Source organism: Onychostoma macrolepis, chromosome 14 (genome assembly GCF_012432095.1).
Source record: "Onychostoma macrolepis isolate SWU-2019 chromosome 14, ASM1243209v1, whole genome shotgun sequence".
In the NCBI taxonomy this organism is placed as follows: domain Eukaryota; kingdom Metazoa; phylum Chordata; class Actinopteri; order Cypriniformes; family Cyprinidae; genus Onychostoma; species Onychostoma macrolepis.
The window spans coordinates 24,134,397-24,206,485 of NC_081168.1; the positions used below are offsets into that span (position 1 = coordinate 24,134,397).

General features: G+C 38.0%; 2 protein-coding genes across 7 annotated transcripts in view; one reads left to right on the plus strand and one right to left on the minus strand.

The window, feature by feature from the left end:
- Nucleotides 1-21,424: 21,424 nt before the first annotated feature.
- Nucleotides 21,425-46,304, plus strand: fgf18a (fibroblast growth factor 18a). The gene is made up of 5 exons (XM_058797061.1): nucleotides 21,425-22,442; nucleotides 39,736-39,775; nucleotides 40,313-40,490; nucleotides 42,215-42,321; nucleotides 43,375-46,304. The coding sequence occupies exons 1-5, from the start codon at nucleotides 22,411-22,413 to the stop codon at nucleotides 43,642-43,644; spliced, it is 627 nt and encodes a 208-aa protein (XP_058653044.1). The 5' UTR covers nucleotides 21,425-22,410; the 3' UTR covers nucleotides 43,645-46,304.
- A 10,135-nt stretch (nucleotides 46,305-56,439) lies between these two features.
- The window catches only part of fbxw11a (F-box and WD repeat domain containing 11a), a 19,332-nt gene continuing 3,682 nt past the window's right edge, over nucleotides 56,440-72,089 (minus strand). For 2 of the 6 annotated variants that reach the window (XM_058798331.1, XM_058798335.1), the window contains 13 exons: nucleotides 71,810-71,914; nucleotides 70,066-70,134; nucleotides 68,486-68,705; nucleotides 67,655-67,841; nucleotides 66,317-66,407; nucleotides 66,058-66,195; nucleotides 65,523-65,641; nucleotides 62,633-62,882; nucleotides 62,408-62,526; nucleotides 61,078-61,188; nucleotides 60,872-60,950; nucleotides 59,596-59,760; nucleotides 56,440-57,297 (listed from right to left, as the gene is read on the minus strand). In XM_058798331.1, the coding sequence (XP_058654314.1) occupies nucleotides 59,599-59,760; nucleotides 60,872-60,950; nucleotides 61,078-61,188; nucleotides 62,408-62,526; nucleotides 62,633-62,882; nucleotides 65,523-65,641; nucleotides 66,058-66,195; nucleotides 66,317-66,407; nucleotides 67,655-67,841; nucleotides 68,486-68,705; nucleotides 70,066-70,134; nucleotides 71,810-71,914 (1,650 nt within the window). In that variant the 3' untranslated portion in view covers nucleotides 56,440-57,297; nucleotides 59,596-59,598. Of the gene's footprint in view, nucleotides 57,298-58,602; nucleotides 59,264-59,595; nucleotides 59,761-60,871; nucleotides 60,951-61,077; nucleotides 61,189-62,407; nucleotides 62,527-62,632; nucleotides 62,883-65,522; nucleotides 65,642-66,057; nucleotides 66,196-66,316; nucleotides 66,408-67,654; nucleotides 67,842-68,485; nucleotides 68,706-70,065; nucleotides 70,135-71,809; nucleotides 71,915-72,089 lie in introns of those variants that run through there. The other 4 variants (XM_058798334.1, XM_058798336.1, XM_058798333.1 and 1 more) reach the window with 3 other exon arrangements.

The following is a 72,089-nucleotide window of genomic DNA, read 5'->3' on the forward strand; positions in this document are numbered from 1 at the left end:
TAATAGTCAGAGAAAAAAATCTTGACCAGGGGCGCATCAGGTAATCACAAGCGAGACTATGGGTGCTCCAGAGAGTGAACAAAATGTCAAAAACAAAAAGTGGATCCCATTGCAAAAATACAAAAAAATCCACATCCAGGCACTCATAGAAAAAGCAAAGTAAAAAGCCTTTAATTATAAGACAGGGCTACATATTAAAAAGACATCAACACGTATCAGCCCAAGCAGGCCTTCATAAGGGTGTAGGGTGTCAATTAATGTCTTGTGAAGTGAAACGCTGCATGTCTGTAAAAACAAATCCATCATTAAGATGTTTCTAAGACGTTTCTATTGGACGTTTCTAATATGTTTGAACTTTAAACCGTTTCTTCCAGTGAAAAAGTTTGCCCATATTGTCCTCTCACATCAAACATTTGTTTGGGCTGTTTTAGCTTGTAAAGTAGTGCTTAATCTGTGCATATTTCTCTCCTGATTCAGGCATGACGACTTTTTCACTGGAGGAAGCATTATTATGGATTATGGACTCGTATTTTAACTGGAAGTGACAGTTTGAATTTAAAATACGCCTTTTGGGCAACTTTCACACTGTCAGTTTTTGGGACTGACAGCCTTTACTTACAGCTGTGAGTCCCGCAATGTCCCGTTCACACAGCAACATACAGTAGCATCTCAAATATTGTCTGTATGAATGTGCAACGGGTGTCAAGCCCATATTCCTTACCAGTAGCTACAGTGAACAAAGTAATATCAAAAATGGCGGCGTCCATAAAACTGAAAAGTCTTATCACTTTTTGACACAACATGAGTCCAATCAATCATGAGTTCACCAGTCAAATCTTCTTTAACCGACAGTAACTTTAATATTTTGGTGGAGAGGGGAGCAATTGACTCGCGTGTAAAACACGGTGGAGAAGTTTTCATGTATGTTTTTTGACCGAAAATCCACACATGAAAACCTGCAACACACGATAGGCATGCGTTGTGCAGTAGAGGATTTGTTTATTGCAAACACTCAGATTCATGGTGTATTCATGTACTATGCCAATTGTAATTGAATGTTGTTATAATAATTAACATTATTGTAAATTTTATGGCAATGACAAGATCAGATTTGAAAGAAAAGCCATTACAATTGAGGCACAAGATGATGCTCTGAAGGAAACTATTTTAACACTATGTCAGGCTAACGTTAATTTCAAATGTAAAACAGCTGTTTTAACTTTAGCAAAGAAGTGCATCTTCTGATCTGACTTTCAACAGGATCCTCATGCAACCAGAAAGCTGCTCACATACTTTGTATCAGGCTGCTCCAGAAACCTTGGTTCAGAATTTGTGCTGGTTGGCTTTGAGGCTAGACCTGGCAAACAAATATTCTGTATTCGTGTGAAGCTTCTGGGCTGAATTATCCTTGTTATTACAGTAAAGAAGAACAATGATATTTGACCTATGACCTCAGCACTGACTCACTCCTGAATGTCAGACGAGTGCATCAGCTGACAGACTGCAGGAAAAACACATTAATTTTGCCATTTAAAAGAGGACTAACTATACACTTCAATTGTTTTTTAACATAAAAATATAAACTAACCCAAAACCTTAAAGAAATCTTTACATTTTCATTTGATCATATGCGAACCCCCCACTCCCCCCCCCCCCATTCAACCGCTACCACATACACACACTCATAAGAAGTTTTCAGCACCTCATTTCTCAACACTCAGATTATTCCCTAATGTGTTTTAAAAAGTTCTCTGTCTAAGTTTCATTTTCTATTTCTCTTTCTGTGTCTCATTCCTGCATATTGTTCCAGAATTCTGTCATATTGCTTATATCCGTATAGTTCTATAGGGTTCTGATGGTATTCCAGAACTCTCTCACTGTTCCTTTTTTGTCACTTTCTAAAATTCTGCCACATTCCAGACGACTGTCGGCCTCCATATCGCTGTCACATCTTATATTCCCAACTCACTCTAAACACAATCTGACAAACTTTGCGGGAAAGTCTGTGTATGTGGAAAAACCCCATCAGTGACACTAAAGAGGAGAGAGTGATGGAGGAGGTATCATCAGATTAACACTTTTTTTTTCTCACCATTTCTTTTTACTTTCTGAGGGAGAGGGAGTGGAGAGAGAGAGAAATAGATGGATAAATGTGCCAGAATCATTTTGGTGACTTTGATCTTGAACATCAATACTACTGATACTGAAGTTGTATCGAGGGGATCAACCCCCACATGATAATATCAGTACCAGTTTTTAAGTGATTTTATAACTTGATAGTTCACCCAAATAGTAAAATAGTTAAAATAGTGTCATATACTTACCCTAATGTTGTTCCAAACCTGTATGACTTTTTGTTGAACAGATATAATTTTTTTATTATTTATCATTTTTTATACATCTCTGGCGTTAAAATGAGTACCTATAGCCATGTAACATTACAGAAAAAAATTGTGGCATCATTTTGTACTGTTACACAAAATAAAAAGATTTAAATTTTCATTTTCAGAATCTTCATATAAACCAATTATAATAAAAGTAGATAGATAGATAGATAGATAGATAGATAGATAGATAGATAGATAGATAGACAGATAGACAGACAGACAGAGACAGATCATTGGGTAAACAAATTTTTTTATTTATTGTGAATATTAATGTGTAATTTAATATCAAATGGCAATAAAGTTTCTATTTTAAATCTAGATTTTACAAATAATTTTTTAATTAATTCAATTATTTGTACTGGTATCAGAGATATTGGCTTTGGAGGTACTTGGTATTGAGTTCAGGTGAAATTGGAGTTGACAAAGGGCTGTGTGCTGCTGGGGGGTCTGGGGGCATCATGACCCAGGCCGGGCCACACCGCACGGGGCAAGAGGGAGCTCGCAGCAGCCCCTCCAGATGGAACACGTTATAGAGCCGCTAATGAAACACAGACAGACATCAGGCTTCACGCCCGGCTATTCTAATGCTGCTTAATTTGTTGTAGTATTTGTTGGACAAACGAGAGCTCTCGGATCTCTGGGGGCAAGGGTAAAGATTCAAAGGTCACGGGGTGGAGCGTGAAGACACGTCTAAAGCCCAGGGTTACGAGTGGGATCAGGAACATGTTTAAAACAACACACTGAGAATTCTGCTTGATCCAATTTTAGAGCCTCGACAAGCATCGTACGGTACTTTAGATCCCAGCTGTGTTGACGGTAGAGAATTGCGTCCGGCCGTCAGCAAGCAGAAAGACAGACTGAAAGAGATCCACGGTAAAGCCCCTATAATCTGTGGAGTGGTAAGTGATTGTGGAAGAGCCAGTGAAAGGCACACATGGCATGTGCAAATGCACACACACACACACGTTTACTTGGTCTAAATGGGGACATTACACAGACTTTCATTGTTTTTATATACAGCTAAGTAAAAATGTTATAGCCCAACCTTAATCTTTCTTATGGGTACAAATTTGTCCTCAAAATATGGTTAAGTAGATATATATACACACACACACATACAGTGCTGCTTGAAAATTTGTGAACCCCTTGCAAAATCTGTGAAAATGTGAGTAATTTTAACAAAATAAGAGACATCATAAAAAAAAAATGCATATTATGTTTTATTTAGTACTGTCCTGAGTAAGCTATTTTACATTTAGCCCACAAGACAAATAAATCGCTGAAATTATTAAAATAACCCCATTCAAAAGTTCACTAACTTTCAAGCAGCACTGTATATATATATATATATGTGACGGGTGTGTGGTTGTAGTAAATATATACAGTAAATGAAAGACAAGAGAACGAAACAGCATCAACTCACTTTCCCATTTAATAACTTAAGATCGGACAAAATAATGAGGGAGGACAGAGGGCTTATAAACAGACAGGAACAAATGAGCAAACAAGATAATGAAACTCAGGTGGGGACAATGAATAGACAATCACTAATGAGAAACGGAACCAAACCTAATAAGGACAGACAGGAACTTCAGACGGGTAGACACGTGACAGTACCTCCCCCTCCCAGAAGGCGCGTCCCGCGCCGTAACAGTACCACCGGGGAGGGGGGGTGGGCACCCTGGAAGCAGGACAGGGATACTGGGGAGGCATCCAGGGCGGAATAGGAGACACTTAGAGACCATGGCGGGTCTGGGGACTCCGGCGGCCATGGCGGGTCTGGGGACTCGGGAGGCCATGACGGATCCGTGGACTCGGGTGGCCTCGGCGGAGCAGGGAGCTTGGGAGGCCATGACGGATCCGTGGACTCGGGTGGCCTCGGCGGAGCAGGGAGCTTGGGAGGCCTCGGTGGATCCGGGGACTCAGGTGGCCATGGTGGAGCAGGGAGCTTGGGAGGCCATGGTGGATCCGGGGACTCGGGTGGCCATGGCGGAGCAGGGAGCTTGAGGAGCCATGGCGGATCCGGGAGCTTGAGCGCCCAAGACGGAGCAGGGAGCTTGGGCGACCAAGACGGAGCAGGAATCTCAGGGGAATAGCACCCCCAATTTTAAAGGTGAAATTAGGGGTTTTCAGTCTTTGCGCGGACTCTTGGGGGCACTCTGGAAGCGCGGACTCTTGGGGGCGCCTTCGTGGCGCAGGCACTGGGGGGCGCTCTTGAAGCGCGGACTCTTGGATGAGCTCTGGAAGCGCGGAGGTAGGGAGGCGCCTTCGTGGCGCAGGCACTGGGGGGCGCTCTTGAAGCGCAAACTCTTGGATGCGCTCTGGAAGCGCAGAGGTAGGGGGGCGCCTTCGTGGCGCAGGCACTGGGGGGCGCTCTGGAAGCGCGGAGCTGGATGGAACCAGCGGAGACACAGACGAGCTGGACGGGACCGGCGGAGGCACAGGAGGGCTGGACGGAACCAGCGGAGGCACAGGAGGGCTGGACGGAACCAGCGGAGGTGCAGACTCAGGCGGGTACGTCATCCCCTCGTCATTCCACCAAAATTCCTAAGGGTACTTGATTTGCCGTTAGCGGGCTTGCCATACTCCTTTTGGGCGGCGGGCTTGCCATACTTTTTGGCGGCGGGCTTGCCTGGGCCGCGAACGGCGGCGTGCATTTCCCCGCTGACGATGGACTTGTGTTGACCGCGGTCGGCGGCGGGAATTCGTGGGCCGCGGACAGCGGCTGGTGAGGAGGAGCTGGGGATGACGGCTGACGAGGGGGAGCCGTGGCTGACGGGTTGGTTCCGGCTCGGGCTCGGACGCTTCCCAGACACCGAAGAACAGCCTCTCTCCAACACAATCCCGTGGTGTCTGGGAGGTCGACGGGATGGTGGAGATTGGCTCCGAGCCAGAACAGCTCTATGATGGTGGCGTCATCCCACATCGTTGCCGCAGCGAGCTCGCAGAACTCCCAGGTGTAGTCATAAAAGGGAAGATTCCGGAGGGCTAGGGCGGCGAAACATTCCACAAACTCCATCCTTGTTAGGTCCGATCTTCTGTCACGGTGTGTGGTTGTAGTAAACATATAAATGAAAGACAGGAGAACGAAACAGCATCAACTCACTTTCCCATTTAATAACTTAAGATCGGACAATATAATGAGGGAGGACAAAGGGCTTATAAACAGACAGGAACAAAAGAGCAAACAAGATAATGAAACTCAGGTGGGGACAATGAATAGACAATCACTAATGAGAAACGGAACCAAACCAAAGACACGTGAGAGTATATATACACATACATACATATATATATTATTCATACATATACATGCATATATATATATATATATATATATATACACTATTCTTGTTCTATGTATTATATAATCGTTTGTTTCTTATTCATGTAACGGACAATGCTTTGGCAATACTGTGCAAGTCATGTTAATAAAGCTCATTTGAATTGAATATATATAAAGCCAATTATAATAACTAATGACAAAAAGGCAAAAGCCATTGCTGACCAGAAAAAAAAAAACCACGAAGTCTTCTTGATTATTCCCAAGACTTTTGGGCAAATATTCTGTGGACTGATGCGACAAAAGTTGAACTTTTTGGAAGGTGTGTGTCCCGTTACATCTGGCGTAAAACCAACACAGCATTTCATAAAAAGAACATCATACCAACAGTCAAACATGGTGGTGGTAGTGTGATGGTCTGGGGCTGCTTTGCAGCTTCAGAACCAGGATGACTTGCCATAATTGATGGAACCATGAATTCTGCACTCTATCAGGAAACCCTGAAGGAGAATGTCAAATGTCAAAGTCCGGACTTAAATCCGATTGAGATGCTGTGGCATGACCTTAAACAGTCCATTCATACTTGAAAATCCTGCAATGTAGATGAAATTAAAACAATTCTGTGAAGAAGAGTGGGCAAAAATTTCTCCACAGCAATGTGAAAGATTCATTGCCAGTTACCGCAAACGCTTGATTGCTGTTGTTGCTGCAAAAGGGTGGCACAATCAGTTATTAGATTTAGGGGGCAATTACACTGTGCATCTCCATTCCTCCAGCTATGGGCTAGGCCACGGGTCAAAGAGAAATTGCATGCTGCGTTAATCGCACGTTAATAAAATTAGTGCCGTTAAAATTAATTTGCATTAACTTTGACAGCACTTATATATATATATATATATATATATATTGCTAAAAAAAAGGAACACTTTTTAATTAGAGTATAGCATCAAGTCAATTAAACTCCTGGGATATTGATCTGGTCAGTTAAGAAGCAGAGGGTGTTGTCAATCAGTTTCAGCTGCTTTGGTGTTAATGAAATGAAATGAGACAACCCCCAAAACAGAATTGGATTTACAGGTGGAGGCCACTGACATTTTTTCCCTACTCATCTTTTCTGACTGTTTTTCACTAGTTTTGCATTTGGCTAGGGTCAGTGTCACTACTGGTAGCATGAGGCGATACCTGGACCCAACAGAAGTTGCACAGGCAGTCCAGCTCCTCCAGGATGGCACATCAATACGTGCCATTGGCAGAAGGTTTGCTGTGTCTCCCAGCACAGTCTCAAGAGCATGGAGAAGATTCCAGGAGACAGGCAGTTACTCTAAGAGAGCTAGACAGAGCCGTAGAAGGTCCTTAACCCATCAGCAGGACCAGTATCTGCTCCTTTGTGCAAGGAGGAATAGGATGAGCACTTCCAGAGACCTACAAAATGACCTCCAGCAGGCCACTAGTGCGAATGTCTCTGACCAAAAAAATCAGAAACAGACTTCATGAGGGTGGCCTGAGGACCCGACGTCCTCTAGTGGGCCCTGTGCTCACTGCATGGCACCGTGGAGCTCGTTGGCATTTGCCATTGAACACCAGAATTGGCAGGTCCACCACTAGTGCCCTGTGCTTTTCACATATGAGAGCAGGTTCACCCTGAGCACATGTGACAGACGTGAAAGGGTCTGGAGAAGCCGTGGAGAACGTTATGCTGCATGTAACATCGTTCAGCATGACCGGTTTGGTGGTGGGCCAGTGATGGTCTGGGGAGGCATATCCATGGAGGGACGCACATACATCTACAGGCTAGACAATGGCACCCTGACTGCCATTAGGAGCATGCCCCGACATTGTCAGGCATGCATACAAGCACATGTGGGTCATACAAACTACTAAGTACAATTTTGAGTTGCTGCAATGAAATTTCAACGAAATGGACTAGCCTGCTGCATCATTTTTTCACTTTGATTTTTGGGGTGTCTTTGAATTCTGCCATCTGTAGGTTGATAATTTTCATTTCCATCAAACAATGTGGCATCCTTTCGTTCCTAACACATTACCCAGTCCATATCGGTATAGATATCCAGCATGATATTTTTCCCCATTGAGTTCGGATGTGTTTTCAAAGTGTTCCTTTAATAATTTTTTTTTGAGCAGTGTATATATCTTACAATGATTTCATCATCATAATCATGTGACACTTCAGACTGAAGTAATGGCTGCTGAAAATTAACAAAAAGAAAAGAACAGGATTTAAAGAGGCTGGAAAAGTCTAACACTCATTCTTAAGTTAAACCATAATGAAGTACAACAAATAGGTCTAGCTATGTAAGATCAATTTCAAATGTCACTGCATCCCAAAACATGCCAGAACACAATACTCAACAAGGGGCGCTGTAGTAGATGTAGAGTAAACCGTCTTGTGAAGGACATGTTTACTTAATCATAACTAACATGTGTATGCTTTTGAGAACAAAATGTACCAACACTTTAGCCAAAGTTAGTTAGTGTGTTGCATAACAACCTATGACTTGAGTAACAAGTAAGTAATAAAAAACTAAATTTGCTTTGTAATAGCACAGTGGGGGGTGGGGGGGTAATGAATCATGTCATCTTTGCAAGTTAGTAGAACACTAAAGATCTCTCGGATTTACTACTTTAGTCCCAAGTAGTAGTGTTCAAAAGGGATGAGACATCGTCAGACTCAACAGGGTGTTGCTAAAGATGCTGCAAGTAGACTTAACTCAGGTGTGTTGGGGAATTTCTACCACAGTCTTCTACTATGGTTGAGCAAGTTAATGTTAGTTCCACTGTTGACTTGTTGGCTACCTGCAATGACCACACATCTGGTTTAATTACAGACATCTGATAGAAACTCTATCAGCCCCTTGAGTACTGAGGTTTGTTAACGCCACAGTAACACATTAAGCACCTCACGCCTGCAACGCAGTGGTCAAGCGTCATGTCTGTGAGTTTGTTTCTGGCCTCATTCTCCCTGGTGATTATAAGGTGCTTTATTGACGTGACTAATGAAGGAAGCTGTAGCCAAGAGTAATTACACAGCACATTAAAGGCTTTCATAAACAGTACAGTTCCTCCTCTGCAAAGCAGCAAAATGATGGAGAGGAAAAAACCAAGGTGAAAAAAGGAGGAATAAGGTTATAACCTGACAGACGAAGAGGGAAGCAAAAAAGGTGAGGAAGAGAAAAAAACGACATCCAGAAAATTCAGAATCCAACACAAACCACATCTGCTCTCGCCATCAGCAAGGTCTGAAAACCTGACCTCATATTCCAAATATACACAATCATACCATACACCTTACACACACACACACACACCTGCAACACATGCCATCACAATCCACACACACACACATGCATCCGTCTCATAATAAACACACAGAGCATATGTCAGGACAATCTGGAACACGTTGACGATACACACACACAAACACACACACTCGGGGTCATGCAGAGGAGACGGCATCCACTCCTGGTCCACTGGCATTGGAACGATGTGAAGAGAGAACATGTTATAAATCTTTTCAGCTTGGCTCTTAATTAGGTGACGTAACTGATTTGCTGACAGGCAGGTAAGTGGCTGCTCATTATGGTAGGATTACCGCTTTCTCATTTGTTCAGTTCATTACCGATGCATTCGGTTTCTGCTTGCACTGAAAGGTGCTGTCAGCTGTTTTGCAAACTTCTGATAGATTTAGCACAGAAGAGAAATCTGAGGCAAAAAGCAGAGAAAACAGTCCCCCTTTATACATGGAATTAACATGCATTTTGCATCTGGATAGTATCTAGATATTTTTAGCCTTTTATTGAGATTGAAATGCATGTTCAGAGTGATCTAATAGGGATCTAATAGCAGTTATCATGCAAAATCCAAAACTTACAGACCACCAAATGCGTTTTGCAACTTGTTTTTTTTTTACGTAAAGGGGCACTAAGTTACAACTTATGCACAACTATATAATTTGCATTGCAACATTAAACTTAGTTGATAAGTAACTATGTATAAAATAAATATTTTTAGAAGCCTCCGACCTGGAGTAATAATTGGAATAAAATAACAGATTGAATTGTATCAATAAGCTTTTTCTGTTCCTGTCAGACTTAAATGATTATGTTGATATTTACACTTTTTTTAACATTTTAATAAAAATTAATTACTATGTTAGTGCCTCTGTGTGCATCGGTCCGTGTTGTGCACGTCAAATAAAAACAATCATAATAAATAAACGTAATTTCCTATGTTTCCATATCAGTATTTATTTATTGTTCCTTATTGATTTCAAATAGTGTCCAACTTTTATTTACATATAGAAATACCTATTATGTTATTCATGATTAAGTAGTATCATATTTCAATGGAAATGTATTTTTACTGTCAATTACGTGAGGCAAAAGAATTTGGAATCAAGAATAAACTGAGATTCACTGGATTTCAGCACAACTGCTCACGTATTTGAAAGCTGCTATTGGATCATTGAGGATAAACATCATATTATGCGACTACACATTACTTGAATTATAGCTTACGACCTACAGCACTAACTATGAACAATGCTGCTAAGAACAAATGATGCAACCGAATAAAGTACAGAGTTAGCTACATACTACCTAGTAGTTTCTAAGCCTCTGGCGTCGACTTACGTTCCAATTCAAGAAACAACTTACGAACTTTAACATGGTAAATTGCAATCCATTCGTGATCCAATAACTAAAAAAATGCATGTTAATGCTAGGTGTAAACAAGATATCTGTCAAGTAGTCGGGATGTTTTATGCATGCTACTGCAAAAAAAGAGCATCTTTATGTCTTTGAACCACAGTTAAGCAAATCAAAACCTTTGAAATATAATGATTCTTTCCCAAAACATCAGGGGTGAACAAATAAACTTATAAAAGTATTACAATGGATGCTATGGCCTGCTTGTGTCATTCGTTAATCCCACCCCAGACATCACCAATGAAATGGCAAAGAGCTTAAAAATTCAATAAAATATTTGAGTACTCATATGGTATGTATGATTTCCAGGATATGATCTCTTTCCCCGAATGCATCGCTGGGAAAGAAGCAATTGCACGAAACATGAGTTTCTCCGTTCCAGCAGAGAACAAATGCTTCCATTTCAGCTGTGGCAGGGGCAAGACGATGATGTAAGTTTGCTGTTTCTGTCGGCGGACACATGTCAGAGTCAGTCAGGCATTCAAAAACAATACCTGCTGCTAATTATACAATTACCTGTTAACCATCTCCGCCTGTGCTTTTCCTGTGAGTCGAGGAGAACGAGTTCCAGGATCTGGGCCCTGCAGCCCCCTGTGTACTGACCCCAAAATCCCTCCAACAAACACCAACAACCGCCGTGCTCCTGGGCCGCAGTGCCATACCTGTTAGTAATTGTTGGCAGCGTTCGCTGTGTTCTCCTCCATTTAGACAAGTTCATTTGGCTTGTCACTCCGTTTTCTAAAGCCAACGGCAAACATTAGAACTCTTGTGTTTGCTGGGGAATGTTGGCTCTCTGCGCCAGGAACTTCAGGAATAAATTTACTCCAGTTGCTGGTATTTGCTGCGAAAAGACGTTTGCACTTGCTAACGGAGCTTTGTGAATTAAACTCATAGCTGACATTCATTGGGCCTGGCAGCGCAAGTAAGCCACTACCTGCAAGGACACACTGCTCCTGTCAGATTTGCGCCAACGTCCAAAGGCTTTGCCGATTGGGTCGTTGGTCACATTGAACCAGTTGATCTGCATTTACCTCCTTTGACCGAAACACACACTCTACAGTACATATATACAAAGAAAGGTGTTACTGCTCAAACGTTGCTCTTTCATAGCTCAGGAGACTTAAAGTATCAACAACTTAGATGTCAGATATCCTAAAATTCCTTGGGAGAAATAAAAACAAACACAGATTGGTCACAAGTTGTCATCCAGTAAGAATCTAGAGCTGAGCAATGAATTTGGAGGAGCATGGATCATTTGATGAGAAATGTTGGAGTTCAGATTGAGATCTCTGACCTTTGATTGCAGACTTTGGTATCTTTGCAAATCTGAGCACAGATTGTGCCATTATTGAGATCTTGTCTCTTTTTCACAGTAGAAAGCATGAATCTTAATCAAAAGTCTTCGATTTCACTCACAAAGAGAAACAAGAGGCGTTAATTGGTGTTTTCAACCCATTTGGCTTCCATAAAGTGACATATTTCCAAGTGTTCTAGATAATCTTTAATACATATTTAGGTCATGGCTTGACTTCATAGAAAGTGTCTCTATATGACAGGTGACTTGTGATTTTTATTGAGATCTTCTCTGTTTTTCACAGTAGAACGCAGGAATCTCAATCAAAAGTCTTAATTTTTATTCACAACAGATATTTAAGTTGGTCCTTGAGCTTGTTAAAAAGTGTCTTTATATGACAGGTGGTTGAAAACTAAGAGTGACTGAAAAGTCAACTGAAAAAAAAATGTATTACATTTGGTGAAAGATAAACACTTAAATGAGTTTCAATAATTTTCACAAGACCAGAAACGTGTTAGTCATGACTTCATAGCTGATGCTTATAATTTCTGCACCACGTGCTGGGGTCTCCAACCCTGCTAATGGAGAGCTACCGTCCTGTATATTTCAGTTCCAACCCCAAACAAACACACCTGAGGTAGCTAATCAAGGTGTTCAGGGTCACTTGATCGTGACAGACAGGTGTGTTTGATTAGGGTTGGAACTGAAGTCTGCAGGACTCAGCTCTCCAGGAGCAGAGGCTGCGTTTACACTGCAAGTCTTAATGCACAGATCTGATCTTTTGACCATATCCAAATTTTTGGCTCGTCTGTTTACATTCACTTTAGACATGACTGGTATACGATATTTGTGTTTACATTAATTCCCGCCCAAAAGGATTGTCTGCAGTGATTGCTTTACTATGTACATGGTAGACCCTCGGGTTTTAAATGGCTGTGCTATTAAAAGTATTCATATAATTCATGTCGAATGGCCATTATTATTTGCCAGCATGGACAACGGCTGTCATGGATGTTTTGCAGCACAAAATCTGACTGAACAGATAAAGATTTAAAAAGATTTTAATTTGTTAGACTATTTTATCTACAGCTTGTTAAAGGTAGAATTCTTTAGTGAAATAAAGATTATATTTATTGAAATGAATTCGAATGAATTAATGAGAGAGAGAAAGAACGAACTCATGCACCCACGTGCGAGCAAATGATTGTGAAGCATTGCAAACAAGCTTGTCGGTTTAATTACAAAAACCACAAAGTTATCACCTCATTGCTGAGAAATATAATGTAGCTTTTGCCTGTTGTATTTTCAAAATTCACAGGGCAGGGGTTGAAAACCAGCTCCTGAATGTGCAATTTCTTACCTAAAGTTTCCATCTCAATGAAATGCAAGCGCATACAGCACGCCAGCATTAAAACGCCATTAAAAATCTTTATGATCAAACGTGTCGCCCTCACATTGGGAGTTCTGTGGAGAATCGGATGTGTGTGTTTAGACGTAGGTCGCATGTCCAGATGTCGGATGTGCATCCGATTAAAATCTACATTTGGAAATGGCTCAGATCGGATGTGAAAAAAACTTTTTTGTGTTTACACATGTGCAACAAATTCCGATCTGTGTCAGATGTGAGCAAAAGATCGGATTTTTAATGCCAGTGTAAACGCGACCATAGTTGGAGACCCATGACTTAGTGCAGTGGTTTTCAATCCTGGTCCTGGGAACCCACCACTCTGCACATATACCCTGCATTCCATTCGGAAGGGCTCATCCCTATGCCCTTATACCTTCAAAGGGTTTACCCTCCGGAGTGAGAGCTTCTAAGAGTTGAAGGGTGTAGGGGACCAAACAACTGTTTCTTGAAGTGCCCTTCTGGGTCATCCTCCCGTGCCCACACGGAGGCGCTGTCATCATGCAAAGTATCATGGGAGCCCAAAGTGTCCATCAGTTGTACCCTTCGAAATCCTTCGTTCCAAAGGGCCCTTTAAAGTGGCTAGTTTTGAGGACTTCGGTTTGGAACAACCCTTCAATATGGCAGCCATGATTGTTTTCACTCCGTTTGGAGCGCACCGTTTGTGTGCCTCCCTTATTTAACACACCTGATTTGGATCATCAGCTCGTTAGGAGGGAGTTCCATGAACTGAACTGAGTGTGTCAGATAAGAGAGAAATACAAAAAAATGCAGAGCGGTGGGTACCCAGGACCAGGATTGAAAACTGCTGACTTAGTATTAGCAAAAAAGAATTGCAAAAATGAGGGTTTTCAAACAGGTTTCCCAAACATTTCCACCATTTTCCATTGGTTGGCAAGCTGACAGTTCCATCCCAAACTAACGCCTTTGGTTGAGTCAGTGTTGCAGCGTCAGGATTCTCAAACAAACGAAGAGACATTGTGAAATCAGTGATACTCTTCTGTGAAGTCAACCGCCAAATGCCTTACAGCTGTTTCTGCAAATAAATTTGAGGACAATTACAAAAGTAAGCTTTATGTGATTTTCTGGCACATTATCAAAGACCTATCCTTATCTATAAATACAGTATTGACTATAACAGTCAGTGAAAGAGTATTGGCGAGTGTTGCTCTCGAATGCTTTCGCAGGACTTGAGAAGAGCATACGCTGCTCCATGTCACCGGTGTCATGTTGAAGTGATCACATTCAACATTTCGCACTCTTTTTACAAGAATTGCACCACGGCGAGAAAAGTAAAGTTATCCCTCATCACCAAGACAGCTGTGATGGATTCCAAACACGAAGCGAAGCACGGATTGATCTCCGAGCTCAAGAGTCGGCACCCCGCCACCTACATCGTCGCTAATAAAAACAATATTTCATCTCTTATTCTTGCTCGCTCGCCCCAGTCTCCTTCATCTCCTCACAGTGATATCACACACACACACACACACACACACACAGACACTGCTTGCTGTAATTAATTCCTGACCCGTTCCTCTCGCAGCTGTCCTCGCTTGCGGTACAAGTGGCTAACAGGTTCTCATTTCAAAGTGCCGCACAAATTCCGCAGCTCTGCGGCACTTGACGGCTTTGCCAGGGCCCATCATCAAAGACACTTAATAATGTGTCTCATACATTTACACATTGTGGAACGGTTTAGATTTAGTGAGTCACTGATAAAAGGGGTTTCATTGCAGATAACGACTTTATGATGAGATGTGACGCGCTAGTTCAACAGCCTTTCTATCAAGTGCGCCCCTAATGAGAAACATGAGACCGTGGACTACAATCACCATGCTGCGCTGGAACGGTACAATACTACAACCCCCCAAAAACCACAACTGTGTTGCCACAGATCTTAATCCAGTTTAGCTCAGGTCAGACAGGTTAACCGAGAGACCAGAAGGTTTGTAACCACTTTGCATTAATGGAAGCCTAGATTCGTCCAATCTGGTTTTATATCAACCACAGATCTTTAAAAAGACACATGAGGTTTCCTTGTGCGGTTTAAAAAGTTCTTTACTAGTAACCTGCAGACTAACCTCACCACACAGGGACTGTTATTTCCAGACAAGACCCATGATGTTCATCATCCCAGCCTGTGAAAATCTTACGACCCAGATCGTGAAGGTGCGATCAAACTGAGATGTTTCTCCTGTTTGAAAACACATGAGAGGACATTGGTTTAGTTTTACAACATATGGATGTTTTTAATCAGTCAGACTTTGCAGATTCACCCCTTTTTTCACCTTGTCCACTAAAAAAAAAGATACAACACCACCATCATAATATACTTTTTAAAAGCATAATGTGAGGGAACCAGGGACATTTGCAAAGTCCAGAGTGACAAGTATATTTATGAAATAAAAAATTTATGTAATGTAAAACCATTACAAAAATGAAAAGCAATCTTAAGACCTATCTTAAGACTTTCTCAAACTTCTAATTATTTATAATTTTGACAATTTCAATGACCAAAAGATGGTCTAGTACCAGACCTCTTCTACCTCCTAATTCAAAATACTATTGCTTACTCACACATAATGTATAAAACTGAATAAAGTTATGCGATACAACATAAATATTAAAAATATACACAAATTAAAGTGCACCTATTTCCCCCCTTTTTTACAAGATGTAATATAAGTCTCAGGTGTCCCCAGAATGCATCTGTGAAGTATCAGCTCAAAATAACCCACAGTTCATTGATTATATCGTTTTGAAAATGCCTATTTTGAGCAGAAACAGAAACACAATGTTTTTGTGCATGTCTCTTTAAATGCGAATGAGCTGCTGCTCCCTGCCCCCTTTTCCAGAATAGGGCTGTGACATTACATTAGGGGTGTGTGATATTACAAATTTTGGTATCGATCCGATACCGAGTAAATACAGGGCCAGTATCGCCGATACTAATACCGATACCGATACTTATCATTTAAAACACATATATTTAAATGACCAACATCAGTTTAAAAAATTAACAATAACTAATGTTGATGTGACTAATATTACACTAACCTTAAAGCTACATGGATATGCTTTGCCCTTCTAAAAGGACTTTGCAGGCAGAGGAGCCAAAGCAATGCGCAGTTTCGTGTTAAGTATTTTCCTCCCATAGAAAAGAGTTATTAAGAACAAAAATTAACGTGGCTTAATAAATTAAGAGACAAATATTAATATTAATAGTAATATTAAAAGACAAAACTCAGTATACACCTTATTAATGTTGCAAACTAGATATACAAGTTAGCAGATGTGCCCAGAATATGAAAGCAATAGAATGCAATAGATATTTCCTCCCATAGAAAACCATTATAAAGAAAAGGCTTATTGAATGAAAACAGTGATATGAAAAAGAACTTTTCGCATGTTATGTACATACTGTATTTTCTGTTTGTTTCGTACATACTGTAATATTTGTTTGTTATTATTGCAATAACAAACTGTGATATGAAAATGCCAAATTCGGTATAGTTTATAAAAATATATACTATGTATGTACGGGTAAGCAGATGAACCCAGAACATGAATGCAACACGCTGAATTTCATTTCCTCTCATTGATAACCAATATAAAAACATTTAATATGGTGCAATGGAGGAAGACAGTGATAAAGACCAAATAAATAAAGTATATAAAGACTAAAATCGGTATACAGTTTGTTAATAAAATATAATATGTGTCACGTGATGGCATGACAACAAAACACAGCATAGCAGGGGAGGAGCATCAATGTTTGCATACGAGATGTGAAAAGAGCGGCATATACACCCACAGACATGTCTACACTTTGTTAAATGTATTAAGCAATGTATTAAGTGTATAGGAGAGAAACTTTACGTAAAGTATCAATCTTATCAGGCTAGTATCGATACCAATACCAACAATACCTACTTTACAGCTTGTTCCTCAGATACTCTGCTAAAAAACATCTGGTTTTGATTATCATGTGTATCATGGTGAAATCATGCGTTTTAAAGCCATATCACTTTAAACTTCTGATGTACGGTTTTCTGAGCGCACACATCCAAAGCACGCACACAGAAAGCAGCTGTCACTCGGCATGGGAGTACTAAACTAATTTCTTATTTCATGTCTCTTTCATGTCTTATTGCGCTTAAATTGTCAAATACACACAAGTTACAAAAACACAGTGGGTTATGTCTATAAAGCTAAACAGCAGGGAAAGAAATCACATGTTTATTTTAGATCGGTGTATTAAGTGACAGCAGCATAACATATAGCTGTCTATACATGACTCAAACAATAAAATAAAACCAGAAAATCACTCACTGCTCTTGAATGCATAATATCTGTAGCTCTTTTACTTGAAAAAAGTATTTCTTACTTGAATGTTGTTTTAAATGCTCTAGCGTGAAGATAAACATGGTGAATTGTGTGCAGATTACTCAGGGCGGACTCTCTGCTAATACAGCAGTGTCCATCAACAGTCGTGGGTGGGGCCTGTAAAATGTGAAAATGTGATTTATGAGGATTTAAAAAAACGGAGCGGGTGGATTTTTATCATTATAGGGTGGTTGTGTACACACACTGCCAACACACATTTACGTTCAAACAACATGTAAAAGTGAATTTTGCATAATGGGTGCCCTTCAATATACAAAAATCACACTTAATATCCAGAAAAATGTGTTATTTATGGCTCTAACAATGAGGAAAAATGGACTAGACAAAATGTCCAAATAAACAATCCTTGCTGGAGAGTAAAATATAGTGATTTCCTATCAGCAAGCACAAACACCCATAATGCTATGAGATCTGATCTTACAAGTCAAAACACTGTGATTTTTATAGTTGCTGACATGTCAGATTGATTCAACCAATGGTGGATGTTTGGGACAGGACTATCTGTATTGCTGACACTTAGATTTACCAATGGAGGATGTTTGAGGCGGGACTATTGTTTTGCTGACTAATGGAAGATGGGAAATTGAAAACAGTCATTATTTTTGCAGTTCTGTTTGGTGACATTAGTCTGTGCCTAAATTTGCAATATAAATCTGCGGTATGCTTGACATGTTAATATCAGTGTGTATTTTGTGTTGCAGTGAGCAGGTAGAGAAGCCAAGAGCCCACATGTGCATGCACACACACACACACACACACAGCTGGTCTCGAGTCTTTGTCTGACTCAGACTGTATTGAGCTGCAGTGATTGATGTTAATTGTAGAACAGAATGGAGGTATTAAACACAGAGAAACTCACAGCCAAACACATTGCCAAGACAGACTCATTAACCCACAGCTCTTCCTCTCGTACCATCTCAGAGCAAGCCATCTCAAACAGAGACAATACGAGTGAGTGTGTGTGTGTGTGTGTGTGTGTGTGTGTGTGTGTGTGTGTGTGTGTGTGTGTGTGTGTGTGTGCGTGTGTGTGCGCGCAGAGCCTCAGCCAAAGATCAATAGCCCAAAGCTGCAAAAGCAAAGACATGGGCAATCAATACTGCCGCTACAAGCAGCGAGCAGGGACTGAAAGAAAGAGAGGGGGAAAGATGAGAGAATGAATTAAAGGGACAGGACAAAAAGAAAAACAATCTCCACAAATCAGCCTTAACATTCAGAGCAACAAAGCCAAAAAATCCAAGAGTTATACACTTAGCACAGGGTTCTCATACTTTTTGACCAATGAATTTCTGTGACTTTTCCATGACCTTTCCAGTCATTTGTGATTACTGGATGAGGATTCACTAATTAATCATTCAGAGCAATTTGTGAATCAGTGTGACTAATTCATTGAAAAGAAACAACTCGAAAAGAAAAATTCGCACACAAATCAGACATCACTATGGCTCATAAGCAAGATTCACTTGATACAAGAACAACATCTACTTGATGAAATATTTTAGAGCATAATTAGTGCACAGTGTTCGTTTACTATAGAAATTTCCATGACGTTCCAAGATTAATTTCCATGGTCTGGAAAGCATGATTTTAAAATTCCTCAGTATTTCCAAAAATTCCATGATTATGGGATCTCTGTTAAAAAATAAAACAAATCCTTTGTTGATTTTACAGTGTCTCACCTGAGTCTGAGCACATCAGGACATGGAAAAATTTTAAACATATATTTAATAAATTTTTATATTTTGATATACAATTAAAAGATATATTACATTCATTATATTTTAATATAATGTTAATATATATAAATGACATCTTAAAATAAAATAAAATAAACCAGTTTTCAACTAAATCTGTGTAGAAATGCTCCACTGTATACTGCACATTACGTCAGATTTACATAATATGCACAGTATACATTTCATGCATAATAATTTTATATAATGCAGAAATAATAATGATATGCTACTGAGAAAGCAGCTTAGGTGTTGCACTTGAATACCTGATGGGTGAATGAGTGCAGAGATCCTACAAACTCCCTCTAGTGGAAGCACAGCACAAAACACCAGAGGAAACTGGATGTTGGAGGTGACGGACGTTGGGAAGACCGGAGGGAAACAGTCTCTAAATGTCAGGTGGATTAATAATGGTTCTTATCTGCCTCTTCTTTCCTCCTCTCCGTCCCTCCTTTCCTCTCTCTTCCTCTGAAAAACAACTTTCTTTCCAATGGCACATACTTCACGAGGTGGGAGAGGTTGAACAAGAAGCAAACATGAATGCATTTAGAGGAGAAAGTCGATGTGTGTGTGTGTGTGTGTGTGTGTGTGTGTGTGTGTATGTGTGTGTGTGTGTTACAATGGGTGGAGGGGACCAAAGGGATGACCTGCAAGTCCAAATCACTGACTAAATACTGACCCTTGTGTCCCACTATTAATAACTGTCTCCCAGCTCACACACACATGCACAACTGTTTTGTGTTTGAGTGTGTGCATGGGTTATACTTAGTTATGTCTAATGGTTAGAGAGTCGGACTTGTAACCCAAAGGTTGCAGGTTTGAGTCTCAGGTCCGGCAGGGATTGTAGGTGGGGGGAGTGAATAACCAGCACTCTCTCCACCCTCAATACCACGACTGAGGTGAGACCCTTGAGCAAGGCACCGAACCCCCAACTGCTCTCTGGGCTGCCCACTGCTCTGGGTGTGTGTGTGTGTTCACTACTCACTGCTATGTGTGTGCACTTGGATGGGTCAAATGCAGAGCACAAATTCAGAGTATGGGTCACCATACTTGACCACACGTCACCTTCTTTCCTCATACTTTGAGCTCAAAAAAATGTTAGTTAAACAGACAGAAGACATCCTGAATTAGACAAACGAGTCCTAAATATGGTTTTAATTGGGTACCTGCTTATAAAAACAGTCTAAGCATGACCAGGCGGATCTGTATGCTGGATTTGAAGAGGTTTCCAGCCAGTCAGGCTGGGAGACCAGCAAATCCTCTTATGCTGGTTTAAGTTTTTCAAGGGTAGGGTTTGGTTAGTTGCTTTAGTTCTATATAAAAACAACAGATGTCTATGGTATGTCCTTATTTAGATAGCTAAGTAAAAGTAAGTGAGTGAGTGTGAGAGTGTGAGTGTGAGTGTGAGTGTGTGTGTGTGTGTGTGTGTGTGTGTGTGTGTGTGTGAGAGAGAGTGAGAGTGAGAGAGAGAGAGAGAGAGAGACGAGTGGAGGGGGTTCGGAGAGGGTGGGTGAGTGTTGGCTTGGCTGACCGTCTGCGGTTCTGTCGCGGTTCTGAGAAATGTTCCTTTTGGATCGGACCGTGAGCTTTCATACCTCCCTCTCGCTTTCAAGCGAACCGTCTCTCTTCACTCTGCCCTCTTGAGTTTTACAGTCATGAAACGAAGACTCAAAATGCATCAAAAGCACTAAACTTCTGGAAGCACCGTAAAGCGCTCTGGCTGATGTTGTGCTGGTCCCGGTTTACGCGAGGTGGGGGATTTGGGTTTGAACCAGTGGCAGATTTTTTTACCCTCTTATAGCGTCGGACCCGGCCTGGGCTTGAGTCAGGGGCGCGATGCGTCCCGGTGGGACCGCTGGCGCGTGCGCGCGCGCTCCTTTGTTGCGCACGGTGACATTGGCGAGTGTTTTCGCTGTAGTCGGGCGGCATCACACTGAGGCTGAGTAATCTCGTTTGGATCCAATAAGTGTGTGTGTGTGTGTGTGTTAGGGGGGAAGCAAAAGGAGAGGGAGCGAGGGAAAGAGAAGGGGGGCTGGGGGAGGGAGGGTGGATTGATCTGAAATCTTGTTCTGTTTTTTTTTTTTTTTTTCTTGGAGTGATTTCTGCGCTCTGCCGTGGAGCTTCAGAAGACAAACGAGCGGAGAGGAAACAAGCCGCGCAAACGCTTTCCAGCTTTGTTAGTTTTCTATCCAACGTTTTACGTGAATTTGTGAATGAAAGCGGCTGAGGAAGAGGAGGAGGCGCAGGTTAAGTGGACGCTGAGTCCAGTGCACGGATCGCCTGCTTTAATGCGCAAAAAGAAGACGCGTTTTCCCTCACAGATCGAAGCGCTTTCGTCGGGCAGACTTTTGTGCTGTACTGGGGGAGCTGCAAACTTTCTTCATTTTAAAAAATAAATAAAAAGCTCAGATTGCATTCTTTCCCCCTTCAAACATTTTGGAGGTGATGTCATCGGCCCGTGTTTTGGCTGCTGTTGCGCTGGAGCTCCAGAATTGAGTCCGGGAAATCAGGTGCAGGGAGCTGCGAGCGTGTGCTTCTGGTTTCACTTTCCCCCTTCATCTGACCTGGACCGCGCCGCCGTCTCTCCGGCGCAGCAGCCATGACCGAGCACGCTCCTCGGTACCCGGAGTCCAGCTCGCCGCCGCCGCGTCTTCATCACTCCATCCCCGTCCAGGTGCTCTGCCTCCCGCGGCGCGTCATTTCGCCCGTAGCGGACCAGCAGTGACACGAACTCTCATGCGTGCGCATGCACTCCGCGGAGTTTTAATCCTAATCTGTGCAAAGACATTTTCAGCAGGAAAAGTTACACTCGGACTGCTAGAAAAACACTGGGCGCAAACCTTTTGCTGGCTGTCGAAAAGTTTTTACGAGCGGAAACGGCGCATAGGTGTGGGTCGCGTTTGAACTTCGCTTCACCTGTTCCTCAGACTCCGGAGGATTCAGCTTCGCCCCGCCTCCTGCCCGTTACCGACCGCGCACCGCAACCATCCGTGTCGCTCACACCCCGCTGACCCCTTGCCGCCCGTTGACGGTGAAAAGATGCAGTCCACCGGCGCCAGCGGGAACATCCGCGGACCCTGCATTCAAACGGATTAAGCAAACCGGAAAGACGTGAAGCTGTGACCCGGAGAGCCGTTTCGCAAGCGCGCACGGAGCCACACGGACGCGGAGGAAGCGATGTGGGCCTTTCTCTCCACGGTGGCTGTCTTGTAAGTCATTTGTGAATGAGCTCATGCAGAATGACTCTTAATGAATCGTTGCCTAAATTGTAATACGTAAATTCTTAATCAAAAGCAGTCTGTGTGCCACACGCTTCACTTGACGTGACAAACTCCAAGTCTTGCATACATAATGATCTCATGACATCACCCCTCTGGGTTGCCATGGACACAGATGTCAATCACACCCAGCTCAGGTAAGGCCCGTCCAATGAAAACAGGTCACTCCAGAGGTGTGTTTGACACCGTATTTTTCTTTCTTTTTTGTTGTGCACACATGGCAGTCATCTTGAGATGGTTATCATTCCTTTCCCAACTTGCGGATGGGACCAAAGGGCCTCTGATAATCCACTCTGCCCAGAATCCCGACGCTCCCCCGGGCAGGCAGAGAGGCTGTCTGGTCCTGTCCCGCCAAATTACTAATAATAACGCCCAAGGATGGTTGTTCTAGCAGGCATGGAGCTGGCACCTTATCTGCTGTCTGGATAGAGCGGAGCGCCTGTGACCTTCTCCGACAGGAAACTGCAGTTTAGAGACAGAAAATCATCAAACAGAGCTTTAACATTCTCAGACGGTTGTGCAGAATTAGCCGGGAATTGTGCAAGTGAGACTAGATCGTGTTTGCTGTCTTGTTCTCAAGGCTGGTGTCATTACAGGCTGATTCACTTTATTTAATAATAATCTAAAACAGTGGTTTTGGTGGTTCAGGGTCTGGTGAAACAGAAGACAACAGCAGACGCAGATGTGTCAAAGTCTTATTTTCCTGTATTTGTTTTTGCGAAGAGGTGAAGATACGTTAGTTGATGTTCATCAGACACGTTTCATTCAAAGCTTTTCTCAGTGGTGCACCTGCGGTTCAGTCACTAGCTCAAGGCCATAGCGATAAGCAGCAGACAATGGAAAATGATTTGATTTAGCGCACTCATGCAATCAGAACAGAAATTTACAAACCGCATGTTCTTCAAAAAGAAAGATGAAATGCATGGAATTGATCCTATTTACAGACCAATCAATCAACTCAACTGAGTAATTTCTGAATGTAAATACTACACCCGTTTTTATCCCAGCATTAATTTTCTGGCTGCTTCATGCATTTCTGAGTCTATTCTAAGTTTATATGTCACAATTCTAAGTTGCGAGATGAGAAGTATAGTTTTTATAGCTCACAATTCAGACATTTCTTCTCAGAATTCCAAGTTTGTATCTCATGGTTCCAGATTTATCTCGCAATATTTAGTTTAGATCTCAGGAAAAAAAAATTGTGAAATAAAAATACCTTTTTTTATTTTGTGGTGAAAATAAGCTTCCATAGGTTTAGTGCTGGTCAGGCCAAAGTGCTGATCAACCAGCATGGTTTTTCTGATGCATCTGGTGACCAAGGAAGTCTTACTGGTTTACACTGAGAGGAACGTCAGCAAGCATAGATGCAAAACAGGTTTGAAATGATTCATGTGAACTTTAACAGAAGGAGTGAAAACCTAGGAAAAGAAATTCCCATATCAGGACAGAAACAGTGACCTTGAGTGAGTGCTGTAGAAACCAAGGCTTTTACCGTGACATATATAACATGCAACAGCCCACAGACGGGACTTTCTGTTCCTGTAGATCTTTCAGAGAACATTAATCTTGAGCGTCGACCCGACTCGCAGCACCTACAGCCCTGACTGCATTTCCCTTCCCTTCCCTGTGCTGCTATATTGTTTAAACTTGGCCAGCGGTGTAAATTGTGCTTGAAGGGTGTGCTGGGTGATTTGGGATATGACTCCACCTCACTGCGCTCAACTCTACACACGAACGCCTTCAGGAATCGTTCTGTCTCAGGTTTGATGATGTCATCACCCTGCTTGTTTTGGCCGCCGACAATAACGTTCAGTAGAGTAAAGCTCGCAGCTACTTTCTTTCTCCCTCTCTTTCCCCTTTCCCCCTTCCCCCCACCTTTCTCTCTCTCTGGCAGGCCACAGGCTCGTTGCGGTTTGGGAGGGATATGGAGAATCCGAGGTTGCAGCTGAAGTAGTTCTTTTTTTTTTTCGCATTTTCTTTCCCTCTTTCCCCCCTCACTCTCTCTCTCTCTCTCTGTGAAGCACTACTGTTTTAACAGCTGAGAGTTCTTACGGGACCCAGAGCCAGTCTCACCTGCGCAGCCAGGGTTTGGCAGCTACACCAACCGTACGTGCACAGATCCGCAGCCAACGTGTGCTGATCTGCAGCCAGCATGCACAGATCTGCAGTTTGCATGTGCAAATCTGCAGTCTGCATACAGTGTGTGCAGAGCCACTGCGCATGCATGACCTCAGAGAAACAATAATGCATATCAGTCAAATTTACAACATTTGTAAACACATAGATGCCATCAAAGCTCACTAAAGCACTAAATATACTCAATAACATTCACAAGACCTTATTAATGACCACATAAAATGTTTGACAGGCACAGAAACTGGAAGCTTTTTTATGTCTGTTAACTATTGTATAGATATTGGATAAATGTTTGGCTACAATACCGTAAGTTCGGGGTCAGTAGGATTTTTTATTTGACGAAAGAAATGATTACCTTTATTCAGCGATGATGCATTAAATTGATCAAAAGTAACAGTAAATAATCTTACAAATTACAGATTTGTTTATTCTTTTGAACTTTCTATTAATCAAAGAATACTGAAAAATAAAACTTATCATGGTTTCCATAAAAATATGAAGCAGCACAACTGTTTTCAACATTGATATTAATAAGAAATGTTTCTTGAGGAGCAAATCAGCATATTAGATTGATTTCTGAAGGATCATGTGACACTGAAGACTGGAGTAATGATGCTGAAAATTCAGATTTGATCACAGGAATAAATTACATTTTTACAATATAGAAAACAGTTAATTTAAATGGTAATAATATTTCAAATTATTTCTGTATTTTTGATCAAATAAATACAATGCCTTGGTGAGCATAAGAGACTTTTTTTTTTTAAATGTTAAAAAAATGCTACTGACCCCAAACTTTTGAACTGTATTGTTCATTCGTTTAAACAGCTTCATAGATATTCACATCAGAAATGCAGACAGCGTAGATCAGTGCACAACGGGTATGCATGGATTTAAAAAAAACTGCACACAGGTGTTTATGTGAGCAGGTGCACACACATAAACACACATGAAAACCTGGTCAGCACATGCACATCTGCTCATTTATGGTGCGAAGTGTGTGGCCATTTGGGGACTCAGGTATGAAGGGTCAAAGCGCAGGTGTGTGTCGGCCAGACGGGTGAAATCTGTGCCATTTAGCAACAGGATATACAGAGCGTCTGTTTCATTTACATTGTTAACGTGTTACAGCGAATACAAACACACATGCTTGTGAACATATTGGGCCAGTATGAGTGAAGAAAAGGGCCTCGCATCTGTTATGGAGAAAGATGCTCATTTTACATTTTCCTACATCCTGTTTCTCTTGATGTGGAGGAGTTTAGTAATGGAGGAAAATGTTTTGAGAGTGTGGTGGCACCTGCGTTTCATGACTTGTTTTATGTGCTGAATGAATGCCAGGAAATGATAGAACAGAACAGCAGATCATCTCCAAGAATCTGATTGGTTGGAATTGCTCATAGATAATTCAGCATCAAGGGGGTTTGCTAGTTAGTATGACCCTGTAACTATACCATCTGGTAGTAAAAACCATCCAAAGTAGTAAACGTTTTTCCCCTAATCACTCTGGAGCTGCAGGGAAATTATATAAAAACCTTTTATGGCATAAAAACAATGAATAAATCCCATATACACTGTAAGGTCATTTCATATAAATTGAATGAAATAAACTATTAATCACAGCACAGGGTTTGGAATCATGGCTGCATCCAAAATTGCACACTTCCCTACTATATAGTAGGCAAAAATACTTTTTCTGAGGCGCACATCTCGTGGACACTTTATTATCCCAGGGAGAGGATTTGTGAACAGCAGTAAAGTGTGGTAGGTCACATGACAATGAAAACATGATGAATGTAGTACATCCAGATTATATTAATACTACACAGAACATACTTGTTTAACAGTTGCAAAGTAATTGTTTATTCAAAAGAAGTACCTACTCAGACATTATGTGATTATGCATTGTTGGCTCACAAAACCTGTATGCAAAACAAAAGGATGGCAGGTTTGCATGCACTTTTTTTTCTGAATGGGAATTCTAACAGGTTGCTTTTAAAAGTTTTAAAGCCATGCTTGATTCAGTCCCTGAGCGGTCATAGGTTACAATGGACATATCATGGCATCTGTTTTTCTTGTCCTTCGAAATAAGAATTCGCTGTACTATGCAGACACACTCTAACATTCACAATGGAATCATCATGGTTATGACAGTTACGACATTTACATAATAAAGCCTATTTTCTGAGCAATCCACCAACTATTCAGCGCTGTTCAGCAACTGAGCCTGCCATAGAGAATGACAGCATGAACCCGGAGAACAGAGAACGTTCTCAGAACGTTGTTGGAAGGTTCTCTCAAAGTTATGAACAAACGTGCTTCCAGTAATGTTAACAACGTTTGCTAATGTTCTCAAAACGTTAGCACAAAAACATTATTTATGCATCGTTCATGGAACATTTTTTTTTACAGAAATGCTTTTTAAATGTTGTTTCTACTTGTTTCAGAACATTCATATAGAACATTTAAAAGTAACATTCTCATTATGTTTACAAAATGACAAAATGAAATGCTCCTTTAACATTTGCATTAAAAAAATGATGTTTTCATAACTTAATGGGAAGGTTAGCAAAACGTCCTTCTTACTGGAACTACAGCAGTACTCAGAGGTTAGTCAATCATAACAGATGTCATTAACGCATAGAAATCTCTAAAGATTGGCGCATTTATCTTACAGTCTTCCACCAAGGGACTTGCTCTTTTGTGGTAGTTTATCAAAATACAGACAAGTATATGATAATCAGACAGACTATTACTATAAATCATGTGTGGGCAGCTGTTAAGCGTACAGCAGTGGTGAACATGGGAAATGTGGTTTTTGTACATTGTGCAGCTATTATTGGGTGTGTGTTCCTGTGGTTTGTTGTTTAATGTAGGGAGTGTGTAGTTGATGTGGACAACACTTTTAGTGAATGAAATGTCACTCAGTGACATTTATAACGTTATGCAACCATATGTTGTGTGCAAATGAAGCTGAATACAATATATACATATCTTTATGTGTAGAGCTGTGCAATGATATAGTTTAATTTTTTTACTGTATGAATCCAGGTTAGGTTGGTTCTATCTACACTGTATCATTTGTCACTAATTATGAATTTAATTAATTAATTTGAGTTAATGTAGACACAGAAGGTACATCAATAGCTTCAGCCCAAAATAGATATTCAGTTATTTAATGACCCTTATGTCATTTAAAACTTTGAAATGCAAAAAGAGATATTAAAAAAAAAAAAAAAAAAAAAAGGCTGACATGGTGCTTTTCATGAAAGTGGGCAAATAAATAACTTTTTTTTAATTACCATAACAGTAGTCCATATGACTTTTGCACTACATTCTAAGTATTATGAAACCATATGTTTTGTATTACAACTAAATTCATAAAAAAATAATCTAAAAATGTGAATATTTTATTTATTTTATTTTGCAAAAGAAAATTAAATATACATATTTTACCTTGGGGTGAGTTAATTAAAAAGTTTTGGGTGAACAGTATTAGCAGTGTTATTTAATTTTTTTTAGTTATTTTTAATTAGTTTTTATTTTTAATTTTAAAATGTTAGTAATTTTGTTGTTTTTTTGTCTTTTTTTTTTTTAAATGTCTATATAGTTTTATTTTTATTCATTTTTTTATTATTATTATTGCATTTATATTAGTTTGTTTTTAAATATTTTATTTCAGTTAACATTTGTTTTATTTCAAGCAACAAAAATTATTTTATGGTTTTAGTTTTAGTTAACTATAAAAATCCTGTCCAGTATTGAACCTGGAGCATTCCTTTAATTGTGTGGTTTTGTGATTCAGTATGATTGAACATGAGGCATTATGAGTGCATGTGTATGTTAAGTGTGTGTTGACAGGCATGATGAAGAGAGCGTGTACGTACGTGTGTGCGTGCGTGCGTGTGTGTGTGTGTTTGGTTGCAGCTGTCAGCTGGTTAGATACTTCCTCTCTCTCTCATATCTCTTCATAGCTGAGGCAGTGTGGGGGAGTCGTTCATTCTCTACTTCCAGACAGGGAAACAAGAGAGAGGAAGGGAGAGAAAGAGCAAGGGATTAAAAACGACAAGATGAGAAACACTCTCAATTCCTTTCATATCTCCTCCATTCCTGCCTTTTTTTCCCCCTCTGGCGTGTTTTCCTCTGTTTGCGGCGCCTCCATTGACCCCGCCGGTGATTTCATTTGCGAGGTGAATTTTTGGGCTGTAAACAAGCGATGGGCCGCAGCTGAATCATCCGGAATAAATCAAAAACTACCGTCTTATCGCGATCGGCGGAATATTAATGCCGAAAAGAGCCACAACCCGGCCGCAATTCTCACCAATCATAACGTCAGCCGGAGGAAACCTCATTGACTGGGAATCTCACAGAATGAGCTCAGCGATTCGCTGTTACATCAGGGGTCAAAGGGCATTTCTGCAATCGATCGCCTCAGAGTCACTGGAAGCGTCTTGCTTCTGAAATCACAAGACTTCCTTTGAGGGTGTCTCCAAATAAGCACATATACAACACTAAGATGTTAAAAGATGAATTGTCATTTATGCATCACCAACCTGAATCACAAACATATTGATGAAAGCTAAACGTTTTCAAACACTCCATTGGTTGGACAAACAGAGAGCCTGTACTAAAGATGACACTGGTGATTGTTTACTTGTAATTTACTTTACTATAAAGGTTCGTTATTGCCATTGATGGTAGCATGAAGAACCTTTAACATGCATAGAATATTTCCATTGCAGGTTCTTTATAGTGTAAAAAGGCTCTAAAGAATTTTAAAATGTTCTTCACAGTAAGAAACTAATGGTTCTTTTAAGAACTGATCACTGAAATTAACCAAGTAGCTCTTCTGTTGCCTCACTGTGAAAATGCATTAGAGAACCTTTTTGTTTTTGAACTTTTATTTATTTTTGAGATTGTATAGTTCATGCTTACTAATTATTAAAACCAAGTATACTTTTAAGATTAAAAAAAAAAAAAAAAAAATTACAGAGTCTGATAAAACTATTAAAAAGCACTTTTTATTAATTAAAATAAATCTGATATTAAATAAAGTATGAATGTTCAATGAAAAACGTAAACTAATCAAAAATGAGAAATGTTGCCTAGTCAACTACCTGAAATAAGTTGAAGCACTAAAATTATTAACTGGGAAAAAAAAAATGAACTAAAAAAAATAATAATTAAAACATCAAAAATGTAATTAGAAGAATGCCAATAAAAAATTTAAATATAAACTTATTAAAATTAAATCTACAAAAATGAATTCAAAATATTAAAAAATAATTATAATAATACTATAAATATTAATATATAAATAATAGTATTTAAAATATACATTTTAAATTTAAAAATAACAATAACAAACCAAAACCAAAAAAATTATTAATTAAAATAAATTAAACCTAAATAGTAATCTAAAAATAAATACATAAATAAATAAATCTAATAAAAGAGAACATTTAAAATTTAAAGTACAAAATAAAAAGCTAATTCAAAACATTAATACAATAAATAAAATAGTATATAAATAATAGTATGCAAGAAAAATAACACTGGTGCTCACATTCTCATCATTGTGTGAAATATCTGATAGACATATTTAAAAAGATTTGCATACATACATTCTGGACATCTGCTGAATGTTGTAGCAACCTTAAGGAAACATTTTAGCAATGTATGTTCCAGATGAAAACACATGAATCCAGGTAACATATGCATATGCTTTCAGGGATTTGTCATACACTAAACGAACCCTCACGTGAACCTGCTGACAGAAGTACATTGACAGCCGATTTACATAACTTACCAGTAGTTTGTTTAAAAGTCAACTATTAGCAAGAACATTTTTGACTAGCATTTTGGCCTCACAAGTATGGCAAAAGTCATCCACACACCCACACGCTCATGATCTCAGACATTCGGTCATGAGGAGGTCGCGGGGTCACTGGCGAGACGATAAGGAGGAAGTGATGTGTTCCGCTCGGTTCACACCCACTCTTGCCTTCTCAATGAGTGACATCACACTGACCACACCCACACCACCCAGAGAGAGAGAGAGAGAGAGAGAGAGAGAGAGAGATCTGATTCACTGCTTTCATCAAACACCAAGAGTGTAGAAAAGACAGAGGGAGGGAAAGATGGAGAAATGCGTGTATTAGCTTCTAGAGAGAAATAAAGAAAGTGAGAAAATGTGTGACCCTGAAGCACAAAACCAGTCATAAGTAGCACGCGTATATTTGTAGCAATAGCCAAAAATACATGGGTCAAAATTATCCATTTTACTTTTGTGCCAAAAATCATTAGGGTATTAAGTAAAGATCATGTTCCATGAAGATATTTTGTACATTTCCTGCCGCAAATATATAAAAACTGAATTTGTGATTAGTAATATGCATTGCTAAGAACTTCATGTGGACAACTTTAAAGGACATTTTCTCAATATTAATTTTTTTTTTTTGTACCCTCAGATTCCAGAATTTCAAATAGGCCTAGTTGTATCTCGGCCAAATATTGTCCTATCCTCACAAACCATACATCAATGGAAAGCTTATTTATTCAGCTTTCAGGTGATGTATGAATCTTGGGCAACTAGCAAATTATTAGATTACATTAGATTTTATTTTGTTTTAATTTTAATTGTTGTTAAAATTTTAGTCATTTTGTTGTGTTTTTGTCATTTCTATTTTTTGAAATAAGTCTATATATTTTTATTAGATTTAGTTTTAGTCATTTTAATACTTCAATTTAAACGTTTTTTGTTTTTGTTTTTTTGGTAAAAATGAAACTTTTGCTCATTACTCATTCCTTGACATTCCATGACATTCATCAATCTCAAGGTTTCACCTGTGGATGATAAAACAGGTGATAATCACACAGACTTACTTTAAGCCATACCTAGGGACCGGAAGATCACAAAGAAAACTCTAGAAGCCACATAAACTTACAAACCATTCAGAACACATTAGTAACCTCATAGCAACACCCTGACAACCACCCACAAGACCATCTATCTATCTATCTATCTATCAAGACAGCAAGTTCTGGACAAGCAAACACCTCTCATAAAAGAATGTATTTTAACATCCTAAAAATCACACGTATCAGAAGTTTCTGGATCTGTTGACAAACACATATACAGGAAAACACATAAAACTGAAGCTCTACCTCTTCTGCTGAGCAGGTGTTGACCAGCATCATGCAGACTTGTGCCAAATGCGGCAAAGTTTAGCTGAGCGTCAGTCCACTGAGCTGCATGTGTTTGTTTTAAAGTCTCTACCTATAGGAAAGAAAAATCACAAAGGAGATTCTCAATAACCCTGTAAAACCTGACATATGAAATAATAGTGAGGATTTTTATTTTTTTTTTAAATGGAATATTTTATTGAGCTTTTTGAAAAAAAAAATATTCATGTGCTTTTTTTGTTGTTGTTGAACATCATATTTGATGCATCAGGCATTTATGGCTCATAGTCTGATATAGTGAGAATATGGAGGAAAAAAAACTGTTTAATTTTATTCAGGGGCCCAAACTGAGCAAAAATAACTGGTGCAGATGCTGATATTTATATAAACAAAAAGTATGAAATTCTGATGCTTCTAATGTAAATCAACGAGATCTTTGTAATAGTATAGCACATACTTGCATAAAATTATATACAGTGGGGGAAAAAATAATTTGATCCCCTGCTGATTTTGTACATTTGCCCACTGACAAAGAAATGATAGGTCTATAATTTTAATGTTAAGTTTATTTGAACAGTGAGAGACAGAACAACAACAAAAAATTAAAAAATGCATTTCAAAAAAGTTATAAATTGATTTGCATTTTAATGAGTGAAATAAGTATTTGACCCCTTCGCAAAACATGACTTCGTACTTGATGGCAAAACCCTTGTTGGCAATCACAGAGGCCAGACGTATCTTTGCAGATCCTCTCCAAGTCATTAAGGTTTTGAGGCTGACATTTGGCAACTCGAACCTTCAGCTCCCTCCACAGATTTTCTATGGGATGAAGGTCTGGAGACTGGCTAGGCCACTCCAGGACCTTAGGGTGAATCCCATTTCTCTGTCTTACCCCTTCCCCTTACCCCTTACCCTTAGTTTTGCGCGTTCACGTGAGAGTAAGGGCTATCCCAATTCTCGTTTTGATCGAGGGGTAGGGCTAAGGGGAAGGGGTAGATACCCCTTAAAACCAAGCATTTTCGCGAGCTTACTTGAAACCGAGGGGTACCCAGAACACACTGCGCAACCGGCAACAATCAAGTATTTTCGGCTTAAATAATTTAAGCCGAAATAGTTTTGTGCTCTAGACAGTCCTGTACATATATATTTGCAACCATGTTCTTAATTGAAACGTTTTTAAAAAATCGCTAGTTTGCGACGCTAATGTTACATTGCTGATTTGCACAACAGTCCCGCAGACTAGCCTTGAATGAACTCCATGCATGTCTACAGTTTTAACAAGTTTGTAAAACGATCCAAAGTTCGTGATCAACACTTGTCGGCTCTGATGACGTAGCAGCCAGCTAGCGACGGTGTATGATGACGTAACCGTAACCAAGTGGTGTCTCATTTCATAGGGGTATGTTTTCACCCCTAGCGCTTACCACTCGGTTTCGAGGGACAAGGGCTAGTGGTAAGACGTAGGGGAAGGGGTAAGACAGAGAAATGGGATTCACCCTTAATGTGCTTCTTCTTGAGCCACTGCTTTGTTGCCTTGGCCGTGTGTTTTGGGTCATTGTCATGTTGGAATACCCATCCACGACTCATTTTCAGTGCCCTGGCTGGCTTCAATGCCCTGGCTCTGACGGTACATGGCCCCGTCCATCGTCCCTTTGATGCAGTGCAGTTGTCCTGTCCCCTTAGCAGAAAAACACCCCCAAAGCATAATGTTTCCACCTCCGTGTTTGACGGTGGGGAAGGTGTTCTTGGGATCATAGGCAGTATTCCTCCTCCTCTAAACACAGCGAGTTGATGCCAAAGAGCTGGATTTTGGTCTCATCTGACCACAACACTTTCACCCAGTTCTCCTCTGAATCATTGGCAAACTTCTGACGGGCCTGTACATGTGCTTTCTTGAGCAGGGGGACCTTGCGGGCGCTGCAGGATTTAAGTCCTTCACGGCGTAGTGTGTTACCAATTGTTTTCTTGGTGACTATGCACCCAGCTGCCTTGAGATCACTGACAAGATCCTCCCGTGTAGTTCTGGGCTGATTCCTCACCGTTTTCATGATCATTGAAATTCCACGAGTTGAGATCTTGCATGGAGCCCCAGACCGAGGGAGATTGACAGTTATTTTGTGTTTCTTCCATTTGCAAATAATCGCACCAACTGTTGTCACCTTCTCACCAAGCTGCTTGGCGATGGTTTTGTAGCCCATTCCAGCCTTGTGTAGGTCTACAATCTTGTCCCTGACATCCTTGGACAGCTTTTTGGTCTTGGTCATGGTGGAGAGTTTGGAATCTGATTGATTGATTGCTTCTGTGGACAGGTTGTCTTTTATACAGGTAACAAACTGAGATTAGGAGCAATCCCTTTAAGAGAGTGCTCCTAATCTCACCTGTATAAAAGACACCTGGGAGCCAGACATTTTGCTGATTGATAGGGGATCAAATACTTATTTCACTCATTAAAATACAAATCAATTTATAACTTTTTGGAAATGCGTTTTTCTGGATTTTTTTGTTGTTATTCTGTCTCTCACTGTTCAAATGAACCTACCATTAAAATAATAGACTGATAATTTCTTTGTCAGTGGGCAAACGTACAAAATCAGCAGGGGATCAAATAATTTTTTTCCCACTTTAAATATCGGTTGTCACTCTACTCTGCGTCTCCAATAATGTCTTATAAAGATGATTTTTAAATACTTAGTTTGATTATCAAAACATATAATGCAATGCAGTACAATGATGATTGAGAGATGAACAAATAAAAGTTCCTCAAAGCCTGATGATCATATTTGATACTCATTGATTTTTCTAAAAAATTATCAAGTGAAAGCTAAACTGCTTCAGTCCAGTGAGTGTTCACCTTGAACTATTACTAACAATATCAAAGTTTACTTCATAAAAATCAGTGAATATTTTACAGCAAAAAGACACGTGAAGCACGAGCTGAAGGTGGACATTAAAAGGACTTTTAATAAAAAGAATAAACTATCAATCAGAAGACAGAAGGCATGTAGTTTTGATCATGTCAATCATTTAGAGCCATTAGAAATTTAAATATAAAAATATGAAACAGTAGGATCATAGGGTTAATAACTACACAGGAAATCCTTGCTGGAGACTCTTGCATCTCAGATGTTTCTCCTTAGACATTCCACCTTTGATACCAAAGTCAGAGATCTCAATAGAAACTCAATATGAATCAAATTCATCCAAGATTAAATGACCTGAGCTAATGTTATAGCTCCATTCTCTTACTGTTTGACAATATTGAGTCATTTCTGTCTAGTTTTATTTCTCATAGGAATTTTAAGAAAATGCACTGTGAGACAATAGTGTCATTATTCAGCTCAATTTAGTTCAATGTTGATTCAATTTAGTTGAAATAATGCTCCGAACTCAAGCCAATAATTGATCAGATGTTGCTGTGTTTGGGAAGTTCAAACAGTCCGTCTCAGTGTTGAATCAGCCGACAAATGGTTTACTTTTAGCTGTCTCTGCATATTAAGCTGGGACAGGAGAAAGTGATTTTACGTAAGAAAAATTGCACACATCATCGTCAAGCGTCTCTGTGCAGAAGTGAAATCTGTTCCTGCGCTGGTTTCTGACGTTCTGACGTTTAACGCAGCAGGCGTTAGTCCCGTAGGGGCCTGTGGTCTCCTCGTTGGCTGTCATAACATCTGACTTTTCACACTGACTTATGTTGAGCAGACGCACTGACACAGTCCTGCTGGCCTGTTCGATTTCAAAGTGGCGGTCCCCTGCCAGAACAGAGCCTATGGTGATGGAGAAGTTTACCATGGGCCCTTCAGCTGTAGCGCTGCCCTCATCCACTCGCTCTTATACGCTTAAAATCTTACTCACACCCACGGCCTTCCAAGTTTCCATAAAAATCTGAGTTATGCTTCAAATGTCAGGTTTTTCCCTTTTCCAACAACATGTGGCGATTAAACCAAGAAGGGAAAGTAGTTTAGAATTGTCATTAAATTAAAATTCACATCATCTATCTTCTAAATATATGCTATTGTGAACAATTTAACGGTGCATGTTTCATTTTTTTAATAGTGTTTAAACCTTGTTTAATCATAACCCAGTTAACAAAAACATGTTCTAAGAACGTTTTGTTAATGTTCCTATTAAGTTATGAAAACTTTTTTTTTCTGGATGATGTCGTAATTTCCAATTTTTTGCATGTTTTTTTTTTTTTTCTTGGTTATATAAACATTTAAGAAAACATTAAAGGGAAAGTTCACCCAAAAATGAAATTTATGTCATTAATTACTCACCCTCATGTCCTTCCAAACCCGGAAGACCTTCGGGTTGGGTTCTTACTCCTATGGGGCACTGCAGGCCCAAGGAGGAGTATGCTAGTGCAACAGCGTCAACTAACCATCGAGAAATTATCTGCTTTGTGACCGGGGACCCTTTGGTGCGGCCACCAAAGCACACAAAGAGTTGTTCCGGCTGCCTAAACGGGGCGGAACGCTCAATGTAAATTCTCAGTGCCCTAACAGGGCAGAGAAGCTCCTGGTCCTCCGCAGGAGGAGGAAGCACAGAGAGAGTGATAACCTGAGCTCTAAACGGGGTGTAGAGCACTTTAGGGATGTACCCATGTCTTGGCTTTAGGACGACTTTGGAGTCGTTAGGCCCAAACTCAAGACAGGCAGGGCTTACCGAGAGAGCCTTCAAGACGCCTATTCGTTTAACTGATGCTAATGCCAGTAGCAGGGCAGTTTTCAACGACAGGATTTTTAAGTCTGCAGACTGTAGTGGCTCAAAGGGGGAACCCTTGAGGGCTCTCAGGACTGTGGGCAGATCTCACGCATGGACCGTGGGGGACCACAGAAAACGAACAACCAAGTTGTTTTGGCCCACAGACTGTCTGGCTATAGAAGCATGGGAAGCTGCTATAGCTGCCACATAGACTTTGAGCGTGGAAGGGGAATGGCCCTTATCCAACAGTTCTTGTAGGAACGACAAATTCACCGATATGTCACATGAAGCTGGGTCTTCGAGCACGGGTTGCGCACCAGGTGGAAAAGACCGACCATTTAAGGGCATAGAGGCGTCTTGTAAAATAGCCTGTGAAATAGTATGCAGGATGCTCTCGGGGAGATCAGCTGATTCCCGTTGAGAGCCCAGAGGTGCAGAGCCCACAGCTCGGGCTGGGGCCAAATTGTCCTGTTCGCCTGAGAGAGAAGGTCCTGCCTTAGGGGAATGGGCCATGGAGCTGCTATCAGGAGCTGAGAAGGACCCGGTGTCTGTGCTCCCTAACTTGCCTGATTACCTGAGGGATCAGAGTGATCAGAGGAAAAGCATACAGGAGGAGGTTGGGCCAATTGTGGGCCAACGCGTCCTCGCTCTTTGAAAAATAAATTGGGCAGTGAGAGTTATCTTTTGAGGCAAAGTGATCGACCTCTGCCCTGGCAAAGATCTCCCAGATTATGTGAACCGCTTGCGGGTGTAACATCCACTCCTCTGAGGGGACATTGCTCCAAGATACCATGTCTGCTCCTTGGTTCAATACGCTGGGCACATGTGATGCCCTCAATGAACGCAGATTGAGATGTGCCCACTCCAAGAGGCGTTTCACAATCTCGAAAAGGCGTTTCGAGGTGAACCTGCCTTGGTGATTTATATAAGATACCACTGTCATGCTGTCTGAGCGGACTAGCACACGGTGTCCCTTCAGGTCCGGTAAGAAGGTCTGAAGGGAGTGACATACTGCCCGTCATCTCGAGGCAGTTGATGTGTAGCCGACCTTCTGCGTCTGACCAGGAGCCGAAGGCCGGTCTGCCCTCGCACAGTGCTCCCCCATCTGTGTTGGATGCATCTGTCGAGACAACCTTCCCTCTGAAAATCATGCCCATAGTCACGCCCTGCTTGAACCACTGTGGGTCTTTCCAAGGGGTCAGAGCTGTAACACAGGCCTGGCTCACCTTAAACACAAAGTCGTCCATGTATACTTTGGCCTGAAAGACGTGGATCACGGCCATGGAGTGCAGAGCTGAGGCCGCCTGCTTGGCAGAGGAGTATGCTCGTCCAGCGAGGGCAGACGTCATCCTGCAAGGTTTGGCGGGATGAGCAACCTTTGCTTTCCATCCAATGGCAGTGGGTAGGCAGAGGTGCACAGCCACTGACTCATCCAGGGAAGACATCTTCTCATAGCCTTTTTCTTCAGCACCGCCTACTGAGGAGAGCGCAGAAGAAGTGGTTGTGCGAAGGTGAGCCGAGTAGGGAGCACGCCACGATTTCGTGAGCTCGTCGTGGACCTCGGGAAAAAACGGGGAGGCTCGCTGATGAGGCGCCCCGGCAGGAACCATTCGTCCAGACGGCCACGAGTGGGCTCCTCCGGCGCAGACCACTCCAAACTCAGCTCTTCGACCGCTTTAGAAAGGATACGGAAAAGTTCAGCATCCATCCCTGGTTTGGCGTCGCTGGAATCCGAAAACAGCAAAGGGGCGGGGTCAGTGGTAGAGCCGGATATCTCCTTCGCGTCTGACGCAGCTAGAGACATGCTGTCATCTAGCAGTTCATCCTCAATTCTACCAAACGAGACCATGTCACTCGCATCAGCCGAGGGACACTGGTCTGGGTGTTTCAAAGAGGACGGGAGAATCCTCTCTGCTTGGCGAGGCACACAGGATTTAGGCCGGCGTGAGCTCGCTTGCAGCAGAGCGCTGAGTCCCTCTGCCCCACTGTTTTTTCCTCACAGGTCCCTGGGAAGAAGAAAATGGGAGAGCGTGAGGGGCGGAGTCACTCTCTAAGAAGAAAGCGATCCGAGCGTGCAGAGAGGTGAGACTCAGTGTGAACATGCCATCTCGGTCAGAGTGGCTTCCGCATAGGGCTTGCCCAGACAGGAAATGCACTCTGAGTGGCCGTCGTCAGCGTGCAGGGCAGTCCTGCACGAGCTGCAATGACGGTTGCGGCATTTGAAACAATGCTGCTCTTTTAGAAAGAAATTAGCTTTTTTAAGCTCGCCGGATGGCGGCTGGGGACGAGCTGGTATCTGTGCTGGACGTTGAAGGCGGCTCAAAGAGCGGGCGGGAACAACAGAGCGGCACAGGCGAGTCAGCGTCTTGTCCTCAGCGAGGCATGTCAACGGCGAGGCGGCTTCAAGTCCCGTAGATCAGCGAAGGGAAGATCATCGTTGCTGAAGGAGAATTGATCTGAGATGGCGATTGGCGACTGCCCGCTTACATAGCCAGATGGCTCCGCCCCTTTCTGGCAGGCTTCCTCGCCATAGGCTCATGCAGCTCCACTGCCGAGCCATTGGTCGTTTTTAATTCACTGCACGAACCAATGTTCGCGCAGGTTCACTGCGTGATTGTAAAGGCTTCAGTCATCTGAGAAAAAGGAGTTTCCCCCATAAGCGTCTAGTACCACAGTACGAGTGTAGTATCGAAAGGGAACTAAGTATTCTGATTGGCCAGTGACAACATTTCTGTTGTCTTTTTGTATAATGGCCAATGAATTGTATAATATCCCTGATGGATTATTTTTATAGTGCTGTACTAATTTAATTTCTCTTGAATCACTCTTTGCTCTTTTTCATGTCACATTGTAAAATAATTTAACTCAAATTATTATTTCATATTCATGTATTTTATGTTTAATAAGTACACTGTAAAAACAATTTTTGGAATTTTAAATGGTAAATAAACCCTACTAGCCCGACATAAGACCCCTGTCATTTTTTGATAATGAGTGTCTAACTCTACATAATCCTTTATATTAACTATGATACTCAGACTGGAGGATGAGTCAAGCTCTTAAGATGTTCATTTTAACTAAACATTCTCCGTAGACCTGATCCGTCAGCAGGGCTTTGGGATGCTGGGTGGAGTTTTTTGTGTTACCATGGTAACACTCACGTGACTTTGATTGCTCTCTCTGTCTTTCTCTGGCTCCTCAGGTATATCCAGATGATGCTGGTCATGTGCAATCCTCTACAGGTGAGTTAACCTGAAATCAAAATAACCTGTTTAATGTGCATTCTTGGTCTTATTGTGCATGATTCAATCGGTGCATGTTATTTCAAATATGTTTGTATTTGTCTTCATAATCCTACATCAAAATAGTCTGACTTAATGTGGAAAGTTTACAAAAAGGTTCAGTTCGTAAGCATTAGTTCATGCATTAACTACCATGAACTAACTACGAGAAATACATTTTTACAGCATTTATTAATCTTTGCTTATATTACAACATGGAAAAGAAAAAAATCCACCTATTTCAACAATGTAAATTCAGTTTGTGACTTACATTTTTAAGCATAACCAACTTGGTTGTACAAGTCATTTCAATTAAAATTACATTAAACCAACTTGAAATGTCACATAACTTCATATAACAAAAACACTTAGGCTAATACCGTAGTGCTTTTTTGGTAGTGATGAATTCAGAATTGTTTTCACAATGAGTTCACTTGAGAAAAATGTCAGAATATAAGGGGAAATAAAGAGTGGATGTGTGTGGTCTGTTGCCTGCAGGTGTTTGGAGTGGATGGGGTGAATTTCAGCGTGCACGTGGAGAATCAGACTCGTGCACGAGACGCCATGAGCCGGCGACATCATCGCGTGTACCAGCTTTACAGCCGCACCAGTGGGAAACATGTCCAGGTGCTTGGACGCAAAATCAGTGCCCGCGGAGAGGACGGAGACAAATATGGTAACAACACATACACTCACACACATAAGAAAGACCACCCACAAACACACACACACACAGGAAACAGGAAAAGTAGAAGACAAAGACTCGGCTACTGCTGATACAGTGATTCACAGACAGAGAGAAAAAGAAGCCAATGAATTCCATTTTCATGTAGGTTTTTGTTGACAGTCACATCATTACAGTGATATAAACCTATCATCTTAGATTTTAGCCATATCACCATAATTGCCACTGGTGTCAGTTCCAATATCTACCAAAAAATCGCACATTTTCATACTCTAGATATCAGTACTGGTGACTGGAAAACCTCAGTCAATCACTATCTTCGTTTACTCCTTTCTCCCCCCTTCCATCCATTCATCCATCCATCCCCCTCTCCTCCTCTGAATGGCCTTGGATGGGTTTCAGAAGCACACAATCAATGGACGTGAAAGTTGAAAGAGGATATCTGCACTCAGATCTAACAATGGGCCTGTTTTATTCATGGCTGAATCTCATAAAATCATCCAAAATATACTGAATGAATGAATGAATTAACATTTTTTTTATATTATTATTATTATTATTTCTTTTTTGTATTTTCAGAATAATTAAGCATGTTTTTTCCTCAATTTTGTATTATTGTAATGCATGGATACATTGTAATATTACTACAAGACTTTAATTAGCAGGTTAGTAGCAGGTTATTATAGTTAATGAAAACTAAAATGTTCATTAATTTAAATAAAATATGTGTTAACTGAAATAAAATTAAAAATAAAAAAACCTGAAAAACCTGAACCTTATTTTATTTAGCTAATTTCCAAAGCAACATTTATCATTTTTATTTACTAAAATAGCTAAGATATTAATAAAAATACACAATTAATTATCATGCAAATAATGTTAGAATTCAGAAAATCTTAATGGTCCTAAAACGGGCTTTGTTTTAATTATATGAAATATCATTTCTTACTGCTTTGTTGTAAGAATATATGACCTGGACATGATCTTGACAGTTTTTGTGAGATTCACCCTCATAATTCTTTCATTCTTTATTGTGAAAATATTATTCCGAAAGCTTCCAGAGAGCTTGAGGTTTTGTGATCGACTCTCCTCATCAGGAAATAAAGGCAAGAGAAAGACGGGGAGATGGGAAGGGGGTGAGGATGAATGTATTTACACAGCGAGAGAGGGATGTCTGGATGAGGAGAGATTGGAGGAAGACAAAGAGGTTATTGATCTCTGGTGACCCCTGCGCTCATAAAGGTCACGCTGGAGCCATTTCAGAGCTTCAACTGCCATATCCTGAAACACACACACACACACATGGGCTGAATGGCCTCACTGGAGGCTGACAGTGAACTGTAGCTGGAGGCTTTTATAATGCAGTGACAGAGAGGCTGATCAGAATAGCATACTGCTATACTGCTCGTATTATTTCTACAGCATATGTTATGCATATTGACCCACCATTGCCAAAATGTTTCCCATAATGCCAGGCCCGGTTTAAGAATTCAACTTCTGATGTAATTTATATTGAGCTTGATTTGGCTTTAAACCATCAGGTTATCAGCCCTGTCTCTTTCTGAACTGTTATTAATAGTGCCAGTCAAGGCAGCAGCTCAAACAGATCCATTGCATCAAATTATAAACACTAATTTTTTACGTCATTGCAAAACCAGAGCTCACAGTGATATTTTAGTAACGTCTGTCTGTCTCTCTGCCTGTCTCTTTACAAGCCCAGCTCGTAGTGGAGGCAGACACCTTCGGCAGCCAGGTGCGAATCCGAGGGAAGGAAACCAATTATTACCTGTGTATGAACCGCAGAGGGAAACTCGTAGGCAAGGTGAACTTCACTGCTGATTTCTTTCACTTTCTTTCTTTCCTGTATCACCTATTGAAACAAAGTTGAGGCAGGATATGAATAGAGAACTTGTCACGCTTTAGAAGTAGCTATTTCTTTCTTCTGTGGAGCACAAAAGAAGATATTCTGAAGCATGTTGGTAAATCAATGGTTTCGTGTTCCAATGAGTTCCATAGTATGGACAAAAATGCCATGGAAGTCAATGGGACCCGAAGCTATTTGGTTACCAACATTCTTCAGAATATCATCTTTTGTGTTCCACAGAATAAAGTTAGTCATACAGGTTTAGAAATAACATGAGGGTGAGAAAAAGTTAGGTGGACTATCCCTTTAAAAAAATAAAAATAAATAAATAAATAATTTGCCTAATTTGTTACTTTACCAAGTGTCATTTTAATTTAAGAACCAATATATATTTTTCTACTTATGGCAAGTGCTAAAATATTTTATCAGGTAGAAATGGCTGAGAAATTGCTGTTTTGAGTTTAAAAAAAAAATGAACTGGAATTTTTTTTAAACTTGTGGAATTATTAAATTAAATAAAAAAAATAAAAAAACAATTATTATTATTATATCATGTAGAAATGGCTAAGAAATTGCTATTTAAAACAATCATTTAACATTATTATAATTATTTTTTAATACATTAGTACTCATAGTTTGTGTAACAAAAATGAGCCAATCTGTCAATGCAGCAGAAGTAACAAAAACGATACTGGTAATTTGCTGTTTCTAAGTTTACAGACATTTGTTAACCCTAAAACACAGTGTAATGCATAATTCAAAATATGAGGAAAAACTCCTGTGAAATATCAATAAATTAAGTACATAAAGTCCTGTTTTACATTATGTGTAATATTAGCCTACATGGAATCAAAAAAATTGAGAACAACGAATGCAGATAATCTCAAATCTTACAAACATATCTGTGAATTTTAGTCCACGCTTGGGATCTTTAAATGCATTAACATACGCTTATGATCAAGCTAACACATTTGTCTCCATGTGTGTATATGGACTTTTCTGTCTCCCTAGAAGGCCAGCAATCGTAGTGCAGACTGCGTCTTCATCGAGAAAGTCCTGGAAAACAACTACACAGCGCTAATGTCGGCGCGCTACACAGGGTGGTACGTGGGCTTCACCAAAAGAGGGCGCCCTCGCCGTGGTCCGCACACGCTGCCTAACCAGCAGGACGTCCACTTCATGAAGCGTTTCCCACCCGGAGAGCAGCCGGATTTAACGCCATTCCGCTTCACCACCGTCAGCAAGAGGAGCAAGAGAGTCCGAGCGGCGCGACCGCGCTAACGCCGACGCCAATGTCCCACTGCTAACGTTTACATGAGAACGAGGAACAAACCAAAAGACAGTCCCAGTGAAAATGACACTGCTAATGCGAAGCAGGACCGTCTTGTCTTATTTGAACAGACGATGTGATAGCATCACTTTATATTCCACTGGGTTGGACCTCTACAACCCTAATAATAAATACTAGCTAAATTACACCAGAGCTGTGGTTAAGACAGCTTACTTCAGACACGGAGATGACTAACCAAAGCAAACACAAGCAAACGTCTGGCCCAGCGGACGGGCGGAGGAAGCACTGGGCTGCACATCCAGTGAGCGGCCCACAACGAAGACACGAAACAAAACACAAGCACATTGGCCTGTAGACGCCGATCGTGTGGCAATTTTCCTAAGACAAGACTTGGACGTGATCCCGCCTGAGGGAGAGGAGCAGAAATCCCTGAACCTGCGGAAGAAAGAAAGAAAGAAATGGACACTGATTGGAAACTAAGACAGAAGGGCTACTGTTACATGGGAGCTCCTGGGATAAGACCTGCCTTAAAGGACACCCTCAGACAAAAACAAAAATTCAGGCATCATTTACTCACCTCAAGTCGCTCCAATTTGCAAATTGTAGAATTGCATGCCTGTTTTTCAGACTACAGTTCATAGTTAACATGTCTGTCAAGTTCTTGAAAGGACAAGAAAACACCATAAAAAGTTAATTACGACAGTGACGTGACATGTGGCCAAGTATGGTTGCTCAAGGGCACCTCAGTCGTGGTATTGAAGGTGGAAGAGAGCGCTGTACATTCACTCCCCCACCTACAATTCCTGCCGGACCTGGGACTTGAACTCACAACCTTTTGGGTTGCGAGTCCGACTCTCTAACCATTAGGCCACAACTTCCCCATTATATTCCAGGCCATACAAAATCACACAACAGCTTTAAGTTATTATTGATTTTTATAGCTTGATAAAATGCATTACATATTTTGTTATTATATAATCTATATTAATATTATTATTCATAAAAATGTAATTTATTATAATTTTTTATGACTTTTGCATCAGTGATGTCAAAGTATTGGAGCGATTTTGAAACAATGCAAACACAAATTCATGTTCATATTACAACAGTTCATTAGACAATAACTTAAAGTTGCAAAGAAACGGTATAAGCATCAGATTCTTACTTCCATATTGTGACGTACATTTAAAAGTGATTTCTAGACATGGAAAAGTAATGGAAATGAATAAATTATCAAAAAGTCATGAAAATTTCTCTCTATATATACATATATATACAGATACATACATATATATATATATATATATATATATATATATATAAATAGTTGTGATGAAACAGAAGTAGCATCAGTTCTATTATTTTGTACTGTTAAGTACATTTAAAAATGTGATTTTTTTTGGACCTGGAAAGATAACAGAAATTAATAAACCATTTTAAAAAATACTGGTAATTAAAAAAAAAAATCTAGTTTTATCAAGTGCATACAATATTTTATCAGGTCAAATTTCTTTTTGTGGGTAAAATAATAACAATAATAATAATAATAACCATTTTAAAAATTATTTGACTATATTACCACTAGCAAAAAAGGTTGAAAGCGAGTAGCATCAAATCCTTTCTTCCATATTGTGATGTGCATACGGATGAAATGGATTATTGAAAAAGAAAAAATGTAGGGTGCAGACTTGTTTCTATGCATCGGTTGCTGATTGGATGTCGAGATGTGGGTGTGGCAGTCAGGAAGGGGTGGAGTTTAAGCAGACGAAATCATTGGAGCATCCCACATACGTCACCAGAGAGAAATTTCACTGGAAGATCCAGTTATGAAATGATTAAACATTACTAGGTAAAAACTGTTTAAAAATGCATGGATGAATCTTTCATCATAAGACCCAATGCATAATAATCAAACAATATGACTTCAAAGACTTGTAGTGCACTAGTCATGTGGACTACAGGTTTAGTGTTTAATTTATTTTTTGGAGCTTGACAGACTCACTATGAACTGTAATTTTGAGGTGAGCAAATAATGACGGGAATATTCCTTTTTGGCTGAACTATGCCTTTGAAGCTAATGAATAAATGAATGTAATACTGTATAAGTGTGTGTGCATGTGTGTGCAATGGCGTATTTCAGGTTGCATTAAAGACCGTGAGGGATATAATCATACGTGACTTATTGCTGGATGGACAGGATTTACCAGAACTGGAATGTAAAGGATAATAATGAGGAATCTCTCTTAAAGCTGCACCAAATACAAACCAAATGACCAAAGACAAGTGGTGACCAATGACAGAGACAACCTGAACAGCTCCGATCCCACGAGAGCACAGGATGGGTCGCCACGAAATGACACGAGGAGCAACGTTCCTGTTTGGATTTTAATGTGGAATGCTGCTACTGGGAAATATAACGGAGAACCAAAGTCTTATACCAGCTTATTAAAGGAAAAACATTACAAAACTTTTTCTAAATATAAATATATATAAATATATATATAGATTAATGCTGACTAAGTGATATTACTTTGACTGCTACTATCATTGTTGTTACTATAAAAGAATTCCACTTATTTATTTTATCTCTGTGTACGGCAAAAACCTTTCCAAAGCCAGTAAACTCTACAGAAATGTGTCTGTGTTTCAAAACATACATGTTGTGTGAGTCGTCATTATCATCAAACTGCTAACAAACATGTGGCATGAAAACTTTAGCAACCACATAGCAACACCCTGGCAACCACCCAAAAAATTCTAGCAACCTCAAAGCAATGTAGAAAGAAACCACATAGCAATGCCCCAGCAACCACCCAGAACATTCTAGTAACCTCAAAGTGATTTGGGAAACTTTGGCAATCACATAGCAATGCCCCCGCAACCACCCAGAACATTCTAGCAACCATAAAGCAACTCCCTGGCAATCACCCAGAACATCCTAGCAACCACATAGCAATGCCCTGGTAACCACTCGGAACATTCTAGTAACCTCAAAGCAATGTGGAAAACTTAAGTGACCCCATAGCAACGCCCTGGTAACCACTCGGAACATTCTAGTAACCTCAAAGCAATGTGGAAAACTTAAGTGACCCCATAGCAACGCCCTGGTGACCACTCGGAACATTCTAGTAACCTCAAAGCAATGTGGAAAACTTAAGTGACCCCATAGCAACGCCCTGGTGACCACTCGGAACATTCTAGTAACCTCAAAGCAATGTGGAAAACTTAAGTGACCCCATAGCAACGCCCTGGTGACCACTGAACATTCTAGTAACCTCAAAGCAATGTGGAAAACTTAAGTGACCCCATAGCAATGCCCTGGTGACCACTCGGAACATTCTAGTAACCTCAAAGCAATGTGGAAAACTTAAGCGACCCCATAGCAACGCCCTGGTGACCACTCGGAACATTCTAGTAACCTCAAAGCAATGTGGGAAACTGTAGCAACCACATAGCAACGCCCTGGTAAGCTTATCATTTAATGAATTGACAGCTTATCGGCTAATCTTCAACATGTTTTACACTAAACAATACTTTTGGATTGAACTATTTTTAATTTACATTAAAAAAAATGCTGTTTTATAAGAGAAGTCACTGACTTTTTGCGACAGGTGAGATTCAGCTTACGGCACTTTTCATTCATTCCTATGGTATCCGTAAACGGTGATTGAGTGTCGCACAACTCAGACTGAAATTTATTGGCTGTAATGTGATGGTTATCAAGCTTTTTTTACAGTCCATGTTATCAAGGCACACATGATCCAAGTTGACTGGAAATTACTTCACATTCCTGAACTGCAAAGCATAAACCACACGAGCCAACTCGATAAATATAATGACACGCGATAAAAGATTTGAAAAGACAAACCATTTTTTTTTGTATATTTCAGCATAATCACACATTGCTAGACAGGTAATGAACACATCTAGTTAACATTTATAATTAATATTCGGTTGAAACGTAAGAACACCCTGGCAACCACTCAGAACATTTTGGGAACCTCAAAGGGATGTGGGAAAGTTAAGCAATCACGTAGCAACACCCTGGCAACCACTCAGAACATTCTAGGAACCTCAAAGTGATGTGGGAAACTTACGCAATCACGTAGCAACACCCTGGCAACCACTCAGAACATTTTGGGAACCTTAAAGTGGTGTGGGAAACTTAAGCAATCACATAGCAACACTCTGGTAACTACTCAGAACACCCTGCAATGTAACAGTGAGTTTTTGCACAGGCAAACACAAGTCAAAGTTCAGATTTTTCTGAATAAATAAATAAGATTATTATTATTGTTGTAGCTATTATTGTATTGTTCAGACATTATGTATTACAGTAATAACACTAAGTTTTTTTATGGTAAATATAAAAAAAATAAATGGCAAAAATGGTAATAATAACACACTACACGCATGATTATATATAAATATTTCATTTTACAGTATTACAGTAATGACAATTATTGTTTTTATTTCACTTTATAGTATTTTTGGAAAACATGAAGAAAATAATGTTAAATAAATATATGAAATAAAATAAAATCTAAACGTTGAAGGAATGCACTAAATATTTCTGGATGTGGGCCTGTTGCTTATAACTGAAGCAGTAAATACACACACACACACACACACACACACACATTACTGTCACCAACAACCTGTAATCCCGGCAGTCTCTGCCCAGCTGAGTCAGCGGGAAAAGCGAAGGATTCCGAGAGAGAAACAGACTGTTCTGGAGGCGAAGTGGTGGAAAGATTTGTCGGCCAAACCCAGAGGAAGGTGTATGGTAATGCTGGAGAAGGAAAGAATGCAAAATATGTGCGTGAGAACACAGGGGTGACCTGAGACCTGCTGGAATTATGGGAAAAAAATATATCCCACCGACCCACAGGAAACACTCACACCCTCCATCTCACACACACACGGTCCGTTACAGCCAGACACGCAGAGGTCACGCTCACACATATTCTCACACACCCTCAGTATGACACACCGAACACGTCTGACACACAACACACCCTCAACCAGATGGACGCGCAGACCGGCTCAAGTAACGTGGCAGCTTCACACACGGATACAATATTCTGTTATATGCGGTAAATTACTGTCGAAAACCAGACAAACAGATGAATCACACAAATACTGGCAAAAACCTGTCAAGGTCATATTTCACTTAAAAATCAGACAGTATTCTGCATAAAACAAAAATTAAGGCTATTTTTAGGATTATTACAATTGTCTGCATTGTGACATGATGATGATTAAACACATTACACCCCAAAATTCTAATGACTAATTATTTTAAATAGTGCTAGAAATCACTTATTACCATTACACAAAAATAAAATAAATAATAAAATATTTCCACATCATCAGTGGAATGTGTTGTGCTGTTTTTAATTTCTACTGATTTTTTAAATAATAATAATGATGATATTACACTAAAAATCTAATAGTAAGTTACTAGACTATTTTTACTTAATGATAAGATTTTTTTGAAAATATTTAAAAAAAAAACAATGACAAAGACGCAAATAAATATTAGTAGTAGTAGTAGTACTAAAGTATTCAGACATGACATATTACACTATTTTTCACATTACGGTCCTATTTTTCAAAATATAAAGATTTGTGAAAATAAAGAAACGAAAACATGTCAAAAAATAAATAATAAAAATAATATATAAAAACAATGTATTCAAGTATTTAGACAATGTATTTATGACAATTATATGTTTTTTACTTCATGGTTCTAATAATTTTTGAAAATACAATGAAAATAATGTCAAAGTAAATAATATTAATAATAATAATAATAATAATAAGTATTATTATTATTGAAGTAATCAGACATTATGTATTACAGTAATGACAATGTTTTTCTTTTCACATTGCGGTCCTATTTTTCAAAATAAAAAGATTTGTGAAAATAAAGAAAATATCAAAAAGTAAATAATAATAATGTATATAAAATAATATATTTAGAAACAATGTATTTATTTAAGTATTCAAAGTATTTATTATGTATTATTATTATTATGCTAAACTTATGTAACACTAAGTATCATTTATTATTTTATCTTTGCTGTTGGAGTGAAATTTGACCTGGACATTTGCTCATAACACTCAAACACACACACACACACACACATCTAACTTTTCTGTAACATGGGTAACATCTAGCCCCAAATATTCACTACTAGAAGGCCACTAATACCGCAGCGTAGAGACTGAATCCAGGTCATATTGCTGTGCAGTGAATAACCACAGCTCCATCACACACACACACACACACACACTTTTCAGCACAGCAAACCACAACGACAGTGATGCGCCGCAGCCAGACCCACAATGTAAAACAACGAGCATTAAGTGCTCCTTCTCTCTCGCCGACACCACAAACAAATTACTTCTGACACACATTCCCTCTTTCCAATCCGTGAAGACGCACAGGCCCACGACGATAAAACTCTCCAAAGACAAATGCCCTTTCTGAAGATGTATTTGGCTGAAATGGGCTGAATCGCCTCAACATTCCCAGACAAACATTCTCATGTCGGCCGCTGGCTGTAAAGCCGGAGGAATTGTTTGAAATGGGGGAGAGTCTCGAGGTGTGCCAGGAACCGCTAACAGGTGCAGCGTTTGGGATTGTTTGTGTTTATTTGGGAATGTTGGGGAAAAGACGGCTTGTGGCCTCTTCTGAACCTGCCTGTGCTAAACTGCGCACTCTTCTCGCTGGTTTGTTGTGAACTTTTCCAATCTATTCTGGACGAGTGACATTTATGCATTTAAATGCTTTAGTTTGCCAAGGAAAACCCATTGAGGACATATTAACATTTCCAAGCATAAGTCCACCTAGGGGTGAAGGTGTTTGGCAGGGGTCGAGCGTAATGTGCTTTATCCAACTGGAACAACACTTCTATCGGCCAATCATATTTCAGGAACCTGTGCAGAGGTTGCATTCAAGCCAGCCAATCAGATCACTGTTCAGGTCAAGGAGGACATTTCTAGTTACGTTTATCCGAAGGGAGCTAGTATGCAGTTTGATTATTATTTATTTATTTTTTTAGTGGGGGAAAAATAAAAAATAAATATAAGCTTACACTGTAAAAAAAAAAAACTGATTTTTTTTTTTTAAGTTGAAGATAAAAAGATTACTGAAGTATATTTTACTAGAAAATACTACGCAAGTTGTTCTAATTTAAAGTTGTTCAAATTTAAATGTATGACTTATTGCTTCTTTGTAACTGTTTGCAAAATTTAAAGTGGAAGTGAAAATTGTTTGTATATCTTTTTTTTTTTTTTTTTCAAATGTAGATCAGTTCAGCTTCAAAATGTATCAGAACTTACTTTATTTACATTCTTATTACATCTCCCAGGTCTTATTTTGATGGATTCATCTATGTATATATATATTATTGATAATCAATTATGATTTTCCTGAATCTTAACACTGTTAAAAGCCTGTCAGAAACATACTCTAAGCCAGTGGTTTTCAAACTGGAATCCAGTTTAGAGAAAAATAGTGTTAAAAAAACATTTTAAAAATGAATTAATAAAAATGAGATAAAAATAAATAATGAGATTATTAAACATTAAAATAAACATCCAAGGATATAGAGCTGTGTAAAATAAATAAATACATTTTCAAAATAAATAAATACATAGATAAATAAAGACATTTATAAAGAAACTAAATATTTTCCAGATAACATTTTAGAAATTTACAATATTATATAGACATTCATACTTTCATTTAGAATGGTCTCTGATAAAACTAAAGTCTCATTATCTGCTAAAAGAAAATGAGACTACTGGCTCCACTCTAATGGACTGCCTCTGTCAGAGTGTTTATTACACAAACCAAGACAAGACAGGATTTCTGGAAGAATTCTCTCTCTTGGCACGAGTCTGGAATAATCCCCAGCCCACGGCGCTCTGTCATCCGCTAATTATTGAATCAATCAAACAAACGCTTTAACCAGCAGCTCATCGGGAACGTTCAGGCTTGTTCAGTCTGGATGAACTCGGGTCAGTCTAGAGGAGAGAAGGTAGATGCTCAGTGACACCTAGTGGTCGCTCTGACAACAGCAAGACATACTGCCTTATGTGATGATGAGCAGCCCCAGAGTGCACCCTGGACGCTGGGGCGGGGCGACACGTGTCGCTCCGCCCACCTTCAATTTCATTGGTTTATAATACAGCAGAGCTTACACGTTTGCTCATGAGCATTCTTTTATATACGTTTTTATGAATGATCTACGCTGTTTGGCTGTACCACAGACATATTAAGTGCTAACAACAGCGATTTTAGTTAGAATCAATTAGCAAATGTGTTTTTTTTTTTTTTTTTTTTTTTTTCAATTTATGAGGAATTAGTGAGATGAGATTAAAATGAAAAAATATTGATAGTTCCTATCAAACGCTTGGTGTTGGCATCTCCAAGTACTTTGGGCAGAACAGAGCTGTGTAATATGAGCGATCTGGGGAACAAATTCTCAATTCGTGGTCATGATATAGTCCTACATATGCTATAAATAGCCTCACCTATGAGAAATATTAATTATGTTTCTGTGTGATGAACGTAAATAGTGGTCCTCAATCTCAACAGGTGGGTTGCACGTTAAATGAAGTCAGATATTATTGCACTTTTCACTGTACACGAAGCAAACATTGAGCAGTTTTAGCTGGGGGATGTTAATAAAAATGATCCACTGTTTGAGATTTAGCTGTTTTGTATAATGTATATTTATATAATGTAGCCTATATTCTTTATTTTAGGATCGGTGGATAAAAAACTTAGTATATGATGATAATTCACTGTAATTCAGTAAGACATAGGACAAACCCGCAAATGGTTTTATTTTAAAGAACAACTGCGGTGACAAATAAGACAATAATACCAAATAGTCCATCAGCGTGAACTGGGGTTTTATGTGTGGATAATGGGAATAAAAACCTTGCTGAATCAATCAATCAATCAATTATATATACACTCTTAAGAAAAATGGTTCTAAGCAGTACCAGAAAAGGGTTCTTTAGCTTGTTACAATAACAGAACCCTTTTTATAGGGTTCCAAAAAGAACCATGTTTTCAAAATGCTATATAGGACCCTAATGATAGTTTAGTTTCATTAATATTGGTACATTAGTATATTTATATCCTTAATAGTATTATTAATATTATTTGTATATATGATTTATTAATATAGTTTTTTACCCCTCTATCTGCCTGGTCTTATATTATGTTGTAGCCTCTATTAGGGTTTTTACATAATAAAACAACAACAATAGCATGTCAATTAGGTACTTTTATTGATTTATTTATTTTTAATGACATGCAAAATTGTAACAAAAATGACAGTGCTATTAGCTAGAATACATTAATAAATGACAATTGACATTGAACATAAATACTTAAAGTAAAACAAAATAGAAACAGAAAATAGTATGATGAAGACCAAGTTCTAGTGAAATACTATATTTTCATAATCCTCTGTGATGCCTGAATGTCCATCATTATGCATATTTTGGTGTGATTGAGTGGCAGTTTCTCTCTGCAGATGACAAGGTTGTAGGATGTGACCGCATCTGAAGTGCACAACTGAGGTTACAGTTACAATGTGTCTCCTTCCATTTGTTTAAAACAATTGTTTATGAAGGTCAAAAGTTATATAAAGTCATGGGATAGCTGTGACTGGGTATGTTTATGCATAAACCCAAGTAATAATAATAGTAATAATAATCATCATCTCACATAAATTCTGTCTTTGTTACTAACTTGGTGGTGAAGAGGAGATAAGTAGGCTATCTTTAACTGAACAGGGCTGGTCACACTTACATATTCTGTTAAACTAAAAAGAGATAAAAAGACATTGGTAGGAAACTAGTTATAATTTGAAAGTTAAATTATAGACATTTTAAGAAAGAAATGATTTACCTGTTGAATGTGTTGACAGTCTGTGTAGTTGAATGGCTGAGCTCCAGAAAAGCAGTATTGAGCCTTTTATGTATGTATGTATGTATGTATGTATGCATGTATATATATAAAAATGTAGCCTATTAGGGTTTTACATTAAACAACAAGAACAATGTTGTGTAGATTGGGTACTTTTTTATTGACATGTCAGTCCTCTTAACAACAGGTATTAGCTGAATACATTAAAAATGACAATTGAAAATGAACATGAATAAATACTCAAAGTAGTAAAACAAAATAAAAACCAAAAATAGATGTGATGAAGACCAAGTTCCAGTGAAATATCTGCATATGCCTTTAAGTCCATCATTATGTTGTGACTGAGTGACGGTTTCTCTGCAGACGATGAGGTTGTGGGATGTGATGCATCTGAATTACAGTGTGTCCATTTGTTTATGTAAAAACAATAATGTTCACGAAGGCCAAAAGTAGCAAACCATGGACAGTATGTGAGCCCTTCAAAATCTTAAAAGAAAAAAAAAAGTGATATAAAGTCATGGGATAGCTTTATAAAACCAAGTAATAATTAAAATAATTCTAACAGTATGAATTATAAATTCAATACATCTGTTACCTACTTAGTGGAGAAGAGGAGAGAAGTATCCTCAGCTTAAAAGAGCTGCTCACACTTACATGTGACCAAAAAACTAAAAAGAGAAAAGAACATGTTTGTTTGGAAACCAGTTCAAATTTTAAACTTACATTTGTATTTAAATTTAAGAATGAAATCATTTACCTGTTGAGAGTGTGTTGACAGTCTGTGTAGTTGTATCACTAAACTCCAGAAAATTACTGGTTTTATGGCTCAATCCTTTAAAAAGAACCAGGAATCACTGTACTATATTAGGCCTACTGATTTTAAATTTTTAGTAGTTATAGTCTTTAATAAATAAAAAAAAATATTAATCACAGAGGTCTCTTTTAGTGATTTAATATCGGATGGTTATGCAGGTCTATATGGGTACAATGATCGAGTGTTAATAACTGAATCTAAATTCATCCCGTACACAGATTAGAACACACACACACACACACACACACACACACACACACAATGAGGGTGTGGATACATAAATAACTAGATTTGTAATATCTGATGTCACGGACACTTATTTACTATAAGATAGGAACCTTTAAAAACTGTAAGAGAATCAATATAGGCTCAAATATATTATTAAGATATAAACAAGGAAACATTGAGTTTGCCATGAAAAATTTTATTAGCACTTTATAACCTACAAGTTTGTGACTCATTGAGCAACGTAGGCTATAACTCATCTCTTCAAACAACCATTAAAAACGGTTGTGCTTTAAAATGTAAAATCAGCCGCTTATGTTCGTGTTTGTCCATCTCTAAAATAGCCTACAGTAAATTATCATAATTTGCTTATAAAATCCCAACTTAGTGCTGATCCTCAAGGAAATATGAATGAAGCGGTATTCAGCCTGAAGAACCCGGAGGTGCTGTCATCAAGAGTTTATTTGTAAACAATAACTTCATCTGACTAAAATTACCATGGTTACTAAGCAGATAATAATTAAGACAGGCCTATGATTCTAGAGTTAGCACATAATATTTCTGTAATATGGCCAAATTAAATACAAAATCGTACACAAAGGAATGCGCATGCTCGGGTCTACACCAATAAGATTTGCCGTGTTATAAACCAATGGAATTGGGGGTGGGCTGCACTCTGGAGTACTTGTATGTGATTGCATTATTTAAGGGTAACTACTCAGGTCAAAGGTCATATTGATTTTTTTGTTGTTGTTAATCAATAAGGATTTTCTGAAGCTTAACTCTTTTAACTGAAAGGCCTGAGGTCAGAAACATACAGTGGTTTTCAAACAATAAATGTAAAATCTAATTAAAATAAAAAGATTAATTAATTTGAAAATAGATTAAAATAAAAATAAATAAGAGAAAAAAATTGAATGAAGCAAAAATATTATTAAAATACAAAATATATATATATTTTTAATAAATTAAATAAAAATTAACTAAGTAAATATAACATTAGCTAAATATTCTCCAGATAATATTTTAGACATATTTATGATATTAATTTTCCACAGTATAAAGTAAGTATTTTTACATGACACTACAAATATACGTTGGGGTCCTTAGCAAAGATTATCAAAATTTGGTGGTCTATGGCATCTAAAAGATTGAAAACCCCTGCTGTGCGTATCAGGGTTATAATCATTAAATAAAACTAAAGCCATAATTTTTGATTACTTGAATTTTATTTTAAGTAATAAATATATATATATATATATATATATATATATATATATATTATTTTTTTTTTTTATTATTAATACATATATACTTAACCTGATTTTATTTCAGCTAGTAGCCAAGACAAAATTTCTCAAATACTAAAATAACTAAAACAAAATAAATAAATAAATAAAAGTATATCAAAGATACTAAAATGTCGCTGCTTCGCATACTTTGTGGAAAAGCTTGGCCAACCTGTTAAACAAACTTAACCAAGTTCTTGCATAAGTTGCATTAATGTGAAAGTAACAAACTTCAATTTTCAAGGAGCCAACAGCTTCCTTCACACGCCTGTGACTTTAAAACATGCGTTATCATTAAGGCAGCTGCTATAAACGTCAACAGCTTAATAAACTTAAACTAACCTGCCGAGGAAGATTCTCTTCAAACCTTCGCTCTGCCACAACAGCAGTTGATCTGAAAGAGAAAAAACTGAGCAAAGAGGAAAACGCAACTGCATTTGAACCACAAGAAATTTGTGCACTGTAAAGTACGTTTCAGGCCTTAGACTGATACATCAACCATGGTCAAGTACTTTATTCACAATATCGTTTTCTTAAAAAACTCTTTTTTAATATACAACACAATCTGACAAGACAATTTTGTTTACAACTAGATTCAGCCCTCGATGAGCAAGCAGGCAGAGAGAAATCAAACCAGACATTGGGTGACAAAGACATACAATGCCTAGCAGAACCATACGGGAGAGATGAAGAGACCAATTAAATAGAAAAACAAAATCATAAAAACTAAAGACGAAAGGGAAAGAGGCATCAGAGCAGACAGTCACCCAGCTGATCCTCGCATGCATGCAGACGGACCTCTGCTTCACGCCGTCATCCTAAAAAAACACGTGTGTCCCTGGTCCTGAAGAGAGATGTGGCATGAAAGCCAAAGGCGGCAGACGTCCTGAACCCATTCTTTCATTTCCGCGAGAGTTTGCTGCCGTCCAAGTCCCTATCTCTCGCACAGCAGTCCGCAAAGTCTCAATTACCTGTCCTTTATCTGTACGTCACTCCCAGAATCCCAGCTTCAGTGATCCCCGTGTGGATATGAGCTATTAGTAGTGCAGATTTTCTGGTTATTTGAGCAGCAGTGATAGTACAGATACGGTTTGAAGCTGTTGAACGTCCGTGTGTGAGATTGTGCTTGTCTTTTCCCCACTAGATAAAGCACAACAGTGCTGAAACCCAATGGTGTGAGTGTTTGAATCTTTAGTGTGTGTGTGTGTGTTTGGCAAAGCATGAATCTGTGTATGTTTCTGTGTAAGTTTATAGTCAGATAGAGAAGAGGAGGCGGATCCTTAGGCACCATTCTGTGACGGACACAGCCAACAGCCAATCAGCTCTCCCAGGACACACTGGCACATAGAAGAGGCACCTGAACGGATGAGACAGACATAGAGAGTGAGAGAGACAATCAATCAATCAATCAATATTCAAAAGAATGAAAAATAAACTGCAAAAACTATAATAACCACTACAATATGAACAAGTGAAAAACACTTTCATATTTAATATCTTGTTTTAAAATAACAATATAATGACTATAATATACATGTAAACTAAACAGAATTACAGACAAAAACACTTTAAACAAATACATTTTCTAAACAATCAAACATAAAATGCACCACATAGCAACTGCTACAGTATGAACAAAGAAACAAAACTATACAGAAAAGTATTTAATGAATAAATAATGAAAAATATTTTCTTATTTAATATTTTTAAGGTTTCAACATAAATAATACAAAATAACATCAAATAAAGTACAAAATAGTATAAAATAAAGACAATAATGTCACATGTTCCCGTTTTTCCTTATTTGGTTTAGTTCCTGTTCCAATTATTTAATCATTATTCGTTCTGTTTCACCTGTGTTGATTAATCAGTCTTTATAAGCCATCAGTTTCTGTTCACCCTTTGTCCTGGATTGATGTTATTGCATGGAATATGTGTGTTGATGCTGAGGAATTCTCCTGTCCTTTGTTTTGAAGTTAGAATTAAAGACTATTTACATTTACTCTATTGTCGTGCGCTTGACTGCAACCACGAATCTGTGACAAATAAACTATAATAAGCATTTTAATAAACACTGAAATATGAATAAACTAAAAAGAATTAAAAAAACAAGTTTTTCAAACTAATAAAACAAAAATATGCAAATATAATTAACCCCTACAACATGAAGAAAATTAATCAGAACCATAGAGATATTAAATAAACAAATAAACTACCAACAAAAATTATTTAATGAACAAATAAATGAAAACAATAAATACTACCAATGCAAAATATTTTAATATTTAAATAATACAAATATAAAATAATATATTATAAAATAAAAGATAACTATAATAAACACTAGAAAACTAAATGGAATTTTAGACAAATATTTTAATAAATTAATTTTCAAAACTATGAAAAGTAAATTGTAAATATAATAACCATTACAATATGAATGGAAATTAAACTTAACAACTAAAGAAAAGTATTTAATGAATAAATAAATTAAACTAATAAATAGATAAATAAAACTACTAATGAAAAATATTTACTTATTTAATATTTTATGGTTTAAACATTAATATTCTAAATATAAAATAATATAAAACAAACTATAATATATTAAAAACTATAATAAACACTATTGTATTAATGAAAACTAAACAGAATGAAAGATTTTATATAAATACATGCTTGGTGGTCAGACTTAAAAGGGGTCATCGGATGCCCATTTTGCACAAGTTGATATGATTCTTTTGGGTCTTAATTAAAAGTCTATAACATACTTTGGTTACAATTTCTCAATGGTAGTATAAAAAACACATTTTTAAACCTGTCAAATTCAGCGGTTTTTAGCAAGCCATTATAGTCCATGTACCTTTAAATGCTAATGAGCTCTGCTAACCCCGCCCCTCTCTTCGAGCGGTACCGTTTACTTTAGCCACGAAACTGGCTAACTAGCACGTTATTAGGAAAGGCGATTTGCAAAGATTCATAAAAAACCCTTATACTCACTTCTTCTGTAGGTGAGGCTGGATCACGAATGATTTGAGCGAACATAGACGCATTCACTTCAAAGCAAAAGTAAAGTTAATCGTCTGCGTCTTCAGCGGCTCAGATGTCGGGAGTAAATGACGACTGCTATATTCATTATTACATCCAACAACAAAACATCTCAATCACTGAATCGGAGACATCTTGTCTTCCCCTGCACCGGAGTCTGCGGACAGCTCTCAGTTCACTCAGGGCGGGTCTAAGGTAAGACGGTCTTGTCAATCAACTATCGTGGGAGCGGCCTGTGCAGAACTACGTCATTCTGACAGGGCTCTCAGAACAGCCTGATTTGAGAAAGGGGATTTTAAAATAGGGATTTAAAAAAAATAACACTGGGTGGGTTTTTTTTATCATTATAGGATGGATGTGTACACACACTTCCAACACACATTTATGTTTAAATAACTTGAAAAGTGAATTTTGCATCCGATGACCCTTTTAAAATTTGCAAACCAGATTTTGGACTATCAGTGCATTTTTTTTTTTTCACTCAGACCTTCCTGACAAACATATAAAACCACCAAACATAGTTAAAGCTAAACTAAACCCAAAACTATCATACATAGTGAAATATAAAATCTGGCGAATGACTGAAAACTCTGGGCTGTGTGTGTACCTGCTATCTGGAGACGTATGTATATGTCCGTGAGGGCGATCGCCTCTCCGGCTGGCCATTGGTGGAGACGTTCAGGAAGTCCCATATAAGGATCGTGTCGTCATGGGAACTGCTAATAATCTGGAACTCATCAAACTGCAGTCGGAACACGCGCCCAGAATGCTCCTGCAAGAGGTTACCATGACAACACACACTTAAAGGAACATGAAAACATACAGTAACGCACATGCAAACACTGCAGAGGTCTGTCAGAAACGAGGAGTATACGCAGCAACACTACTGACGTACCTACATGTTTTAGCAGTGTATTAAATCGCTCAGCTGCTCCACAGTTAACGTATATGGAAATGTATGCAAAACAAAATTCATGATTCTCAAATCAGCAGTCACCTAATGCTGGGGAAACCACTTTGAAGCTAGCTTTTCAAACTGCAGGCTACTAGAAATACTAGTATTAAAAGCACAGGGAGTTAAGGGAATATAGTCATGACTTCACTGAATGGTGAATCGATTCTTTTTGAAAATTAATTAATGATTTTTTTTAAACAAATAGTTTGTTTCACAGTTGGTTTAATAGTATAGCTAGAAATTCAAATATTTTAGTGAATCAGTTGGTTTTAAAGTTTGTTTAATAGTATAGCAAGGAATTCAAGTTTATTTAGTAGTGTAACTAGGAATACAATTATTTTCGTTAATTAGCTTGGGAATCAGATTCTTTTAATGAATCAGTTTGGGAATCAGATTCTTTTAATGAATCAGTTTGTTTAAAAGTATAGCTAGGAATCTAGTTCTTTTAATGAATCTGTTTATTTTAAAGTTTTGCTAGGAACTGAATCTTTTAGTGAATCAGTTTGAGAATCCAAAGTTTGTTTAATAGTACAGCTAGGAATCTAATTATTTTAGTGAATAGGTTAGGGAATCCAGTTCTTGTAGTGAATCAATTTACTTCATAGTTTGTTTAAAGTACAGCTAGGAATTCCCATATGCCCCTGTGTTTTCAATACTATTATTTCTAGCAGCCTGTAGCTTGGCAAGCTGGCTTTAACGTAGCACTTGATGACTGCTTATTTGAGAAATATGAATTATATTAAACATATTCCCAAATAGGTTACCTAAATGATTATTTCATACTTTCTGAGGTAACTAGCAGAATAAATAAACATGCAGTGACATCATGTTGTTGTATCATATGTGAATGTAACAAAAAAAATTATTAATAGTAATATATAAAAAGATTACAAAACATAAATATGAAGAAGGCATTATTCAGACACACCACGAGTGTACGCAGACATAATGTGCTGGCAGGGGCCCGAGGATCCAGAGCTGCCTGTAAATCCCAAACTTTAATTTTCCTGCAGAGGAAGAGACAGAATGTGAGGGTGAATTATGGCTGCTCGATATTAACCAGTTTGACAGATGAACGGCCTTGTCAGTAACAGATGGTGCTGTGACCAAGTGTGTGTGTGTGTGTTTATTCACCCATCATATGCTCCGCTCACGATCCTCTTGTTGTCGAATCTGATGCAGCGCACAAGCTCCTCATGACCCTCCAGCACACGCAGACAAGCACCGCACTCAATGTCCCACAGTCTGAACACACACGCATGTTAAGGATTTGAGAGATTTTATAGAGCATTCACAGATGTTTTAATTGTCATCATTTACTCATACCAAACCTGCATGACTTTCTTTCTTTAGTGGAAAACTAAAAATTTGAGAGGTTTTATAGAGCATTTAAAGGCTTAGTCCACCTAGAAATTTTAATTCTGTCATCATTTACTTATTCCAAAACAGCATGACTTTTTTCTTCAGTGGAAAACAAAAAATAAAGACTGCAGAATGAGGAGTCAAGGACAAAAAAATAAATAATAAACAAATCATAATAGAAGTCTATACAAATCATACACTTTATTTCAAATCATTTTGAATGCTTACGATAGTTTTGTGTGAGGAAAACGTTTAAATTTAAGCAATATTTACTGAAAAACAGGGAAGGTGAAGATTTCTCACACTAAGATTTTGTATGACCTCAGAAACTTGTTTTATAAATCCAGTCATATCGTCTATCATAAATACTTTTATGATTCTTTTTTTGTCATTTTTGGAGCATAAAACTCATCAGTTCCTATAAAAGGTACTTGTTATGTATCTCTTTATACATACATTCTTATAAATACAGTACTGTTCAAAAGTTTTTGGTCACCAAGATTTTTAGCTAGTAAGAAATTAATTAAATGCATAAAAATTGTATTCAGGAAACACGTATTAAATTGATAAAAGTGATTAAACACCTTTACAATGTTTCAAAAGTCTTCTATTTTAAAGAAATGCTGTTCTTTTGAACTTTCTATTCATCAAAAGCTTTGCATCAAAGAAATAAATTAGATTTAAAAATATATTCACACAAAAATTTTACACTTTAATAATATTTCACAATATTACTGTTTACACTATATTTTTGATCAAATAATTGCAGCCTTGATGAGCAGATGAGATTTCTTTAAAAATATATTTTTTAAATCTTAATTTCCCAAAACATTTAAATGGAATGTACGCCAATGAGAAATTTACCAAATTAAATGTTAAATATATTATTAACACTAAAATAAGGAAATTTCTTAAATCAATACATATTGTTCTCATTTCACACTCACATATTTGTGTATTGATATTAATGCGTAATGATAAAGAAATTATTACTGTTTTACTGTATTTATCTAAAAAAATAAATATATATTTTTTTAAATGAATAAATAAAGCTAAATATAATAATTAAATAAATATAAAACAAGTGATTAATTTTAAAAACCTGATGGTGTTGTCCGAGGACCCGCTGACCACGAGTCTGTCTCTGTACTGAAGGCAGGCGATGCCGCGCTTGTGACCGTTAAGCGTCCGTACAAACTCACACGTGCTCGTGCTCCACACCTGCAAACATTCGAGAAGTCTTTCATCTACATCATCGTCACACTACAGCTACCAATCACCCATCACTAAAGCCACACCCACCCACTGACCACTCCCACCCACTCACTTTTATGGTTCTGTCTCCAGACGCAGACACAATGTATTTGTCGTCAAAGTCCACCACGTTGACGGCAGCGCGGTGACCCACGAGCACGCGGCGCAGGCTGATGTCGGTCGCAGACGCCATGTCCCACACCGCGATGGAGCGATCTTTCGAACACGTCACCATGAGACCGTTACAGAAGCGCAGGTGCAGAACCGCCTCGTTGTGATGGATCAGAGTGTTGAGAACCTCACCAGAAACAACATCCCACACCCTGAGAAAAAATATTGCAGATTAGTACACATTATGAAGGGAACATGAGCTTGTGCACAACTACTGTAAGGGAGGTTATTATTGGTAACTAAAACTAACAGTAAAACCATTAAAAAACAACATTTTGTTAATTGAAATAAAATAAATTTCAAAGAAATTAATTAAAATGAATAACATTTTTAAAATTATCTAGTTTAACTTGTACTGAAATGGCAAACTGAAATAAGAAAAATTAATAAAAACTATATAGATATATTTAAATTAAAAGGAAAACTCATAAAAATGACAAGAAACAAGATTAATAAAAATGTAAAAATATTATTAATTAAATTAATAAAAAATATAAATTATTAATATATTAATTATTAATAAATAGAAATCAAATATATAAATGTATAAATATGTATATAATATGTACACATTATAATAGTATCTCAATTACCCAAGTATTAGGTCCATTTTTACCCATTTTATCTTTGGATATTCATTTAGACAGAATTGCTAAGAAAATGCGATTTCGAGCTAAAGGAGTATTTTCGACAAAATGTGTACTGATTATTGAAATTTCTGTCTGTTTCTAATGTTTCCAATAAAATATTTAATATTAAATTTGAAAAAATTCTCACTGACACTGCTCTACAAAAGTTTGGAATCAGTAAGATATTTTTTATGTTTTTGAAAGAAGTCTCTTCTGCTCACCGTTTATTTGATCAAATAAGTAAAAAAACAGTAATATTATGAAATATTACAATTTTAAATAACTGTTCTATTTGAATATTCTGTCAGATGTAATTTATTCCTGTGATGGGGAAAGTTCCTGTGATGTCACATGAACCTTCAAAAAGGACCTGCTCAAGAAACATTTCTAATTATTATCAATGTTGAAAACAGTTGCTATCTTTCTAAAAACTGTGATAAAATTTCATTTTTCAAGATTCTTTGATGAATAGAATAGAAAAGAGCAGCATTTATTTGATAGATATATATAATTTTTTTTGTTACATTATTAATCAAATGTGTTTTGTCACTTTTGATCAATTTAATGCATCCTTTTAACTTTTTGGTGGCACAGAATTGACTTAAAACAAAATGGGTTGAAGAAATAATAGATTCCTACACTATTTTTTTTCAACAATTCAAGTACTATATATCTCCTGTAATAACTGCTACGCTCTTTTGGCATAGCTGTTGTTAAAACAAACTAAGTTAGAGGCCAAGCTCTAGTGGCATAAATTAACAAGCACAGCAGGTGCAAAACACGGATGGACCGTAAATTACATGTGAACGACCTCACCAGCAGCTGAAACATCCTGCTCCAGCTGAACTCGGCCAACTGATGTGTTAATGCTCTGTAAACACCATCACATTACAAAGCCGTTTCCCTCTCCAGGTGTTAAACGTCCGGCCGTTTGCGCTTCCACTCGGAGTGACGCAAACCTGATTTATGCAGCTGTACAGCTCGTTCCCTCAAACTCTCACAGGTGAGAGAAACACACACATACTCGCACTGGAAAAGGTGACAGAGCTCCGGCTGGAGCTTTAAATGCTTCTAGGGAAGTGAGGTCATTGTTTCCATGGAGATTCTTCAGCTGGAGGCAGTATGTATGTGAAACATTTAAAACTAATTATCTAATATAGATTTGCAGCACAGCATTTTTTTTTTTTTTTCTGGCTTAAGGACTCCCATACTATTAGACTTTTATAGCTGTTTAGGACTCCTGGATAAAGATTTTCAGAAATCATTTTAAAAAGATGAATGTGAAAATTAGAAAAATGTGTACTGATTAAATAATTATCTAATGCTCAGATAAAAAAATGTTTCAACTAAATTTCAATCTGTTTTAGTGTTTAGGTAATAATATAATATCTATCATTACATTTCTTAGTCTCTTTTAGCACATCAAGTTATATGAAATGTAAAAAAATGAAGTTTTTTTTAAAAATTTCATTTAACATTTATTTTCTTTCTTAAAATAAAAATGCTTTTTTGTTTGTGGTTTTAGAAGTGCTCAAATACTTTAAAAGTAATTTTTTGAAGTAGTAAAATTAAACTAAAACCTGATAAAAACTATATAGTCATTAAAAAACTTGATAAATTAAACAAACTTAAAGAAAAATTTATACATTTATATCCTATTATAGTTTTGTTTTAGTTATTTTAGTACATCAGATTCAACAAAATAAAAAAAAGTTTTTTTTACAGATTTTTATTACAGTTAATATTTCAGTTAACAAGGAATTTTTTTTAATAAATGGTTTTAGTTTACCTACAATAGCCCTGCATGAACCCTTACAGTAGTACCAGCGATCCTTTGGAAATCATTATAATATTCTGATTTGTTCCTCAAGACACATTTCTAATTATTATAAATGTTAATATTTTTATGAAAACCATATTACATTTTATTTTTCAGGATTCTATGATGCATAGAAAGTTCAAAAGAACAACATTTATTCGAATTGGAAATCTTTGTAACTCTATAAATGTCTTTTATATCACTTTTGATCAATTTAATGCATACTTGATGAATAAATGTATTAATTTAACAAAAAAAATAATAATCTAACTGACCCCAAACTTTCAAACAGTAGTGTAAAATCTGTTAGCAATTATGCCACTGTAATATTAGTGTGCAAGTACCTGACAGTTGAATCAGAGGAGCCTGTCACTATGACTCTGTCATCGTACTGCAGACAGAGAACCGAACCAGTGTGACCCGTCAGGACCTTCAGACACTCCAGAGACTGTTTGTCCCAGATCTGACAGAGACAGAGAGAACGTGATTATCACCACAACAGACAGACAGACAGAACGACAGACAGATCGACCGACAGACAGAACCAACGAACGAACGACAGACAGAACGACAGACAGACAGAACGAACGACAGACAGAACGAACGACAGACAGAACGAACGACAGACAGACAGAACGAACGACAGACAGACAGAACGAACGACAGACAGACAGAACGAACGACAGACAGAACGACAGACAGAACGACAGACAGACAGAACGAACGATAGACAGACAGCACAACAGACAGACAAACCGACCGATAGAACGACAGACAGAATGATAGAACGACAGACAGAATGAGAGAGAGAGAAAATCAACAGACAGACAAAACAACAGAATGACAGACAAAACAACAGACAGACAGGTAGATAGTTACTTTGATGGAGTTGTCTCGCAGGCCACTGATGATCTTGTCGTCGTCGTACTGAAGGCAGTAAACACCTTTACTGTTCTCTGACCGGCACTGAATCCGCTGAAGATTGTGACGCCCACAACGCCAGTTCGCTTCAATAGTCTAAACAAACAGAATGAGGAAACAGGAGCCTGAATGAATGGGTGGATGGTTGGATGAAAAGGCAATCGGATGGATGAGGTTGTAACTGGACAGACAGATTTATGAATGGATGGACGCTCACCTCAATGTCTTGTATAATTTTGGGATAGAGTGAATGGTAGTACGAATTGGGCGGAACCTCGTTTGTTCGGTTCTTAAATAAATATTTCTCCCTGGGGACGAAAACAAGAAAACCACCAATCAGATACAAAGCAAAGGATAAGCAACCCAAATGCTTCTAAACTGTTTATGTTTGATCAAGAGCATTTGCATCGCATGACTTTATTTCAGTTACTGTTTAACAGTTTTACAGTTAATGGTTTTTTATGATTTTAGTTTTAGTTAACTATAATAAATATATATTTTTAAATATGTCTACATAGATTTTCTTAAGTTTTAGTTATTTTAGTACTTCAACTTAAACTAAATGCCTTGGCAGCCAACTGAATTAAAATAAGCTGAAATAAATATAAATTGTTTATTTCATTAAGGGAACATTTTTTTAATTTTTTTTTTTTTTATGGTTTTCATTAATGAAAATAATCCTGTGTGGTAATCATGGTATAGGTAGATATTAAATAAACAAAAAAAAAAACCAAGTAGAAAAAGAATGCACACCCACCACCTTCATTACTTACATGATTAATTAATATTCTCAACACATATTTTACCTATAAACACACACTTAAAATGCTGTCAGTTTGTCAATAAACTCACAGGACTTACGGACCTTGTGATTAATCACAATCATCACATGCATATCTGAGTTTGTCAGCACTAATTATGATTCACAGCAAAGCACATGGTCCTAACATTTCAGGCATGTGTTCAAAATTGCAGTCAACAAAAAAAAAAAAAAAGAGTTTTTAAAGGCAAAATAAGAAACTGTTCTGACTGACAGATGACATGATATTAATAAGGAATAACCGACAACAAACTGTTGAATTATTAATGCACACCTGGAGCACATTTATTTTCAATACTTTTTAAAATTGTATTATTACTCTGCCTATTATTCTCTCTAACTAAAATGAAAACCATAAAAAAAAAAGCTAGTTTCCAAGTAAACATGTCTTATTTTCGGTTAGCTTAAATTTAAGCACTAATATATATATAATTTTTTACAGCTATTTGCCAAGGCAACATTAACTAAAACTAAAATGCAAATTGATTAAAAAAACTATATAGACATTGTATGAATTTTCTGTGTATTTTGATATATACACACGTGTATATTTTAAATATTTACTTTTAAATATTTAATATACATTATTTTAATATAACGTTCTTGTGGACTAATCATTTTGTACTTGTCTTTTATAACAACAATCAAGAGTTTCAAAGAAGATTGCACAGTTTTACACATGTTTGTTCAGAGTAACAAAGCATGAGTGTTGAGCGTCTCTCTGTGTGTTTTTACCATTGATGGCGCTCTGACAGGCCTTTCCACAGAGGGTCTGTGCGCACCATCCTCTCGATGAGCTTCTTCCAGAGCATCCCGTCTGAAATGACCCGCTGCCATTCTCGACAGACCAGCTCAGCAGAGCACAGAGAACGAGCGTCGAGAAATGAGAGGATGTTCTCCGCTATGTGATCCAGACCCTGAGCTACAAACAGAGAGATTCAGTGAGAGCTAGTGCAGTCATGGACATTCACAGTGCGCCTGAAGCATACTGCAAAAATAACAAGAGCTTTATTTAAAAAAAAATAAAAAATAAAATATATATATCATATATATCATATATATATGGTTTGTTTCCTGTTTATTGTCATTTTATTTTTGCTATAAAAACCTAAAAAACTAATATAATATTATTATTTACTTATTTAGGACAGTACTAATAAAAAAATTTAATTTAGGGTGGTACTAATAAAGAAAAAAAATATGATTTATCATCAACAATTTTTTTTTTTTTTAATTTATGTGGTTACAAGTATATCTGTGCTTAAAAACCACTAAAAAACACCTGAGGAATAAATCATTATTTTATATAATAATAATAATTATTATTATTATCATCATCGTAAATTATAGACTATTTTTATACACACATAAAACATTCACATAAAAAACTAGCATACAAACAAACTGTGGTACATGTTGTCAGATGTGTGTGTAAGTGATGTAAGTGGGCGGCTCTGGCCACGTGCCGATTCTCACATTTCTGACTCTGCTAAAGCATGTGTTGGAGTAGGAGGAATTGTTATAGCCAAGGCTTGAGGTTCATGTGCTTACATGTGAGTTAGTTACCTGGCAACGCAGTGATGAAGTCTCTCTGTAACATGGGTTTAAGGTACGAGTTTATATGGCCATGCTGGTAGTGACACATGCGTGAGATCAGATGTTCCACAAACTCCACCTGATCCGATTCGGACCACTGATCAAACAGCTGGATGCACAGATCTTTCTCCTTGTCGAAGTTCCCCTGCGACATCCTCTTCCTCGAACCCGCTACTGAACCATTCCCGAACTGAATACACAGACAAGACATAAAATAGAAATAACTTATTAAAAAGACATTTTATTTCAGCTAGTTGCCAAGGCAACATTTATCATTTTAATTTAGTTTAACTTGATGTATTAAAATAACATCAAGTTAAACTAACCAAAACTGAATTTAAAAAAATTAAATATCAAAAATAAATATGAACTACAGCCATATTTAAAAAAAACAAACAAAAAGTAATTATTAAAAGTTATAATAATTGATAAAATATGAAAAGAAAACCTAATATATAATAAAAACTATAATAGTATCTCAATGATACTGAAATAACACTGCTTCACACTTTAAACCAGAGTTTGATTTTATATTTGAATAAAAAACGGATGTCTTCAGATGATGAATTAAACTTGGAAATGCTCTTCTCATGTGGTCAGTCATGCATTCAACAAATGCACAATATCAGAATTAATAACAGGAAAATTGATATGCAATGGTTTTACGGTCTTGCACTTTCCAAACGATCAGTGTCATTTTAAAAAGAAATACGTAACACAACAAAACAACTTACTGATGTAAGATGAACCATTTAACCCTGCAACATTGCAGGGTCAATGTCAACTAAAAAAAATCAGCTAAAAGTAAATATAAAAAAAAAAGTACATTTTAATAAAATAAACATTAAGTGAAAAAAAAAAACATTTTATTTCAGCTAGCTGCTTAATTTCTCATTTTCATTTAGTTTAACCTGAAGTACTAAAACAGCTATAAAAAAATTAAATAGCTTAAAAAAAAAAACTATAGTGTTATATTTTTAAAATTAAAAAAAGCAAAGACAAAAACTAAATTATCAAAAACTATTAATAGAAGCAATGATAGTAAAATAACACTGCTACTTGGTCAACTATTAAAACTAGTCATGTAAGCAGTCATTTATCTAAAAGTATATATTTAAAAAATTTATTGCATACCTGTTGGTGCCACAAATGTACATAATTTTGTTGTCTTTTTGCTCCCACTCGCTGTAGTGGATCGGTGATGTAACATTACTCTTGTAAACAGTTTCAGCATTTCAGAAATAAAAGTCTATCTTTATAATGCACACACATTACAGTGAAGCACACGAGTTACCATAATCTGCTTCTGAATTGATCACTTCTTATAAACTTGGAGGGCAATTAAATTACCTCATGAGTCATGACCTTGGTGTTTGTCAAAAAAACAATTCGGCTGGGAATTTTTGTGTGGTGGCAGACTTTTCCGGAAATTCTGGATTCGGATGGGAATAAAATCACAGACTAGCCCCTGTAAACGTACATATCTTTTCACACACACACACACACACACACACACACACACACACACACACACACACACACACACACACCTTGAACACTGTTGTCTTCTTTGGTGAGACGTCACCTGTGTTATTCTGTGACTCCATCACCGTCATGCTCTACAGAGAGATACACAAGAGAGAGCATGTTAAACATGTGTCTTTCTGTTAAACATGTGTCTGACTGAAAGAAAGCTAAAGAATCAGTCCTAATGGTGCATTCTGGGTAAAACATTCCAAGCATGAGCAGTTTAACATGCACACAGAGAAGGCAAACACAAACAAACAGATTGTGCTCTAAAAAACCTCTAATGTGATGTCTGTGAAAACAAACTTTGAATCTTCTGTCAGTTCCACAAACTCACAAAAAGAACATATGCTGGAGAGGAGGAGCTTAAGGGCCAGTGGGAGGAGTTTCATTTTACAGCTGAACTGTTGCTTTAATTGGATTGGTTAAACAGTTTTAAATCACACAAAGGGTTAAAAACACACGAGTACATGCATGTGCACCTTTGACAAAGCAAACAGTGATGTAAATACACACAGCCCATTAATTTCCCTCCTTAAACACATGCACTGTCTGAACATTTCTGTAGGACAACAAAATACTCAAGTGAGGGTTTGTGTGAGTTTCAAATCTTTTCTCTTCACTAATGATCACTTTATTTTTGAGGTTTCGATGTCTTTAAATCAGCTGGTATTTTGGTGGATTTAATGGATGTATGAAGTCAGTTCTTCTCAAGTTCACAAAAGCCACATCAACTAGCAACATCATCCAGTAACTACACTAACCACAAACAAACAATACTGACTGACTGTCTATATTTCATTTGTTGTTTGGCAATAGAATGTCACAAAGATAATGGTGTGACTTGTGAATGTTGCATATTTATACTGAACTATTTTATCTACACTTTCTGGTAAAAATTTAATTCGAAATTTAGTTGTAATTAATACTTCTCTCACTTCATCTGTATCTCGGGTTTATTTATTTTACTGAGGTCAACACAATGCATTATGTGACTGGAACCATCACTACCAAAAAATATGAAATATTAATACTGTAAAAACAGTAACCTTGTGACATATTACGATATTATCAAAATAACTGTTTTCTATGAGAACACATTATAAAATGTAATTAGCTTCTGTGATTAAAGCTGAATTTTCAGCATAATTACTCCAGTCTTCAGTGTCACATGATTCTTCAGAAATCATACTAATATGCTAAACATTTCTGATTATTATCAATGAAGAATACAGTCATATTTTTGAACAGCATTTGTTTGAAAGATTTTATTTATTTTTTTAGAAATATGTCTTTACGGTCTCTTTCGATAAAATTTAATGCATCCGCACTTTCTTTAAATAAAATGGTCGTGACCAGGGACACATAAGCATTAATTAAAATTATTATTAACCAGTTCTGTTTAATAAACGTTTAATGTATGTGTTTTCTCAATGGAAAAAGTTCAGTTATGAGATGGTGAGACTAAAGCAGACACAGACAGGCAAGCAGAAAGACACAGAGAGAGAGAGAGCAAATGTGAGAAAGAGAGAGAGAGAGAGAGAGAGAGAGAGAGAAACAGACAGCCGCTCTGCTCTTCAGCAGTTCCTCTTCTGTTTTCTCACAAAAAAAACAGGCTGAATTATAGAGACTGAATTACAGCTCAGTAAACTTAGACATTACACATTTAATTCACATCTAGCCAAACACACAGACACACAACCAGTGCGTGAGAGGGACAGACGGACAGACAGGAGGAGCGGAGAGGAGAGAAGAAGAGAGCAGAACCTGGTTGTGGGCCCGGGAAGACGGGAGGCTCTGCAGGCATCTGAGAGCACACAGACTCTCTGCCACCGATGAACAACCCAGCCAGACAGAACGAGGCAAAGAACACTGTGTGAGAGAGAGAGAGAGAGGGGGGACGGGAGAGAGAGGGAGAGGGGTAGGCAAAACAGATGAAAAGGGCAAACAAAGACCCACAAAAGAAAGAAAGTCAGAATGAAAGTAATCAGTAAACCAAGGAGGAAAACAATGAAAGACAGAAAGAAAATAAACAATAGAAAGGACA

Coding starts and splice junctions, on each gene's coding strand:
- fgf18a (XM_058797061.1), top strand. CDS start 22,411: ATGTGGGCCTTTCTCTCCACGGTGGCTGTCTT. Junction 22,443..39,735: donor CTCTCCACGGTGGCTGTCTT/GTAAGTCATTTG, acceptor CTGGCTCCTCAG/GTATATCCAGATGATGCTGG. Junction 42,322..43,374: donor GAGGGAAACTCGTAGGCAAG/GTGAACTTCACT, acceptor CTGTCTCCCTAG/AAGGCCAGCAATCGTAGTGC.